Here is a 72,089-nt window from a genome sequence, read left to right as displayed (position 1 = left end):
CATATTCCCAACACTCACAGGTTCTAGCGTAAATGAATGAATACTTGTAAATCTTGTAGTTATCATCCGGCCATAAACTTTCTTTTAATGAAGTAATCTCCAAACCTTTTTCTTCTATATATGTATCTGTAACATGGATCAATACATTATTCAAAATATTGAGATATTCGTGGTAGATTCAGTTATACACACTTGTATATAATCCTCTCATATGCATACATATGTTAGTATATTGGCATTAAACATTTTATTTTATTATTCACAAAATAAAAAGTTTCCATACAAGAGCTTGATTTTAATCTTACAGTTTGTAATGAAGCTTTTGGGAAGAAAAGGGCGTATGAAAAATTTCAGATCGATATCTCCCAAACTGAGGAACGAGTTCGGAAATATACATAGTATACATACATAAGCACATATCTCAATCAACTCAGCTCGCCATCATGTATGTACATACATATACATATACATAAATTTGTATTTTATGAGATATTGTAAACTTCAATGTTTAATCAAATATATTCACATGAGGAACTAATATACATATATAAGTATATATGATTTCTAACTTTCAGGTTTTAAACAAAAAAATCAGTATACTGCGGATTGATGCTTTGCATCCCAAGTATTCGGGGGACGTCATTACATTCACTGCATTGTGCTGTAGTATGTATAGCCTTTTAAGCATGTTTAAACGTTCTCATACAATTAAAGAGCACAAGTTCATAGGCATATATTTTTTTTTGTACTTGCGTAGGTTTTCCTGCCATCTAATTCCAAGTTATTAATGTCAGTGACACCGTTATTGTCGCCATGCGCTCAAAAAGTTAAAAGTTTAGTCGCAGCATCTGTGGTTATTATTCTTCACATATCTACGGATCGACTAGACAGTTCAATGATTTTTCGTTTGCACTTGGTATAGGATTTTTGTCGCTTTGCATTTAATTGATTATTTATTAATGCGTTGCTTACTTGTTTTCTCACAAAGAGCATTGACTGCTATATTACTAAGTTTTCATGCTTTTCCTTTTCACTTTATCTTTTAACTTTTGTAATAATATACAAAAATTTAATTTAGTTTCATAATGGAAATTAATTCCAGCGGACATTCGGTCGAAATCACCTCATCTTTCGAAAAAAATTAATAATTATGTAACTTTAAATGCATATAATTATAATGCGGCTTGGTTTACTTTAAATAATAAACTATTCAATACAAGTGAAAATATTATTGACGAATAACGGCGGAAACGCTATTGTCGGTATAAAAATCAAATAGATTTTACTTGACGTTTAATTTAGAAAATCATTGATACATATTTTTGTCAATGGAAAAAGTAATGAATTTTCGATGTGGCATTTTACTCTAAATTATAGCAATAATTATTTCCTTTTTATTTATTTATTTTAATATGAACTGTAAATAAATTTACAGACATTCTAAAAAAAAAGAACTGGCCTTAGTTTAGGAGTTTACCCGGGACAAATCGTGGTACGTAATTTTTGTATATGCCTGTAAATACACATACATACAAATACACATGTATAGCGCAAATTCTTTATACCCTTTAAAATAAAGTGTTCAAACGATTTGAAGCAAATTTGGAGGATTACACTCGCATGGAAAATAAAATCCAATTTGAACAAAATGGCCGTAATCAAGAATCAATAAACTTACCATAACTAAGCTCTGCAATAAGATAAATTACTGTAATTTGGTATACGAAATCACATTACAGAGGAACATTTGCAGTTTAAACAATTATTTAAAAGTAGGCGTGGCCCTGCCCTCGGAAAGGTTAAATGTACCTACCTCTAAGCCGCTGGAGCTGTAATAAACCAATTTGCTTAAGGTAATTCGCCTTAGCACCTCGACAGAGTAAAAATGGATATAATCGGATGATTATCCTCCCTACTCCCCATATAACGGTTAAAAAATAAAAAGCACTATGACTCCATAAATAAATGGGTAAGACGAATAGCATTTTACACGCGAGATGGGAGGAGAGGGCTGTATATGTCGATATATTGGACGATATGCTTGACACCGCCCACATTTTGGAGAAAATCCGTATTTTGAGACCTGCCAACCGATTTCAACCAAATTCGGTGGGTAACATTATTCTGATTATGTTATATTCTTCTTCTTTACTGGCGTAGAAACCGTTTGCGCGGCTATAGCCGAGTTAACAACAGCGTACCAGTCGTTTCCTCTTTTCGCAAGATGGCGCCAATTTGAGATTCCAAGCGAAGCCAAGTCCTTCTCCACTTGGTCTTTGCAACGGAGTGGAGGTCTTCCCCTTCCTCTGTTTCCCTCAGCGGGTACTGCGTCGAATACTTTCAGAGCTGTAGTGTTTTCGTCCATTTGGACGACATGACTTAACCAGCGTAGTCGCTGAACTATGTCAATGTCGTCGAATATCTCGTACAGCTCATCTTTCCATCGAATGCTATGGCGAATGGCCAACGCGCAAAGGACCATAAATCTTTCGCAGAACCTTTCTAGAGTTTTGTTTTCGTCGAGAGAGGGCTTTACTTCTCAATTGCCTACTTAGTCCGAAGTAGCACTTGTTGGCTAGAGATATTCTGTGTCGAATTTCTAGGCTTTTGTTGGTGTTGATCAGATTCCAAGATAGGCGAAATTATCTACAACTTCGAAGTTATGACAGGAGACATTTGGTCTTGCCCTCATTCACCACCAGACCCATTTGCTTCGCTGCCTTATCCATTCTGGTGAAAGCAGAACTAACGGCGCGGTTGTTAAGGCCAATGATGTGAATATCATCAGCATACGCCAGCAGCTGTACACTATTATAGAAGATTGTACCTTCTCGGTTTAGTTCTGCAGTTCGAAGAAGTCACACGAAAGAGAGCTGGTATCTATTAGTGCAGATAACCATATTTCGCGCCCCAGCGAAGTCGATCAGCCTCAATCCATTTGGGGATATATCCTCATGGAGGCTGAATTTACCGATGGTTTATGTGTGCTCTGCCCAATCCACAAAAAGGGGACCTCACAAGCTGCGCCAACTACCTTGGGATAACCCTCCTCAATATCGCGTATAAGGTTCTATCGAGCGTATTGTGTGAAATATTAAAGCCCACCGCCAATAAACTGAACTGACTGAAAGTGGCTTTAGACTTGGAAAACCAACAACTGGCCAGATATACCCCATGTTCCTAATCTTGCAAAAGACCCGCGAAAAGGTAATCGACACGTACCACCTCTTCGTCGATTTCAAAGCTGCTTTTGACAGAACGAAAAGGAGCTGCCTTAATACGGCTTTGTAAGCTGACGTTGAGCAACACCAAAAGCTCGTCAGGAACGGGAAGGACTTCTCCGGGCTGTTCGATACCAAACGAGGTTTCAGACAAGGCGACTCTCTCTCGTGTGACTTCTTCAACCTATTTCTAGGGAAAAATAATTGGAGCTGCAGAACTAAACCGAGAAGGTAAAATCTTCCATAAGAGTGTACAGCTGCTGGCGTATGCTGATGATATTTGTTGAGTCAAGCGACAATATATAAGTATATATTTAGAAGTTGTTTCTTTATTTAGATGCTTATTACAAATACTTAAGTAATACTTAGCACGAAGAAAGGTTGTCCGTGGATACGTCCGATCGGTATGACGGTTTGTAGAAAAAGGGAAGAATGATAGGATTCTGGGAAACGGGTTGCTTACAGCTAGAATGAAAAAGGTAGTACAGCGTTGCTAGAGGATAGTGTTGAAAACGTAGCAACGGGTTGCTTATGAGCGGTGAATACGGCGTTGCTAAAGTGTAACGAAAGATACTCGTCGGCGTTCTGCTTCAGTTGATAAGGTTCCATGAGTTTGTGGCGATAAATCTTCATTCGGTAGATATGCTGGCTTTAATCGGTCTGTAGAAATATTTTCTGGTTTTCCTTTTATTTCGATTCTGTAATACTTCTCCTCTCGTGATAAAACTTTATAAGGTCCTTCTTATGGTTTTGAAAGTGATGGGCGCACCGAATCATTCCTGACGAAAACGTTTCCGCACGTCATAAGATCCGGATGTACAAATACTTTCTTTGGACCATGCCATGATGTGGTGGATGGTCTGATGGCGTTCATTAAATCTCGGAGTTGAGTAACGAATTCTGACTGTATTTTAATTCGGCTGTCGTGTACGAAAAATTCTGAAGGAATTCGCAGCGTTGTACCGTAGACTAATTCTGCCGGTGACGCTCCCAAATCTTGTTTGTAGACGGTTCGTAGGCCCAAGAGTATTGTTGGTAGAAAGTCGGTCCAACGTTCGGAGTTAATGCATAAAATTGCAGCCTTCAACGTTCGGTGCCATTTTTCTACTATACCATCTTTGTACTATACCGTCGACTTTTTGGTCTTCAGCGAGTTTGTTGTAATCTATACTGGTTGTTTGGATTTGCGCAATTCTGGAGAGCATGTCATTCATGTTACATTCTCTTTTCCTTCTACGTGGCGAATGTCTGTAGTTATCTGGGAAATTTAATCAAGCTGGCGAGCTTGTCGGTTGGAGCAATTTTCAGAATTCTTCTGAAATGCATAAATTAGTGGTTGGTGATCGCTGTAGATGTGACTCATGCGTCCTTCTAGCATATATTTAAAATGACGAACGGCCTTGAATATTGCTGTAAGTTCTCTGTCATAAGTCCTGCGTTTTGTCGAATTTTTTTGAAAAGTATGCTAAGGGTTCGAAGTTTCTGTCCGTTACCTGGTGTAAGACAGCTCCTGCAGCTTTATCTGAAGCGTCGACCCATAATGACAACTCGGCGTTTTTCGAGGGGTGTGCTAAAAGAGATGCATTCGAAAGCTGGGTTTTACATTCTTCGAAAGCTGCTGTCGTAATTTCCTAGAGCGATCGTTTTTTTTGTTTCCAGGACACATGGCTAAAAGTGGTATTTGCGCTTCGATTGCATGTGGTATAAAGCGTCTGTAAAAATTTATTGTGGCCAAGAATCGTTTGAGACCATTGACTGTAGTTGGTTTGTCAAGCTCTTTGATAGCTTGTACGCGTTGTTTTAGAGGTCGTATTCCTTCTGCTGAGACGGTGTGTCCTAAGAATGTGATTTCGGACTTTCCAAAGATTGACTTTGTAGCATTTAGTCTTAGGTTATGTTTTTGTAGGCGCTCGAAGAGTTGACGGAGGTGAGATAGATGTTCCTCTAAGGATGATGATGCCACACAGATGTCATCCATGTATGGAAATACAAAATCTAGTCCTCGTAGGACATCGTGTGTGAGTCTTTGTAGTGTCTGCGCTGCGTTGCGAAGACCGAAAGGCATGAAGATAAATTCGAAGAGGCCGAAAGGCGTAATAATAGCTGTTTTCGGAACATCCTCTGGATTTACGGGAACTTGGTGGAAGGCTTTTTGCAGATCTATCTTTGAAAAGATCGTCTTACCCTTTAAATTACAGGTGAAGTCCTGTAGGTACGGAATTGAATATCGGTCTGGAACTGTTACACTGTTGAGTGCCCTGAAATCTCCACATGGTCGCCAGATACCGTCTGCTTTTATTACCATGTGAAGAGGGCTGGCCGAACTGCTGTTTGATGGGCGGCAGATGCCCAGTTTGATTAAACTTTCGAATTCTGCTTTAGCCGCTGCCAGTTTATCTGGTGAAAGGCGTCTTGGTCGAGCAGATAGAGGTGGGCCGCGAGTTTCGATGTAATGAACGACTGAGGATACGGCTGGGTTTCCGGGTTGTGCCACGTGTGTTAAATTGCTAAACTCTTTGAGTAGACTTGCATATGCGCATGACGTGTCGAATGTTTTTATTGATAATTTATTGTTACTTACGAGCTTCCCAGGCGATGTCACTGAAGTTAGGTTGTCGACTAATCGTTTCTTTTTCAAGTCAACAAACAGTCCATAGTGACTTATAAAGTCGGCTCCAATAATTCCGCTCGTAACGTCGGCGATGAGGAAGTTCCAAAGGAACTCTCGTTTAAGCCTAAATTGATTTTAAGAAGCACTTCGCCGTATACGGTAATTGGGGTGCCGTTTGCCGCAAACAGGCTTTGATGGCTTCATGTTGTTGTTTCGAGTGGTTTTGGGAATTACCGATGCGTCTGCCCCGGTGTCTATTAAAAAGTTGTATTGGGAAAGTCCGTCGAAGAGTTTCAAGCGTTATGTGACTGCATTAGTTCCGTTACCGATAGGCGTTGCAGTTTTCGTTTCGGATAGTCATTCGCTCTTTTGCCTGGTATTATAAGAGCAGGGTTTCCTACAAGTTCGAGCGTTGGCCCCAAATTTATGGTGATACCAGCATAATTCGTTTGCCTGTGCGCAATCCTGGCGTGTACTTCGTTCTTGTCTCGGTCGGCTTCGGCTATGGCTTCGTGATCTATGCGTTTTTATGGATTCGATTTGCCTCGTCAGTTGCTCGATTTCCTTCATTAATTCCTCTAGCGTGGTTGACTCATTGTTAGTTTGCATGGGGGTGCCTGTTGCCGGTGCTTGGTTACCTACCATGCTAATTTGTCGAAAATTCATGGAGTCCGCGATGGCGTCTGCAATAGCAACTTTATCTGCTACGTCACCCTTCGATGCAATAACAGCAGCTTGAGCGTGAGGAGGTAGACGCGAGGCCCAGAGGTCTATTATTACTGTCTCGCAAAGTGCTGTGCCGGCCACTCGGCGCATTTCGTTGAACAGTTGACTTGGCTTTAAGTCGCCTAATGGCATATCAGAAAGAACACGTTGTACGCGTCGTTGTTGGCTATCTGCGAATTGAGCTATAAGTTTGGACTTGATGTAGTCGTAACGATTTATGGCGGGAGTAGAGTCGATTATGGCCTTAATGTCCATTAGCTTACTTGGTGGAACTTGTGCCATGACCAGATTGTATTTTCGTGCGTCGTGGGTCACACCTGTAGCCGCGAACCAGAATTCCAGTGACAAAAAATAAGACTCTATGTTGGTGTCGTTCATATTAGGCGGGCTAATGCGAGGAACCATTGCTGCATCCACGTGGAGATCGGGCTGATGCACTTCGATTGCTGATCTGGCCACGTCAGCGCTGCTGGTCGTACGCTCGCGGGCGAAGATGTCTGTGCGGTGCTTTCTCCTTGTTGTTCCATTTGTAGATTCGTTTCACTTGTTCGGGGTCACCAGTTTTAGAAGTTGTTTCTTTATTTAGATGTTTATTACAAATACTTAACTAATACTTAGCACGAAGAAATGTTGTCCGTGGATACGTCCGATCGGTATGACGGCTTGTAGAAAAAAGGGAAGAATGATAGGATTCTGGAGAATGCTGCTAGAATGAAAAAGGTAGTACAGAGTTGCTAAAAGATAGTGTTGTAAACGTAGCAAAGGGTTGCTTATGAGCGGTGAATACGGCGTTGCCACATATATATTTAAACCTAAAATTAAGAATATTGAATTACAAAAATTAAATTATGAAATTCTATTACGTAAATTACTTACCTTAATAATGCATTCTTAATATTAATCTATTACTTACCTCAATACTTATCTTAACATAAGCTAGTACAATGTTTAACAAAAGATAAGCACTTACCCCTTTGTAACATATACTTACATATATTACCACTAGATTAAGCCGTTAGCTTAAGATTTAGGCTAAGCGATTGCATTAAACGAAATAAAATGCTCTCTTGTATTAAAAAACGTGAAATCGATCGGACGTGTTTTCTTTATTTATCGGAATATTTTGCTTTCGTGACACGCAATTAGGCTTTAAATCGCATCTCAAAAACGCTTGAGATTTTTCAATATTGACATCATTGGCCTTAATAACTGCGCCGTTAGCTCTGCTTTCACCAGAATGGATAAGGCGGCGAAGCAAATGGGTTTGGTAGTGAACGAAGGCAAGACGAAATATCTCCTATCATCAAACAAACAGTCGTAGCACTCGCGACTAGGCACCCACGTTACTGTTGACAGTCATAACTTCGAAGTTGTAGATAATTTCGCCTATTTAGGAACCAGCATTAACACCAACAACAACGTCATCCTCGAAATTCAACGCAAGATATCTCTTGTCAACAGGTGTTACTTCGGACTAAATAGGCAAATTTTTTATACCCTTTAAAATAAAGTGTTGAACCGATTTGAAGCAAATTTGGAGGATTACACTCGCATGGAAAATAAAATCCAATTTGAACAAACTGACCGTAATCAAGAATCAATAAACTTACCATAACTAAGCTCTGCAATAAGATAAACTACTATAATTTGGTATACGAAATCACATTACAGAGGAACATTTGCAGTTTAAACAATTATTTAAAAGTAGGCGTGGCCCTGCCCTCGGAAAGGTTAAATGTACCTACCTCTAAGCCGCTGGAGCTGTAATAAACCAATTTGCTTAAGGTAATTCGCCTTAGCACCTCGACAGAGTAAAAATGGATATAATCGGATGATTATCCTCCCTACTCCCCATATAACGGTTAAAAAATGAAAAGCACTATAACTCCATAAATAAATGGGTAAGACGAATAGCATTTTACACGCGAGATGAGAGGAGAGGGCTGTATATATCGATATATTGGACGATATGCTTGACACCGCCCACATTTTGGAGAAAATCCGTATTTTGAGACCTGCCAACCGATTTCAACCAAATTCGGTGGGTAACATTATTCTGATTATGTTATATTCTTCTTCTTTACTGGCGTAGAAACCGTTTGCGCGGCTATAGCCGAGTTAACAACAGCGTACCAGTCGTTTCCTCTTTTCGCAAGATGGCGCCAATTTGAGATTCCAAGCGAAGCCAAGTCCTTCTCCACTTGGTCTTTGCAACGGAGTGGAGGTCTTCCCCTTCCTCTGTTTCCCTCAGCGGGTACTGCGTCGAATACTTTCAGAGCTGTAGTGTTTTCGTCCATTTGGACGACATGACTTAACCAGCGTAGTCGCTGAACTATGTCAATGTCGTCGAATATCTCGTACAGCTCATCTTTCCATCGAATGCTATGGCGAATGGCCAACGCGCAAAGGACCATAAATCTTTCGCAGAACCTTTCTAGAGTTTTGTTTTCGTCGAGAGAGGGCTTTACTTCTCAATTGCCTACTTAGTCCGAAGTAGCACTTGTTGGCTAGAGATATTCTGTGTCGAATTTCTAGGCTTTTGTTGGTGTTGATCAGATTCCAAGATAGGCGAAATTATCTACAACTTCGAAGTTATGACTGTCAACAATGACGTGGGTGCCTAGTCGCGAGTGCGACGACTGTTTGTTTGATGACAGGAGACATTTGGTCTTGCCCTCATTCACCACCAGACCCATTTGCTTCGCTGCCTTATCCATTCTGGTGAAAGCAGAACTAACGGCGCGGTTGTTAAGGCCAATGATGTGAATATCATCAGCATACGCCAGCAGCTGTACACTATTATAGAAGATTGTACCTTCTCGGTTTAGTTCTGCAGTTCGAAGAAGTCACACGAAAGAGAGCTGGTATCTATTAGTGCAGATAACCATATTTCGCGCCCCAGCGAAGTCGATCAGCCTCAATCCATTTGGGGATATATCCTCATGGAGGCTGAATTTACCGATGGTTTATGTGTGCTCTGCCCAATCAACAAAAAGAGAGACCTCACAATCTGCGCCAACTACTTTGGGATAACGCTCCTCATCATCGCGTATAAGGTTCTATCGAACGTATTGTGTGAAAGATTAAAGCCCGCCGCCAATAAACTGAACTGACTGAAAGTGGCTTTAGACTTGGAAAACCAACAACTGACCAGATATTCCCCATGTTCCTAATCTTGCAAAAGACCCGTGAAAGGGTAATCGACACGTACCACCTCTTCGTCGATTTCAAAGCTGCTTTTGACAGAACGAAAAGGAGCTGCCTTAATACGGCTTTGTAAACTGACGATGAGCAACACCAAAAGTTCTGTCAGGATTGGGAGCCGTTTGATACCAAACGAGATTTCAGACAAAGCGAAACTTTTTCGTGTGACTTCTTCAACCTTCTTATGAAGAAAATAATTCGAGGCGGAGAACTAAACCGAGAAGGTACAATATTCTATAAGAGTGTACAAACTGCTGGCGTATGCTGATGATATTGATAACATTGGCCTTAATAACTGCGCCGTTAGCTCTGCTTTCACCAGAATGGATAAGGCGGCGAAGCAAATGGGTTTGGTAGTGAACGAAGGCAAGACGAAATATCTCCTGCCATCAAACAAGCAGTCATCGCACTCGCAACTAGGAACCCACCTTACTATTGACAGTCATAACTTCGAAGTTGTGGATAATTTCGTCTATCTTGGAATCAGCATCAACACCAACAAAAACGTCAGCCTCGAAATCCAACGCAGAATATCTCTTGCCAACAGGTGCTAATTCGGATTAAGTAGGCAATTGAGAAGTAAAGCCCTCTCTCGACGAAAACAAAACTCTAGAAAGGTTCTGCGAAAGATTATGGTCCTTTGCGCGTTGGCCATTCGCCATAGCATTCGATGGAAAGATGAGCTGTACGAGATATTCGACGACATTGACATAGTTCAGCGACTACGCTGGTTAAGTCATGTCGTCCAAATGGACGAAAACACTACAACTCTGAAAGTATTCGCCGCAGTACCCACTGAGGGAAACAGAGGAAGATGAAGACCTCCACTCCCTTGTAAAGACCAGGTGGAGAAGGACTTGGCTTCGCTTGGAATCTCAAATTTGCTAAAAGAAGAAACGACTGGTGCGCTGTTGTTAACTCGGATGTAACGGTATAAGCGAATTCCACGCCAGAAAAGAAAGTGAAAGTACATTCGTACGTACTCCATGACTCACCATTTGATGCAAAAAAAATTACGGTTTGGTGTGGGTTTATTGGCCGACGGCGTCATCGGGCCGTACTTCTTCCGTGATGATCAGGACGTTACTGTGAATGAAAATCGCTACCGCTCAATGATCACCGAATATTTTTAACCGGAATTGGATTATATGGATTGGGGCAATATGTGGTTCCAACAGGGCGGGGCCACAAGCCACACAGCGAATATCACAATCGTGTTATTGAAAATCAAGTTTGGTGAACGTGTTATTCCACGAAATGGTCCGGTCAATTGTCCGCCTCAGTTATGCAATTTGACACCGTTATACTATTTCCTGTGGTCAAGTCTATGCCAATAAGTCACCGACGATTGATGAACTTCATACGGATATCGAAGGTGAAATTCCAGCAGTGTTGTCCGATTTATGCTTAAAATCTGTTGAAAAGAAATCGGGTTCCATACATAATGGCATCGAATGTACTATACTTTCACAGGAATAGAGAATTTCATTGATATGCCAAAACTTTTGTAGGGCTCTTATTGAAAAATGATTTTCGTTTTCTAACAAAAATTAATCGGGTTAAACATTAAACATTTGGGGTACTCACAACCCGTCGTAAAGCGTCGTAAAATCGTAAAATTATAAATTGTTGGATTTCATACAAAAATGAGTTTACACATTTACAATTCTCAATGCTATGTTTTCGAATCGTTATAACTTATAACATTATGAGACTTGTGAAATCCCTAATTAATTGATTTCAGTGATGTTGATACTGAAAAAGTTTTATAAAAAATTATGTGGTTTAGCGCTGAATTAAAATGGAATTGGTCTATACCTTGGTGTAAAGTCTGGTCTGGTAACCGTTTACCATACAAAACGAATGTATGTATAGTATATTAAAATTAGCCTCTTTAGTCGACTTGACATCACACATGTACATACTTACATATAATTTAGATCTTAAAATAGTTTCAGCTGACACGTACTAAAATATAGCAATTTTTTGTAATTTTTTCACGATTTCTTCGGAAAACAAGTAAGAAAGTACTAAGTTCGGATGCGAACATTCTATACTCTTGCAACTTAGTGGAATCAATGCCAGGGAAATACCTTAAAATGTAAAATATCAACAACAGGATCGGAATTCAAGTACTTTTATATAATATATAAATATACTCTATATACTTGTATAACACACACACTGATGCCGACATATTCGGCATTAGCTTTGTTAGAAAAACGAAATTATATATACATAGTTTATGGGAGTGGGGGTAGTATCGAACAGATTTTATCTATATTTGCTCATCTCACATATGTACACTAATATTCCACATACTCAAAAACTGCTCTCTGGGTTTCATTAAGATACCTTACATTTAATCACCAATCATATTGAACGAAGTCAGGCGGATGTTGGAAAATCATGGCAATAGTTATATGGGAGTCGATCAAGTTTTCGCCCAATTTTATCTTTTTTAGGCACAAAGATTTACTGTTATGAGTAAGAAATGTATAATAACAGATAACTCAAATATTGGCGCATATTTCCAGTATAAAGTCGCATAGACGTTTATACTCGTATTAGGTATATGTGGGCTCAAAAACTGTTGACTCGATTCAATCCATTATTCATATAAGGAAATACTATTGTCAGGAAAGGATTCTGTCTGAATTTCAATTGCATGTCTCACACATTGAACAATATTTTCGGTCAAAAGTCAAGTATAGGTACTGGGGTCCACATGTTCGGTATCTAGGAGCTTGAACAGTTTTGATTGGATTTGGCCAATTTTTAGTCATAAGGTGGCATAGTTTATAAAAGTTATTAGTGCAAAATTTTATTCGGTATCAGCGGCCTCAACTTTTAGAGCGCTACGTTTAATTTATGGTCGTCATAATCGTCCTGTCAGATCAAAAAAATTGAGCGTCTAGTGGAAAAGTTTGAATCTACGGGCACAGTACAAAGAAGTGCCTGTAGTGTAGAGAATATTGCTGCCGCTAGCGCATCAATTGAGGAAGACCCAAATCAGTCTCTCTGACGTCGTTCACACCATCTATATTTTGGTGAAATCACATATCCCGGGACTTGATGCCACCGATTTCGATTAAATTTAGTGTGTGGCATTCTCCTCATATTCCTATATCACATTGTGAAAATAGCCGAAATGGGACCTAAACCACGCCTACTTCTCATGTAACACAATTTTAAATTCATTTTGATTTGATTCTTTCACTTCCAGTACACAAATCAAAAGTAATTAATATAACGGGATACAATTTTGCATTAATAATTCCTTTAAAGTATACCACCTTCGACCAAAAATATACCCTAAACCTAATATAACCATTTTCAAACTTCCAGGTGACTTTATGCTGGATATACATAGTTGTGTTATCTCAATGATAATTACAGAACATATTTTATTTATTTGTGCTTAAAATAAATAAAACTAATAAAAAGATTATTATTTAATCAATGTAATTTTTATGCAAGGTACCTGAATGAAATCCAGGGAACATTTTTTTAGTAATCGGCATAATAGTTAATAGATAAAATATACTACATGTAGTGATTTTCTTGTATCTAGCGAACCTTACGCTGAATGTGTTGGTTTGTGTATGAGTTATACAAGTACATACATATATGTATATTAGGGAGTGTCATTCTGGGGCAACCTTTTTTTTTCAACTGAAAAACAAGCTCAAAACTTTCGAAAATGTGTAAAAAAAGTCACTCAAAAGATGAGCCCTTAGTATTAATATTAAGAGGTGGCTATTTCAAATTTTCTGCTTTCCATATAAATTACTTGGAAAAAAATCATTTTTTTTTGTGGTGGTTATTGTGCGGAGGTTTTAATGTGCACGCGACGGCGGCCAGTAGGGATGGTAAAATCGATTCCGGTTCTACTCGAGAATCGAGTTTTCTCGTAAAATAATCGATTTTTCGAATGTCAAGAACCGGTTCTTAATCCACTTCGGCTACTGAAAATCGATTTTTAAAAATAGATTTTCTACTCCTGCTCTCTGAGAGCACTCGTCAATAACTCGGTATAAGGGAACTTTGGGACGGGATTTCAAACTCCTTACGTACAGCTGCAACCGAAACCATTCGTTTTCGGAAAATGCAAAAGAGCAGCTGGTACGACGAGGAGTGCTTTCGAATAGCAATTACCCGTCTAAAGAACAAAGCAGCGGCGGCCGGTGGGTTGACGGCCGAGCTATTCAAACACAGCGGCAAAGAAATGATAAGGAGCATGCATCACCTTCTTTGTAAAATATGGTCGGACGAAAGTATGCCTTTACGCCGCGATGTCTAAATTTGATATCCCCGAAATCTAATACGGCTGTGTAAACTGATATTGAGCAACACCAAAACCTCCGTCAGGATCATGAATGACCTCTTCGAGACGTTCGATAACGTAATCGCGTAAGCGGTGTCTACGCCAGTAAAGAAGATGATGAAGTTTCCTTTTAGAATTAGCTTGTAGTTTTAGTTGTGAAAAAAAAATATTTTTAGTATAATTCTATTTAATAGTCGCAAATTAATGAAATGTTAAACCAAAATTATTACTTTTCAATAAAAAAAATTCTCTATTTGGAAGTGAAATTTTTAGAAGTAAAGTAATTAAGACGACTTCTTGAAAGAAAAATAAATATTAATTGTATATAGTATTTAGTACATTTAAAAATGTGTGTATTTGAAAAGTTGTTAAAAAATAATTTATTTATGAATAACCAATGCTAAGCACAGAGAAATTCCTCATAACCCGACACACCGTCGCACATAGGTTTCTGCTAGTGCATACTGCGGCTAAAAATATAAGGTTCGGTATCAGCGGCCTCAACTTTTAGAGCGCTACGTTTAATTTATGGTCGTCATAATCGTCCTGTCAGATCAAAAAAATTGAGCGTCTAGTGGAAAAGTTTGAATCTACGGGCACAGTACAAAGAAGTGCCTGTAGTGTAGAGAATATTGCTGCCGCTAGCGCATCAATTGAGGAAGACCCAAATCAGTCTCTCTGACGTCGTTCACACCATCTATATTTTGGTGAAATCACATATCCCGGGACTTGATGCCACCGATTTCGATTAAATTTAGTGTGTGGCATTCTCCTCATATTCCTATATCACATTGTGAAAATAGCCGAAATGGGACCTAAACCACGCCTACTTCTCATGTAACACAATTTTAAATTCATTTTGATTTGATTCTTTCACTTCCAGTACACAAATCAAAAGTAATTAATATAACGGGATACAATTTTGCATTAATAATTCCTTTAAAGTATACCACCTTCGACCAAAAATATACCCTAAACCTAATATAACCATTTTCAAACTTCCAGGTGACTTTATGCTGGATATACATAGTTGTGTTATCTCAATGAAAATTACAGAACATATTTTATTTATAATAGTGTATATTTGTGCTTAAAATAAATAAAACTAATAAAAAGATTATTATTTAATCAATGTAATTTTTATGCAAGGTACCTGAATGAAATCCAGGGAACATTTTTTTAGTAATCGGCATAATAGTTAATAGATAAAATATACTACATGTAGTGATTTTCTTGTATCTAGCGAACCTTACGCTGAATGTGTTGGTTTGTGTATGAGTTATACAAGTACATACATATATGTATATTAGGGAGTGTCATTCTGGGGCAACCTTTTTTTTTCAACTGAAAAACAAGCTCAAAACTTTCGAAAATGTGTAAAAAAAGTCACTCAAAAGATGAGCCCTTAGTATTAATATTAAGAGGTGGCTATTTCAAATTTTCTGCTTTCCATATAAATTACTTGGAAAAAAATCATTTTTTTTTGTGGTGGTTATTGTGCGGAGGTTTTAATGTGCACGCGACGGCGGCCAGTAGGGATGGTAAAATCGATTCCGGTTCTACTCGAGAATCGAGTTTTCTCGTAAAATAATCGATTTTTCGAATGTCAAGAACCGGTTCTTAATCCACTTCGGCTACTGAAAATCGATTTTTAAAAATAGATTTTCTACTCCTGCTCTCTGAGAGCACTCGTCAATAACTCGGTATAAGGGAACTTTGGGACGGGATTTCAAACTCCTTACGTACAGCTGCAACCGAAACCATTCGTTTTCGGAAAATGCAAAAGAGCAGCTGGTACGACGAGGAGTGCTTTCGAATAGCAATTACCCGTCTAAAGAACAAAGCAGCGGCGGCCGGTGGGTTGACGGCCGAGCTATTCAAACACAGCGGCAAAGAAATGATAAGGAGCATGCATCACCTTCTTTGTAAAATATGGTCTTTATGCCGCGATGTCTAAATTTGATATCCCCGAAATCTAATACGGCTGTGTAAACTGATATTGAGCAACACCAAAACCTCCGTCAGGATCATGAATGACCTCTTCGAGACGTTCGATAACGTAATCGCGTAAGCGGTGTCTACGCCAGTAAAGAAGATGATGAAGTTTCCTTTTAGAATTAGCTTGTAGTTTTAGTTGTGAAAAAAAAATATTTTTAGTATAATTCTATTTAATAGTCGCAAATTAATGAAATGTTAAACCAAAATTATTACTTTTCAATAAAAAAAATTCTCTATTTGGAAGTGAAATTTTTAGAAGTAAAGTAATTAAGACGACTTCTTGAAAGAAAAATAAATATTAATTGTATATAGTATTTAGTACATTTAAAAATGTGTGTATTTGAAAAGTTGTTAAAAAATAATTTATTTATGAATAACCAATGCTAAGCACAGAGAAATTCCTCATAACCCGACACACCGTCGCACATAGGTTTCTGCTAGTGCATACTGCGGCTAAAAATATAAGGAGTTGTCGCAGGACAATGACATTTGGTACATCATTGTTTTGGATTCCAATCAAGAAAAAAATGAAAATTTTTTTTTTTTTAATTTTATTTTACGCCCACCTCCCATATAAGGTGAAACTTAATTTTTGACCTACACCACTGATTTTTGGTGCATAGCATTTTTATGACATTATACTCGTATATGTTGGTGTTAAATTTCAATAATATCCGCTCACTTTTACGCCCACCTCCCATACAACTAAATTCTCTTTTATCAAGTCTCTTTTAGCAACTCTTTTACATCTTCGTGACATTCTAACATTGTTTTTTTCAAGGGGGGCAATTTGGGGCAGCTGAATTTTTTTTTTATCGTTTAGCTGAGACTTCAGGCTTTAATTCGGTATATGTATGTCGGCAGCGGTAGACAGCGCTAAAAAGATGCACCACTTTGAATTTGAAGAACATTGAAATTTTGACGTCCAAATTATGTTGTTCCACAAAATTTTTTATGCATTATTTTTTTTAATGGATTTTGATGCAAATTTTTTCTTTGATACATATTATAAATGAAAAATAATAACAAAGTTGAATTTCAATAGTTGTTTTATTGTATCAATGATTTGACTTTTGAGTAAATTTTTTGCTCATTTTGATGTTCTCTACATTCACCAATTTTGGGTATTTCTGGACAAAAAACTAATACTCCTAATACTTTGGGAAAATAATGTATAAATAGTTGGTAACAAACTGTGAAATTTTCATTCAAATCAGACAACATGAAATTTTTGAATTTCGGCCACAGATATCCCAATGTGCGTCGCAGTGTTTTGTTATTTTTTTTGTCCGTCTAAAGGAGGTGTGGCTAAAACAAGTGTTTAAAATGTATTCCTAGAGTCAGAAGTTCCAACTTAGAACCATTTTTTCCTTTAGCTGACTTTATACCAAATTTGGTCGATATCGTTAGAGTAGGTCCTGATGGTATATCTTAATTTAGTGCTTAGTTTTGCTACTTTATAGATTTTCGTTTAATGGTGGTTTGTTTTCGGTTTGTGGACGTGGCAGTGGTCCAATTATATCCATCCACGAACTCATTCTCACCTTTTTGCCAAGAAACGTAATGAACTTGGTACTTTTAGATTTTTTAATTTTACTCAAGTTATCGCTTGCACAGACTGTCAGACGGACGGACGAACAGATATACAGTCACTCGGAATTCAACGCGTTTCGTCATCCTGATCATTTATATATGTATACAGAACCGCAACATATTGCAAGAGTATAAAAGTCGACCCGCTCTAAAGTACATACTATATGTACATACATATATTGCTTACAACTATCACTCACAGATCAAAGTGAGCATACAATCTCATGTTACAACTTTTTTTATCGTTTTATATACCTCAGTTTTTATACTTATCCTTTTTCTGGAATTAGTTTATATATTTTAAACTCATGTAATGAGTGAATGTTTTAAAAGGACGAAATAGTTATAGTTCTAAACCGCTACTAGTTCAATTCCGGAAAATGTCTGTCTACATTTCATCGTATATTGTTGGACTAAATAAGGGTTGCATACTAATTCATAGTACACAAGCGCAGAGGAGTCATCATAACCGTCTCGTCATCATGTCTGCATTTTATTGTTGAATGCAAACGAGCTATGAAGGGCAACCCATATGAAACCCATATCTAATAAACAGCAAAAATAATGCATGTGCATCCCACATATTCGTATGCATACATACACATACTACATACATAGGCGTATAATAATCTTCAAGTAGATAGTAGGTAAGCAATAAGCAAGGCTATATTGGCAGTCCCACCTTGAGTTGGTGAACTTGTCAAACATTTTCATTAACAACCCGGTTCGTTTTTTATAAATTATCAAAAATATGTACATTCCATAAAATGTATGAGCAACCTTAAATGTGACTCATGCGCAATGTTGACTTAATATTAAAGAGCTGAACGGGAAGGGATTGTAAACTGGCCTTTGCAACTTTTTGCTATTTTCATTATCAACCCGCCGGCATGTACCTTGTATAAAAAGCTTATTTGGCAGAAAGCTAAATGACTTTGTAACATAGCATAAACGAAAATTATGGAAAATCTCAAAAATAGATAAATGTAAGAGCGGCTCATGCGCACTGTTCATTTTGTTGTTAAAAAGCGATGACACCAAATATTGAGAGTATAATGATTTTTCCAGTGAAATAAGCATATCATTACCTAAAGGATAACTTAACAGTGGACTGATATAGCTCAAGACTTTTGTTATTTTTTTGCATGTGAAGATACCTTGGAGATAGTAAGTAATGCTTTGAATGCATGTATTAGCAGATGAAAAACGTATAAAATATACTCATTTTAAATGGTTGGCAAGTCAAATGCTTGGAGTAGACGTAAAACAAAAGCATGAGGTACAAGATTTTCTTCTTCTATAAGAACAATGTACATCATACACATACTTTTCTATGCATACTATGTCACGTTTTGTTGGGTTCCTAACCTACAGAACCCAAAAAAAGAATAGGTTTTATCTCAATTAACCAATATATAATAAATTTTGATGGTCAAAAAATCATAAATAAAAAAATATATTTCTTAACATAAGAACGTTTTCAAAGTTAAGGAAGAAATATTAGTATTATTATAATTGGTAAATTCATTAATTTTTGCAGTGACAAATAGTTATTTGTATGTTAACAATCATTTTCAAAATTAAACCACAGTAAAATTCTTTGGATTTTTACATTCTTTAATATTATTTTCACTCATTGAATAGTTTATAATCATAGTATTTACTGTATACCTTATCCACCGCATCGCTTGGCCGAATCTCCTAGTATCTTGTACTTAAAATTGATAAAAACAGACTTTTAAGTCAGTGAAGTCAGTGTCATCAATTGAAGACTACAAAAAATTTAAATTTTCAATGGTAGTTTATTATGGGATTATGTTTTTTATATAGTATATTACTAAGTCTGATCCCGCGAGTCTGCTCGCGTGGTGCTTGGGACTGGCATCATATCTTTATTGCGTTTTTGTCGAGGATATCATGCACTTATCTCAAATTACGGTTGAACTTTTTCTCGATCTGAGGTTTGTCATAAATTTCTGTGCGTCGTTCGCCACCATCTGATAAAGCCAATGCAATTTTCTGTTGGGATATTATAAATGTCTTGACGATTCCACATGGTGTGTTCAAAAACCGTCCTGTTCATTAACAACAATCAGTATAATCCATATACATATGTACGTATGGAATCAAAAATTACTGTACCCTGGCAGTAGCGGTGTGAAGTACAAGGTGCGTTCCAAAGTAAACAGGACTTTTTCAATCTAGAGCCTCCTGGTGGCGCCATCTATATGTCGACTAGTGTGTTAGAATCTGCTATCTTTATCGATTCTCCAGTGAGAATTTCATGACATTTCATAGATTAGAAGTGACATGATGATGTGTATTGATTTAGAATTGTATATAATATATGGGGGAATAGACTTCCCGAGTAACAGAATACCCAAAAAAGATCGGCAGAGCCGATGATGATGGTGAGGAAAAGCACCAAATATGCAATAAATTTTTTTTCGAAAATATTTTTGAAAGTTTTCACTAATATTTTCAATTCAAAAGATAGTCGCTGACAGATTTGAAATGTATTTAAATTAAGAAACCAAGTTAATTTATTATTTCGAATTAATTTATCTTTATTTCTATAGGCGAAAACATAAATATAATACTATGTTCGGACCGACATTGAAAACATGTTTTCGTGGGAAAAACTGGTTTTCGCCCGAAAACTTGTGTTTTCGTCCATGTAAAATCTGTCAAACGAAAACACAGTTTTCGCTGAAAACTACTTGAAAACTTATGTTCCACTCATTATAATCGGTGCCTGCTCTAATTTAATCGATTTTTTTGGAAGACATATTTTGCCGGCCCTAAATTGTCACTTGATATTTGTTTACATTCCATATACAAATACAGCTGCTCACTGTTAAGGGGATTTTCTTGTTCTTGCAAAACCCTTGCACGGTGCACCAATTGCAGAATTTTCTTCTTGGTGCAACGGCACAACAAACACACACAAAAATTTATTTGCAATGGCTGTAAAATATGTCAGACCAAAACCCATGTTTATTTTCGTGCCGTCATATATCACTAGATTTTGCAATGGGTGCTCTCTTGGCCTTGCATATTTCGGTATAGGATTTTTGCATTTTGTGGCATCCTGCAAGAGCAAGAAAATCCCCGTATTGATAGTTGTCAGTGAAAACTCATCGAAAACACACATTCTCGTTCCGAACGACTTACATTCCACAACATACAAATGTGTTTTCAAAATGTTTTCAATGTCGGTCCGAACATAGTATAAAACACGAAATGTTTTAATTATTAAGCTTGTGGAAAAACGAAATACGGATATTTAAAGTTATTAGATTTACAAAACGTATTTTAGCACCCGAATGCGCTTTATTCATTCGATAAATGTTATCTCTTAAAATCTTTCTTTAATTCGGAACTCATTAAAAATTTTAATAGGACTTCTTCCAAATGTATTTAATTGCAAGTTTTGTAACATTAGTAAACAGCTGATTCCAATATTGGTTTTGCGTATGTTCGAAAAGACGAAAATCCAAACAGATTCTGTATTCGCAAATCCGATAGCTAAGCAATTCTGTCTTGGATTCCACAACACCCCTGTATAATACTCTGTAGCAACTGGTTGCAAGAGTATAAAAATGTTAATATGCAATACAAAAACGGTATCACAACGTAGAAAGATGGCAATAATGGATGCATCGTCATCAAAGACAACTATATACAATTGAACAATGAAATCGAATAGTATCAATGAATTCGGCTTGGCAGTACTTTTTGTTCTCTACAATTGAGATTATTATTAAAATAATGGGATTTAAATGTTTCACTATGCAACGGCAAGTAAAGACTCTACAAATTTTTGAGGCACATTGCAAATCTGTTCTTGCATCTGACATAAGTGATTTAATATTACATGTCTATTGAATTAAAATACAGCAGAGCTATGTAATTGATCAAGGCTAAATGGAACTAATTCATTCATTTAAACAGAAAACATCGCAGATGAAATAATTTGATATTTTTTTATAAAGCAAATTTGCTCAAATTTGATATGTAATATTTTGTCTTTCGAACTTTGAGAAAATGTTGTTATGTCTCTAAATTTGCAATTAATTATAAAATTTACGTAGGCTGCTATATATACATATCTCTGACGTAGGCAACCCTAAGTGTTGCCAGCTGCAATCTGACATTTCCATTGGAAAGTTTGACATTTTTTAGCATAACATCACTCAGGACGTTTTGTCATTTAATCGTGAATTGTTTTATTTACAGGGAATTAAAAAATTCATCTCGCATCGATGAACTAAAATCTTTGTATGGCTATGAAGCACCATCCTATAGCACTGTGAAAAACTGTTACAACGACCAAAAACAGCCGTTGTGCCAGAAAACATCGACGCCGTACGTGAACTGATAATGCAAGACCGTCATGTAACATACCTTCAGATAGAGGTATGCCTATGCATTTCTCCCACCAGCATACATTCGATATTGCATGAACACCTGGCCGTAAAAAAGGTTTGTTCTCGTTGGATCTCGCACAATTTACAATCGCTCAAAGAAAGGCTCGTGTGGATTGGTGTAAAGAAATGCTGAAAAAATACGATCGCGGTGCTTCAAAAGACGTTTATAAGCCCGAAACAAAACAGCAATCGACCGTGTGGGTCTTCCAAGACGAGCCAAATCCAACGAAAGTTGTTCGTGGAAGAAGCACTTCGAAGCAAATGGTCGCCTGTTTCTTCGGCAAAACTGGTCATGTGGCGACTGTTCCGCTTGAGTAACGTAGGACGGTCACTTCTGAGTGGTACACCACCATTTGTTTGCCTGAAGTCTTCGGAGAAATTCGAAAAACGAACAAGAGAAGACGAATCATTGTGCACCATGACAATGCGAGCTCTCACACATCGGCTCAAACCAGCGCCTTTTTGACCGGCCAAAACGTCGAATTGATGGGTCATCCGCCGTACAGCCCTGACTTGGCACCCAATGACTTCTTTTTATTCCCACACATCAAGAAAATAATGCGTGGTCAACGATTTTCGTCGCCAGAAGATGCTGTTGAAGCATTCAAAAACCATGTTTTGGAGGTGTTTCAATCGGAGTGGAAAAAGTGGAAAATTGGTTTAGGCGCATGCAAAAGTGTATAAATCTTGATGGAGAATATTTTGATAAACAATAAAACCATTTTCGTTGATAAATATTCCTATTTTCATTAGCCCTCGTATAACAAGATTGATATACAGAAAGAAAAACAGTATTAAAGCAAAACATGCATATTTATTTAGTATAACATTATTTTTAAAATCTATGAAATAGTTTGAAATCATTTTTCTGTGACCCAAATTTGCCGTCGTTGCCATTACAAAATACATTCATTTACAGCCCTATTCTAAGAAACCCTCTCAACTGATTTGTGCGGTTTATTTTGTGAAGTTATTCTTGCTCAAATCTCACAAGAAGAAAGCACCACATGTGGTGAAAAGCACTTTCCTGTGAACCAATTATTTTACAAAAATAAGGAAATGGACAACCAAGAAAAGTGAGTAATTCTGCAATCTATATATACATATATAATAAATTAATTTCTTTTTTGTATTTCCAAATTTGAACAGTTTAGTAGCAGCTGCAGCATTACAACATAAATATCTTTTTATCCGCGCATGTACTAAATACATACATGCATATTTACAAATAAAATTTTGTCTGAATTATATGAACATAAATATGTTAATGTCTTTATATTCATACTTAGAAGGAAGTAAAATGTACAAACACCGTAAGTTACATATTTTCAGTATAGACAAATACTTATACATATATACAATATAATAGATAACGCCTTTGGAAGAATATTTTCTCCATTTTAATTCAATAAAAGAATTGCAAATTTCTTTAAAAATATTAAAATTATTAGAACAAACAAACACCTCACAAATTGGAGAGGAAATTGTGACCATTTGAACTTTTGAAGTCTCGTCAGCATACAAGTAATAAAAAACTCACAATAGTGAGGGTGATGATTTTTGTTTGTTCATGAGAATAGGGCTGTTAATACCGATACTGACAGTGAGTAGAAGCCAGATACAGTAGGTAATATTTTCCTTTCAAAATTGAGCTTGAAAAGAAAAAAAATGCTTGAAATTAAAAATTATGTACATAGTTCCACTTAACTACTTGACTTATGCTGCGACTACATTTTCATCAGAACTAAATTACCAGATGGGAAAGTAAAAGTACAGTGTGTCACAAATTTCCCGAAACATTTAATGTTACAGGGTCCGGCACCAATTAAAAAATACATAAATTCGATTTGGAAAATTATTTTTATTTATTTTAAAGTACAATGTGTGAAAATAATCATAAATTCAGGACCAATTCACTTTCGCTCGATATGACCACCTTTTGCCTTAGACTGGTGTATTATTTACTTCAGACCTTGCTCTCCAAAATGGCACAGAGAGAATAATCCATTGGATTCGCATCTGGTCGGTCAAGTAAACCCTATCGTTTTGAGAGTTTACGAATTGCTCAATTGGAAAAATTTTTTCGCCAGAAAACACAATGTTCGGAATTTGACCGCTTTGAGTGCTCTCTCAAGTCTTGCTTGTTGCTGCTTCGGTGTAAGATAATGGGCCTTTTGGAACTTGTAAGGCTTGACCTTCAGCTAATTTTTCAATATGGGTCGGATGCTGCGGTCGGATATTTTCAGTTCTTTAGCAATTTGATTGGCACTTCGTCGTGGATTTCGCTCAAGTCTCTTCTTCACTTTCCGAACCATCTCACGTGACGTTGCAGTCTTTTGATGACCACCTCCATGGCGTTTTGCGATGCTACCGGTATCATTGTAACGAGTGATGGTGCGATAAACAAAAGCTTTATACACTTTAAGCTGTTTGAGCTCACGAACAATTGCTGTGATTTTCCAGCTAAATATAAAGCAATCACACTATTACGTTTGAATTCCATCGCTGATCACTTTTTTTTGCGTTCACCTTTGGCAAAACGCTTTTGTACACTTATGAACAATACTCCGAACTGTTATTCAGCAAATTTATTAACAGCTGATTCCAGTGCTACAGCTGCGCGAACGGTCTAAGGGGGTTACTACTTCGAGTGCCGGACCCTGTACATATAAACAAGACAAAAACGCTAACTTCGAGTGCATCGTTGTTATGATATCCTTCACAAATAAAAAAAGTTTATAGACAATACATAACTTATTCGGTCAGTTTGTATGACAGCTATGTAAATGCTTTAGGGGTCCGATATCGGTGGTTCCACCAAATGTTCAGCTTTTTGGGGAGAAAATTGCGTGAAAACTTAGGAACTAGTTCGCATATATACAGACGAACATGACTAAATCAACTCAGTTCATTACCCTGATCAATTATACATATGTACATACATGTATATTTTATAGGGTATCAAACATTTACTTCTTGGTTATACACACTTCGTGGCAAACTAAATATACCCCGTTCAGGGCATAAAAATAGTTGTGCTATAATAGTAGATGCAATGATTCCAGTGTAACGTTTTTTATTCTTCAAAGTTTATGAGCCCTTCTTTATTAACAGAAATAATTGAAACGAAAGGATCTTATCTACTTATGTATGTTTTCGCAGTTATTCTTGTTTTCCAGGCTGTAGTCTTTCAAATTTATAAAAATAACTAATAATTAATATTCTACTTATACAACCAACGAGTGCCTACAAAGTTTGAAATATTTTCATTCCAGATGTGTTTGATTCTTCATAAGCTTTTATTGGAATACCACTTCCATTGGAATACTTCATGGCAGTAAAATGAAACTCTGGTTGTGCACATAAAGTTGCTGAGAGCAAAAGAATCAAGTAACAAAATAGTGGATAGCACATAAGTTATTATTAATAACGACTTTTTTAGGAAAAAATACTTTATTGATGTAAATTAAGTTGGTGTATGTAAATCTACGGTTATTTTATGAGTTACCGTTGCAAAAGCATTTCATTGAAAAAATATATAGTCCTAGCGAAGCAGTGTGTGGAAAAATCAATATTTTCCCATAACAGACAAAAGTACCAAGAGTAATATAAATATCAAAAAAAAAATAACTGTTACAAAAATAAATTAAACAATTGAAGTAAAATGGGATTAATGAAAATAAGTGAAAACAACAATATCAAATCAATTCGCATTTAAAAATTGGAACTTGCTACATCATATACAGATTACTATAATCGCAGCTACCAGAATGATATCATGAATATAATAAAACACATGTCAACCGTAGAATCTTAACCAAATATACAGATAATTGTTTACACGCCAAAATCAAAGGATTATCCAACTGTACCCCTCAGCTGGGTATTTCAACCGTATATTATTTCTGTGCATTTTATGTTTCGTAATCGCTTTTTAATGGGCGTCGCGATCGGTCCCGGAACACGTCTTCTGCGACAAACCACGGAAATCGCTATATTCCTCCTAATTTTTACTCAGAATGTCCCACACATCAGCTGCAGTTCCAAAGTTATCGACTCTAAAGTCGGAGATGGTTATGCAAGTTGGGCTGCCACACAGGCAACAGGTGTATTTGGCAATCCATTCACCGTAAAACCAGCAACAGCAGAAGTCGATACGCATCGCTTGAAAAAACGAATGGATTTGGAACTATGTTTGGGTAAATAAAATAACAAACATACATATGCACATACTACATGAAGTATTTTGATGGCGTGCCGCTAACTTTAATCAGAGTATTCCATTGTTTGATTTTAAATTAAACGGCTGACTACTTCTTTACACGCTTGGACTGTGGGTATTTTATTCATTCCGATTTATTGTTCATTTAATATTTGATGCGACTGCTTATGATCGTATTTGTAATATGAATGATATTTCTATATTACTTCACCAGACAATCATTTAGATTGCTCACTGAATGCTATTTAATCCGTCTGTCTTAGAACTTTTTATGTATTTTAACATTGTTGTGGTCTATCGGACATCAAAATTTGCTGTTGATATGCGAATCAGTTTCATACACTTAATTATTGTAAATTTAAGATCGATACTTCCTTATTATTTTAAAAGGAAAGGTTTTCGAATTAACTAGCTTGTTTCCAAAAGCATGGATGAGCTCAAAATGTACCAAGAGAGTTGCTTGTTTCTTCTTTTGATATTTTTTAAAATGAACTAACTTTGCTAATTATGTTGGTGTAACTACCATAACACTTCACATTATTCTAGCTTTTTTGACTTTTTAACAACTCATTACTTTTTATGATAATTTTAACTGAAGTTTACATTTACATACCATATGTTTGGAATCATACATACGTATATGTCATGTGTCCGGCCGATTCTTTATTTACTGAACTAACTGTCCACTGTTGAACAAATGTATTTCTAGTAATACACTTTAATATAACCGTAAAAAGCAAATAAGGAAAAGCTAAGGTTCAATTGTGACCGAACATTTTATACTCTTGCATTTTTTTTACATTTTGCCTAACTTGAACAGTTCAAAACGTATAACCGTTTGGGACAAAGATAATTGGTAATTGGATTAATTTTTATATTGCTCAGGTATATTCGATAATATATTTTGAAGTAATTTTATATATTAATAATATAAATAATACGCTGGCCGATATTTTCCGCATAAAACTTGCTGGAATATTGAAAATCATTACAAGTAGTATATGGGAGTTGGGAATAGTATTGACTCGATTTTATCTATTTTTGCCGATAAAATGTTCCCAGGGTTTCATTAAAGTACCTCACATACAATTTCCAATCATATGGAGTAAAGTCAACCGGATATTCGAAAATACTGATATTAGTTATATTTTTCTTCAATTTTATCCGTTTTAGGCACAAACATACACTGTTATGAGTAAAACACACTCTCTCATTTTCAAAAAGATAACTCATATACGGTATGCGGTCACCCGGCACATGAGGACATAAGGGAAGTATTCCTATTAGGAAAGTACTCTATCTATATTTAAATTGTATATCTCTCACATTCGGTCAAAAGTCAATTACTGGATTCAACACATTCGGTACTTAAAGGTCTGAAAAATGGACGAATTGCATAATTTATGAAAATAGAGGGAAAACTTCAAATCCACTATTCGTGCAAAGGTTTATATCGTCATATTAACTGCATCTTGATTTATAGACTAGAAAGTAAAGAAATCAAATGGAATTTACAGTTTTGTTATATGGTAAGGTATAGGGGTTGTAGTCCGAGTTCGGCCATTTTTGTACTGTAATATAAGCACGTTAAAAGAATGCTTTACACCTAATTCATCGAACTTAGCTCTTCCTTACTTGTTTCTTAATGTATTTGTTGCATTTACTGATACTGATATTAAGCGCATCAATCTGGCTTATAGACAGACATATCTAAAATAATTTTCATATTTGTATGCTACTTATACTCACAAATGTGTCGACACACAACGTTTGGCTGGCCAACATAAATGTATGTACAAAGAAAAAGTCGAATAAAACTTCAAATCAAACAGTTTTATTAATGTGTTATTTTTCAAATTATATAATAAATTCCTCAGATATTACTATTGTTATTCAACAATATTCCTTTTTCTTGAAGGCAAATATGAAATCCACAAAAACACTATTATTCGCACAGGCGAATCACAAACACTTGGTGGCAAGTACTTACAAGGTCTTGAGCTCGACACCACTGAGGAATGTCAACGTCTCTGTTGCGAAACGGAATCCTGTGACGTTTATGTCTTTGAAGATAAAAGTGACGGTTATTGTTACCTTTTCGAGTGTGGTCCACCCGAGAATTTTCATTGTAAATTCACTCGCCATACTAATTATACCAGTGCTGTGCTGACAGTCGCACACAATTTGAATGAAAAGACTACAAAAGCCCCAAGTGCAACAGAAATGGCTGGTACCAAAAATTTTTCGCAACAAGAGTGGGAATTAACACGTTTAAAAGTAAAACCTGAAACGCATGATAAAATAACATCTGGAGCAGTTGGATCGGGAAAGGTGCCTGCAGACATTTCCACAGTATATATGGTAGGAATGCCTGTCACCGCCACTTCTAGAGGAAACACGAATATATTGGCAACAGCGGCACCAGAACCCATGCTAGGAGCAGACCGAATACCGCCAATGAGCTTAGCTTTTCCACAAAATGGTACATATACTAAATGTATAACGTTACATAAATGAATGCGAATGATTTCCTTTAATTTTTGACAGTGTATCCACCCCATTGTGGACGTTTTCAGTTCCCCTGTCATTCCGGCGAATGTATTGCTGTCTACAATGCCTGTGATGGTATACCGCAATGTGAAGATGGTAGTGACGAAGGACCAGAAGTAAGTTTTCAATAACAATTAAAATTTGGTTAAAATTATGCTTGTTACATCTCTCTTTGGTATAAACGATAAGTGCTCAGGAGCTACCTCAACGGCAAAATCGGAAGGTGACACTGCCTCCGCGATCAATGTAGAAACTAAAGGTCAAAAGGTGTTTTTTCTTTGCTTTAATTATAAACTGATATCACCGACTAATATTTTAAATTTTACAGTTTGCTTCAGTGCCCCAATATCAGTCACCTCCTCTACAAGATGTCGCAAAATCACAATTAATCTCTATGTCACAATTACATCAACGACAACAGAAGCAGAGGCAGCAGATAGCTCAACAAAACCTGTCTGGGGTTGCCTCTCCGCTGATAAATAATCGTGAGGATGCTGCGGCTTGGGAAACTCGAAAAGCGGTTAGTCCCCGTCCGCAAGAGCAAGCAATAAATGATGGTATGTACTCGTACATATGTACGCAAGATTATTTTGCATATTTATAAAATACTACTGTTATTATTATGACAATTGAATTTGTCATGAATGCTTTCTGACTCAATTGTCAAATAGCAAAAAATGTCATCTCTTTGAAAAGGTCTTAAGTAAACACTACCGAGACCAGGAATAAAGGGATGTTTAACTTATTCCAGTGTGAGAGCGCCTCAAAATAAGCGTTTTTTATAACATTTTCCATTATGGCCAGATCGAACAAAATAATAATTTTTGGGCATTTATCAACCCAATACCCATTTACCCATTTAGTACGAATAAAAATTCCCATATAGTGGTTATTTATTATATGGAGAAACTATTTAAATCCTTTTAAAGTATATTAGAAGAACTGAATTTTGAACTTTTAATACCCAATAAAAGGATTTCAGCTTTTTAGCTCTTAATCAATAAAGGTTTTTAATCATTTTCCATTGCAAATAATACTATGATGCTTCAAATTACAAAACGTTTCATCAAATACCTTTAAATATCACAAATTTACTTAATTTTCATTGTTTTACATTTTTTATAAGTGGTCTTAAACGATGCAACAAATCCCTCCGTTTATATATTTTTTTGCTAAGATTTCAATCTGGCCATCGCTCGTTTCCAATTGATAAACGTCAAAACCTACTGAACTCGATTAGCTGTCAAAGTTCAGTAGGTTTTGACGTTTAGCAATTGTTCTCTCACTTCCAGTGAGAGAGGAGTTAAACATCTCTTTATCTCTGACCGAGACTCCTATATTAAACAAATTGAAAGCCGCATATGTATATCTTATAGCGGGATTCTGTAACCAGTCTCTAGTCTCTATTTGAGACATTTTGAGGTAAAGTGTCAATTTGTGACTAGTTACTATTCACTAAACAGTCTCTAGCGTTAGTCTCAAAATATTGCCTCAAATTTGAGACCTGATAGTTAGCAGGTCACAAAACTAAAAGAACCCTTGTCTGCCATTTTGAATATACTGAATAGAGATCGTCATAGATATTAATCGATTGTCGTATTTTTATGTTTTGTAAGCAACTCAAACACGAAAAAGTTCAAAATAAATAAATTTTACATAAATTTCGTAAATATTATGAAACAAGGTGAACATATACATATTTATATTTTTATTGGCAATTATGTTTTTTGACTATGTTAAAGAAAATTTAATATTTGTTATCGACATAATTATTTTCATTCAAGTGTAAAAACATCTCTGAATAACGAAATGTAATAGATTTTGTGACTGTCACTTACAGAATAGCAAAATCGTCTCAAGTCTCAAAAATTGTCTCTAACATAAAATCTCAAATTTAGAAACTTGAGACTGTCTCACGTTACAGAATCGCACGGTTAATTTATCTCATAAAGCTAATCCCATCACATTAACGACGCTGTACAAAGTTTACAAATTTCAAGTAATATGTTCAGTCCTGCCCTGTCCTGGTCTTATTAGTTTAGGCTTCAATCGGAATTCTATTCTATTTTTAATATGTCATCATCTGTAATTTTATTTTCATTGTATTCAGTAGTGATTACAATTTCATCATATAATCAAGAACAGCGTTTAAAAATTTTTCAACTTTATTATCAAAATAATCGCTCTCCAATTGCAACTTTTCGTACGCTTTTAACATTTTATGGTCATAACAATCGTCCTTCTGTGCACGCTATTCTACGAATTGTTGAAAATTTCTAGCGTACATTTTCTTTACGATGATAACCAGCGTTTTATGGCTACAGTTGAAAGAAGTTGATCTTGACAACATCTGGTTCCAACAAGACAGGACTACGTTCGACACAGCACATGCAAGAACTGAATTCTTTTTCTTTCCTGGTCCTTTTCTACCTGATTTCTCCAACAGAGTGAGGGTCTTCCTCCGGCGGGTGAAAACCTTTAAAAATGGAGTGTTCTCTTCCTCCTGACAGCTGCTAGCGCACAGGACTACGTTCGACACAGCACATACAACAACCGAATTCTTTTTCTTTCCTGGTCATCTACCTAATTTCTCCAACGGAGTGAGGGTCTTACTTTTCCTCTGCTTCCACCGGCGGGTGAAAACTTTCAAAGCTGGAGTGTTCGCTTCCTCCTGACAGCTGCTAGCACAGAGCTGTTTCTTGATTCGCTGAACTATGTCAATGTCGCCGTATATTTCGTCTCATCGTTTCATCGGGTGCAGTAATAGCAATTGCCAATGCGCAAAGGACCATAAATCTTCCGCAAACCCTTTCTCTCGAACACTTCTTAGGCCGACTCGTCACTATATAGTAGAACGGGAATAATGAGAGACTTATAGAGTCTGGCCTTTATTCGTCGAGAGAGTAGCACCTGTTGACAAGAGTAATTCTGCGTTGGATTTCAAGGCTAATCTTGTTGGTGTTGATGCTAGTTTCAAGATAGACGAATTACCTACGACTTCAAAGTTATGGCTGTCAACAGTGACGTGCGTGCGTGACTGTCGCCGCATCTTTTCGTAGAATTTTCGGGCTTAACCCCTATCAATCAGCTCAAACTTTTCATACTCACGCATTTCGGTCTGTTTTGTTTTTGTCTGTCTGTTCCCACAGATTGTGGTCCGAGTCGAAAAAGTCTTTCATCCGAGGCTGTCGTTTCTTTTTCATTGGGACTGGTCTCTACGTGGCGGGTCTACAACTCGGCACACAACCTCGCTAGGCGAGCAATATAAAGTTTTTTACACATTTATATAGCAATCCCTTTTTTCCAAACTGACGCCCGCTTTCAGCCGCATCTTTAGTGAGCAGACCAATCAAAAGAAGAGTTATGGCGCCAGGAATTTTGAAAAATATCGAGAGGTCACTCTTCAGAACGCTGCCATCCAAAAACTATTCTAGATTCGACCTTCGCGGTTTCACAGGATCTTTATGGAAATATAAGCTATGGAAAAAGCAAATAAATTTTTTTTTTGAAAGTGTCACACTGGTATAGATCCTTAAAGCGAATATGACGTATTGGCTGCTCTGAAACTTCATCACTTTTAACCCTGACCCCAGGCTCCACATAGGGTAGCCACCACATTTTGCACAAGGTTTGCTAACATTTCTGGGATGCCGGCCAACGACGCAAGAGTAGGAGTGCTTTCTATACTATACAATAGCTATTGCACTTTTAAGTTTTAATTTTGACCGTTTTTACGCCACAAAATTTCACCCGATATGATTTGGAAATCCAATAAAGCACGTATATTTAATTTAAAGAGATATTTCCACTCATATAAGTAGCCTTTGTGCATAAATGTCGGGATTATTCGAAAAAAAAATTATTATACAAGGATAACCAAAATCCAATAAAGCACGTATATTTAATTTAAAGAGATATTTCCACTCATATAAGTAGCCTTTGTGCATAAATGTCGGGATTATTCGAAAAAAAAATTATTATACAATTATAACCAAAATTAGTTTACTCGATGTAAAATGTTGGACACATAAAAGATAATGCACGAAAGCTTAACTAACATGTAAGGAAGGGCTCACCGAACATTTTGTACTTTTGCTATTTGCAAGAATCGAAGTCCGGAAAATTCCTTCCGGTGCTGATAAAACTTTATATTAGCTATCTACTTTAGTATCGAACAGATTTTATCTATTTTTGCCAATACCACATACTCGTATTATTAACATACTATATATCATAAAGCACCTCACATACGAGGGCTGCTCTATATATTTCTGGCCTAGGCAACACTAAGTGTTGCCAGGTGCAATCTGACATTTCCATTGGAAAGTTTGACATATTTTAGCATAACATCCCTCAGAACGTTTTGTCATTTAATCGTGAATTGTTTTATTTACAAGGAATTAAAAAATTCATCTCGGCTAAAAAATGGAATTAACTCGTGAACATTTTCGTTCGATCATTCTTCACAACTTTCGACGTGGATTATCACGACGAGAGTGCATCGATGAACTAAAATCTTTGTATGGCCATGAAGCACCATCCTATAGCACTGTGAAAAACTGTTACAACGACCAAAAACAGCCGTTTTGCCAGAAAACATGGACGCCGTACGTGAACTGATAATGCAAGACCGTCATGTAACATACCTTCAGATAGAGGCATGCCTATGCATTTCTCCCACCAGCATACATTCGATATTGCATGAACACCTGGCCGTAAAAAAGGTTTGTTCTCGTTGGATCCCGCACAATCGCTCAAAAAAAGGCTCGTGTGGATTGGTGTAAAGAAATGCTGAAAAAATATGATCGCGGTGCTTCAAAAGACGTTTATAAGATCCTCACAGGTGACGAATCATGGATCTATGCGTATGAGCCCGAAACAAAACAGCAATCGACCATGTGGGTCTTCCAAGACGAGCCAAATCCAACGAAAGTTGTTCGTGGAAGAAGCACTTCGAAGCAAATGGTCGCCTGCTTCTTCGGCAAAACTAGTCATGTGGCGACTGTTCCGCTTGAGCAACGTAGGACGGTCAATTCTGAGTGGTACACCACCATTTGTTTGCCTGAAGTCTTCGGAGAAATTCGAAAAACGAACAAGAGAAGACGAATCATTGTGCACCATGACAATGCGAGCTCTCACACATCGGCTCAAACCAGCGCCTTTTTGACCGGCCAAAACGTCGAAGCCGGAGGTGTCTCAATCGGAGTGGAAAAAGTGGAAAATTGGTTTGAGCGCATGCAAAAGTGTATAAATCTTCATGGAGAATATTTTGAAAAACAATAAAACCATTTTCGTTAATAAATATTCCTATTTTCATTATTAGGCCAGAAATATATAAAGCATCTCACATACAATCACCAATCATATTTAATAAATTCGAAATTCCGGCCCAATTCTATCAATTTTAGGCACAAAAATACACTGTTATGAGTAAAACACGCCCTGTAATTTTCATTGAGATAACTCACATACTGGCCGATATATGCGGCATAAAGTCAACCGGAAGTTCGATAATTATCGAATTATTAATTATTATATACCTAATAAAAGATTATAATCTCAGGGAAGTATTGACCAATTCAACCCATTGGTAGCGCACAGACACACTTCAATGAGGAAAGGATCCTCTGACAGTGCGATTTCCAAGCATTGAAGGCGTCACAGAATCTGGGCTGCAGGGCGGCTGCAGAAGCGTTGGGATGCCGGCCTTGGTTAGCTAGCTGTTCACAAGAAATGCGTTGTGAGCCGGGGCGTTGTCGTGGTGCAAGTCTCTTCTCGTGAGTCTCTTTAGGAATTCCACGTAAAACTTGGCATTGATGCTTTGTCCGAGAGGAAAAAATTCTTGGTGGACGATGCTTTTGATGTCAAAAAAGACAATGAGCATCGTTTTCTCTTTGGATTTGCTCATTCATCAGCGACCTCTACCCGGCCCTCTAAAAAAGCCTAGTGCCATCGAAACACACCATTTCTTGCTAAAGCAACATCTGGGTAAGCCTGCTTGATCATATCAAACGTTTCTATCGCAGATTAACCGAGTTTCGCACAGAATTTAATCGCGTACCTTTGCTCTAGCGAACGCTGCGTTTTTGGCTTGCACCACTAGAACACACGTGGCTCGAAAATGTTTGTCCTGACTCTCCAGGTGCTTAGATACAACTGACCAACCGCTCGTTCGTTAGATAGAAACGCACTCTACCGAATCCAGTCGTTGTGCGCACGCTCCAAAATACAGTCGCGGAAGAAAATCAGTCCTATTACTTTCCGGACAAACCCTGTGAAAAGGCCAGAAGTGTCAGAAACCAAATTTTAATATACAGGATAAATATTGCAAGAGTAAAAAATGTATTGGTTCGTAGATGGACGTAATAGGATCACTACCACGTTCACAAAACTAACCGAAAACCTAAAAAGTGACATAACTAAGCACTAAATTAAGATTTAGATATCTCCTAAACCACTAAACATACAACAACCGGCTCTAGAATTGGATGATGGTCGTGTAACCAACTATTTTTTGGTGAAATCACATATCCCGGGACCCGCTCGAACTATGTCAACCAAAATCGGTATGAAAATGGGAAAAATCGAAAGAGAACCACAAGTAACTAATATCAGGATTTACAAACACCGGCTGATTTTACTGTATATGTTTGGTGATGGTATATGTGTTACCTTAATGAAACACAGAGAACGTTTTATTAGTAGGTGGTATTAACAAAAATAGATAAAATCGGATAAATTTAAATATTAAATAATATGAAAAAATGTGATTCGTTAATATTAACCAAAACTATTTTGACCTGAAATGTGCTAACCTGATGAAGACCGGGGCATTTCGAGGCAATTAAATTAAGTTAAACACGGCGTGAAAATCAATACAGTTGTTCATATTTTGGGTTTTGCTTTCTTTTACGGTGTGCCGAAGAGGAAAAAACCACAGGACAAAAATCAAGATTATGTTAACAGTTTGCTTCGATTATTAATGTGTAGTGCACTCCGAATTCCTTCCGACCGGCCAAACTGTCAACAAGGAATATTGAGTGTAATGGGTCGATGTGGCGAAGCTATTCGTAAAAAATAAGTCCTAATTATGAGCCGACAACTATTGGTTTTTGCACCACGATAATGCACATCGCATACTGCATTAATTTTTCGCCAAACTTTCAACTAATATCGTGCCAGCCACAATTATAATATTCGCGTGATTTAGCTCTGTGTGACTTTTGACTATTCACCAAACTCAAACGACGTGCTTACTTTGAGGGGGATGACATATGTAGATTTTGAAGAATAAATTAAGAATTTTAAAATTATAAACAAAGTCTTACTATTTTTTGATCATATTAGTATAAATATAAAAATATAATATACTAGCAGCCCGTCCCGGCATCGCACGGGGTAGACAATTATTTATTTTTGGAAATTTGGATATAAAACACTTTTTTTCACAAATATTTTCATTTGTAATAAAAAAAATCCCACAGTTATATTTGTATGTAAGTCTATTTATGTTCAATTTCTTTGATGGTTTAAGTGGCGGGCACTTTTAAAAAATTAAAAAATAAAAATAATAATAATCAAAAAATTAAAATAACAGTAATAAATAATGAATTCAGTCGTTTTACATATATTTTTGCCACTGCAATTCCTTATTTTGATTCTATCGGCTCTGTTAGCCGCCAAATCAAACATCATACAGAATTCAATTTGCACCTTCTCTATACTTTACATTCTCTGGCCCGGCGCGCTTTTCAGAATGCATCACAAACAACGGCCACGGCGCTATGGCGGTTTTGTTTACTTTTTGAATTTTTTAATTCGTAATATCTTTTGAATGGAAAGTCCAATTTAAAAACTATTTTATAGGTAGTTACATGGCCTTGACCGTAAAATAATTTGTTTGGATAAGGATTAATATAAACACATAAATAGCATGGTTTGAATTTGGTTAGCATTTTCATTAATGTTTAAAATGAAAAAAGTTGTTGTAGTGACATAACAACAATAGTTGGACATATGCTACCGCGGAGTTTTTGTAGACATTATGTTCTTATGTTCTTCAATATTGTTGTACATTATTTTGTTCTATCGCTAATAGTTTCGGCAGCGCATTCGACGAAAGACATTTTGAGACTCATTTTTCTACTCCTTCGGTTACATTGTTCAAATTTTACCAAGAATCCTTAATTTTTTTCAAAATTAAATGTAGCCTATGTCAAATTGGAAGAATGTAGCATTCTATTGGAGAAAGTATTTTTTAAATCGGCCCAGTACTTTTTAAGCCTATTCATTACAAACATACAAAAATAGGTACAAATCTTTCCTCTTTATAATATTAGTATAGATGTAGTAAAGTCAGTCGGACTTTTCGAAATCGTAAATATCAGTAACGTGGAGGTAAGGCAAGTTTTCGCTCAATTTTATCCATATCAGCTGAAAAAGTCAGTCAAGCTCATATGGTACACGGGGCTTAGACAGTTATGGTTCGATTTTGACAATTTTTAGACTCGAGATGGCATACCTAAAATATGAAATGAACTATTTGTGCAATATTTTGTCTGAAAATATTCATGCTCTTTTACCTGATATATATAGAGTCTTTTGGATCGCTCAGGGTGTAAGGTATTATCTTTGGCGCTTTTAGTTATTCACTTCGCGCTCTTTTAGTAGTTTTTAACAAAACCGTTATGTGGAAAGTTATGTTACGATGTCGCCTATTTTCATAACGTCGGCGTGTGACAAACATGTCTCCATCATTCCACACTGGAGTTCAATTGACAGTCACATAGTGGACTGCACATGAAGAGATGGTTGTCAAGCGTGAAAGACGAAAAAGTCGGCTGGCAAGGTTATGACATCAACTTTTGGGATGCACGAGGTATAATATTCATCGACTGATTAGTGAGTTCTACTATTCCAAATATTTAGCCATTGTATTTTTTTTGAGTAATACCTTCGAAAATATTCTTTTAAATCATATGTTATAAAGGGCCATATACATGCATCTATATTAGATCAATAATGTAATTATATTTAATTGGATAAGGACTAATGCTCTGTTTTTTAAAATCGCTTCGAAAATTAGACAGAATTTGTCGTAAAAAGTAATTGACAAAAAAATGTTGTTGTGGGATATCCATAAGAGATAGACATATCGCTCATTTGCTGCAAGACCGGCATAAATCAAAAAACGTGATTTTTGAGTTAATGCTGCAGAATTGTTCGTTATAAATATCATACTTCATGTTGAGTGAAAAATTCATATGAATACCTCTTATATGCTCCACTTGAGAAGAGGTGTAAGGTTGTAGTCAGTTGAAAACTTTAAACGCGTTTTCTGGAAAATCGATTTTTTTGACTTATGCCGGTCTTGCAGCAAATGAGCGATATGTATGTAATCGCGGAGTTTTCTGTGGACCTTTTCAATGTGTACAATACTTAGTTCATTATTTTGATAAACACCGTTTGCAATGTAAGCAGATGTAAAGTGACTATTTACGACATTACATTAGAAACCTCAAAAAAAAACAGTATTTCTCTAATATTTAATGGATGTTATTATATATATATTACACATACATATGTATGTACGAAATTTATATTCACATACATATGTACTCATATTCTCACATTTACAAATATGACATATTTCAGTGCAATACACTTGTGCAATCTGAACTCGAAGTACTGATAGCTGACTAAAGAGTCATTAAGTACACAGCCACTCAGGCATCTATTGAGTTAGTCAGGTAGTAAGTCAGTCAACCCGAAATACATACTTACAGTGATATTTGTACATAACTATATACATATGATAGATAGTGTTGAGGCATCAGTGAACGCTAATATGCAAAAACTCAATACGTTACAACACGAACCTAAGGCAATATGATCTTGTGCAGAAGGTAATGAAGCAGGCGGAAACAATTCTTAGATACTAAATGTAGTTTTCTCAATAGTAATATACAATCATCGCAATAAATAAAACTTAACCGAGATGTTTAAATGACTAAAATTTTGTTCTCAATTACTGGATAAAGCACAAATTATTTACAACAAGTGAAGAAGGGCTAAGTTCGAAAATCTTTATATTAGGTATATGGGGGCTCAGGAAAGTATTGACCCGATTTAACTCATTTTTGATGCACAGAGCTACTATTCTCAGAAAAGGTTTCGGTCTGAATTTCTGTTGTATATTTCATACATTGACCGATTGTTAGTTATTGATTTATTGCGCTTTTAGTAGTTTTTTTTAGTACCGTTATATGGGGTATGAGCGGCAACACCTTCCGATTTCATCCATTTTCACACTGTCGGTAAGAGTTCTTAGTGCTGGGTGAATTTGGTCAATGTAGCTTTAGTGGTTTAGAATATGTGTATGTACGTTAAATTTATTAGAGGGCGGGGTCACGCTCTCTTTTTAAAATTTTTTGCCCACAAGTGCCCCTTTCAACTGCGATCCCCTGTGCCAAATTAGAGTTTTATATCTTAAATTAATGCTTGGTTATGGCACTTTATAAGTTTTCGGTTAAATGCGATTTGTGGACGTAGCAGTAGTGCCAGACAGACAGTCGCCCGGATTTTAACTTTTCTCGTCATGCTGATCATTTATAAATAATAATAATAATACCCTACGTTTAACCTCATCCCGCCCAACCGACACGAGGGGTGCAATCCGCGAACGAGCGGAATTAGCCGAGTCATAAAAGGTAATAGAGTTTTAAGCGTTGCGATCTTAAGTTGCTCAGCTACAGAAACAAAAATTTTAACAGCCAAAATTAAGAATTAGATTAAAGTTTAACATTTAAAAAGTTGCTTGTTAAAAGTATATAAAATAATTTTTTTTTGACTAATTCATGAGTTTTACAAGAAATATTATACCAAGCATCTCCCTACGACTAGCGAGTGTCGGGAGATTTATAAGTTTTAAACGGTTAGTATAAGGGGGAAGATTTAAACTGGAATCCCAATGCAAATGATTTAAGGCAAAAAGTAAAAATTGTTTTTGAACGGACTCTAACTTATCCGAATGGACTTGGTAACTTGGGTTCCAAACTACAGAAGCATACTCTAATATAGGCCCCATCAGAGATTCAAAAAGAATTTTTGTGGTAAGCGGATCTCTAAATTCTTCAGACCAACGTTTAACAAAACTAAGAGCGCCTTTAGCTTTAAAAACCGTGGAAGATGCGTGAAGATTAAAATTGAGTTTGGGGTCCATAGTTACACCCAGATCAACAAAACTGCATACTTGCTCCAACCTTAAGTTTTGTATTGCGTATGAAGTTGGGTTTACACCTCTACGTGAAAAGCACATCGTTTTACATTTTTGAAAGTTCAATGGCATGTCATTTCTATCACACCACGAAACTAGGTTGTTTAAGTCTGTTTGCAACTGACATCTTTCGCTGTTTGAAGTATACATTTTAAAAAGTTTTACATCGTCAGCATATAATAAAACTTTTGAAAACTTAACAGCAGATGATATGTCATTAATAAATAACAAGAACAGAATTGGACCAATATGGCTACCTTGAGGAACGCCTGGAGGAATATTGAACAAAATTCAAGCAAATTAGTTATTGTAGATTTCCCTTTACGAAAAGCGTACTGAGAACAAGAAATTAGTGGAAGGATCCGGAAGGTTAAGCCATCTGTTATAATTGCTTCAAAAAGTTTAGGTATTGCAGACAACTTTGCTATTCCCCTATAGTTTTCAATAGATGACCTAAGTCCACTCTTATGTAAAGGAATTATAAATAACTTTTTCCATATGGATGGAAATAAGCCTTGCATAAGAGATGAATTAAATCGTTTTGTTAGAGGTTGGTATACATATACATATGTATATTTGGCAAATTTCTTAAGAAAGCATGAAGGAATCATATCTGATCATTATCTGATATAAGACGTCTGCTTCGGAAATGGTAGGTGCATTAATGACAGAAATCGGACCTAACTTGTGCTGATGCGGAACATTTTTTGGAGATTTTGGAGAGTAATTGGACCTAAAGGATTCAGCGAACATATTAGAAATGAGTTGATTGTCATTAGACATACTAGACTTACATATATTTCATATCGGACGGGAAATTTAAAATCCTGCGTTTGGAGTTGACGAAACCATAGAACAATTTTGGATTACGTATAATATTATTTTTTACTTTATTTATATAATTATTATAACATATTTTGTAGTTCAGCAAATTGTCGACGTAATTTAGAATATTTTGAATAGTCAGCAACTAAATCAGTTTTTTCAAAAATTTTAAAAGCACATAATTCTTTCGAAAACCATAAATTAGAACTCATTTTTTGAGTAACAACACACTTCGGAACATATTTTTCAAATAAGTTTAAAATAGTTTCATTAAAGTGGGAAGCACTAAATTCAATATTTCCACTATAATCTGGCCAAGTTACTTTAGAAAGTTCGTAATTAATCTTCTTAAAATTAGCTTTCGCAAAGTTGAACCGAAAACAAAGGTCTTGTGTATTATTATGAGCAAAGTTGGCTATGATTTCGATGTTAATTTTCAAAGCAGGATGATACGAGTCCTCTGGCCGAACCAAAGGATCACATCAGACAACAGAGAACATTGAAGCTTTATCAACATAAACCAGATCTAAGAACTTACCAAACTCGTTTGAAATTAAATTAATTTGGTTAAGACCCAACTCCGACATTTCATCTAAGAACTCGTTAAAACATAAGCGAGTACTAATAGGAATGGTGTAATCATCAATAGATTTCCATGATACGCACGGTAAATTGAAATCTCCCAAAAGATAAAGTTAAGTAGATATGGCCACTATTAGCGCAATTACAAATGCACTTAAATTATATGAAGTCTGCATGCGGAACATCGACTTCTTCAGAAGGAATTGAAGAATGAACAGCAAACAAGACACCACATCCTTTTCTGTTCAGCCGGTCATATCTAAAGATTTCGAATTCGCTGTTGAATATTTCATTATCAAAAATGTGGGGCTTTTGCCAAGTTTCTGTGAAAGCAATGATTTTAAAGTTACAATGAATGCTATTTAAATACAAATCAGTAAATTTTGTATTAAGACCTCTAAAATTTTGATAATAAATATTCAGCGAATTATTGTTAATTAGTTTTTTGTATCCTCGGGATTACTTGTCATTTTAGTGATAACTACAGTGGGCTTATCACGTTTGTGATCGAACCCCAGATGGCCGAATGAGTTGTCAAGTATCAATTGAAAATTGTCAGCGGATACGTCGATCTTAAACGACGAAATATCCCTGTTGTATTTAAAATTAAATTTACGGATGTCTGTATCTACCGTTTTTAATTTCGACGAGATATAACTTTTTATATCATCGACTGTGGTATCCGCAGCAAGTCTCGAGATAAAAATTGCCCTTTTCCGCGGTATTACAACTATGTTTTTATTAGCTGACTTGGAGATATTTGGAGGCGGATCTTGAGAAGTTTTCCGCTTACCGTGTTCAGTAACAGTTTTCTCTGTGACCTGAGCAGACGGAACCTTCTCACCTTGAAGACAAGGGGATGAAAGATTGATGAGGTCAATAGTGGGTGGGGGCATTCTTTTTAAGGAAGATACAGTGGTATCTTCATCAGACGGACGTTTACGTTTAGATGAAGGTTTTGGATTATCTTCTTGCACATTTAGGCATTGAAATGATTGAAACAACGTTTCATAATGCCTAAACTTTTCAGTAAGGGTTCAAGCTCACGACCAATCTCCTTGAAACTATTGCGCGCCTGCTTAGAAACTTTAAACAATTTAATTTCTGTTAGTCTGCATTTTAAGCAAGACCAGAAAAGCCTTACTGTCAAGAATAGAATCCAATATCCTACCTGTCAGTCCAGAACATTCAAGCCCATCACAAAGGCAGTAAGAAACAAAGCGTTCCGACTCGCCTTTCACAGAGCAGTTCGGAAAGTTACAAGTCATAATGAACAAAAACAACATTAAATATATATAAATATAAAAAATGTTAAGTAATAAAAGTAAAAAGAGCAACGACAAAAATATTTATAACAAATAAATGCAATAAAAATAGTTGGTTATCAAAGATAACAACCAATGTAGCGAGCAGTTTGAGATGCACTGTAACACACGAAAAGCGAGAAACTCGCAAACAGCTGTGGACAAAGTTGAAAACGAATAAAAACAAGAAAGAAATTTAAGTAAGCAATATAAATTAACACTAACAATTGCACTATTTAAAATGTAGCACAAAAACAAATTGAAAATGACTCGGCGGAATGAATTAAAATTAGCCAACACACAATTAAAGTAAATTTCAATTGCTTTAATAGAACAATATAATAGTGATACTTATCACTTAATTCAGATAATTTCACCATAAAGTTTTAAATATTATATAAATTAAACAAATTTCTAAGAGCTCGAAAGCGAGCACGAGAAAAGTTGCCAGATATATGGTATAACCCTATATCTATCTCGCTTAGTTTTATATGATACGTACAACCGTTATGTGAATAAAACTATTATACTCTCAAATTCATATAAATATGACAAAATAAACTTGATAAACCTGATCTTATGAAAAAATTATTTCTCAAGTCGGAAATATGATTATCTTCTTTATTGGCGTAGATACCGCTGACGCGGTTATGTAGGCTTTTATATTCATAAATTTATTTATTTATAGTCGGTAGTTGTTTTACCACAAGCTGTACCAACATACACAACTGATTTGATAATGTAAAATTGGTATCTATGTATTATTTGTATGACGACCAGATATGAAAAATCGCATCTTCAGCCACAAAGGAGGAATACAAGTGCCGACAACAGGTGTAAATGCCAACAATAGTCCCAATAGTGTGCAGACCAACAGTTATGCTAATACAGATATAAACAACAATCCAAACATCAATTTGAATCCAGCTTATAACACTGTAACTTTGCAGCGTAACGGTATTTACGTACCTCAAATAACAGATTTTACAACCGGCGATATGTACGTACCGCAACAGCAACAACAACAGCAAATTCCACCACAACAACAATATGTCGTACCAGTTGGTATGTATTAGCATCTATATTACATTACATACTACGTTATTTCAAAGATATAACTTCGTTCCCGTGTAATGTAGGGACAAGAGAGATGTTTATGGATAACCATAGCCACCTGTTGATTACTTAACCTTTAATTTATTACAGTCATGGAATTAGATATAACAGGGTTTAAAACTAGATATACGTTTTTAATGTATAACTTCCATCAATATTCTCTTCTTCTAAATAACGGTTATTATATTGGAAAGCAAATACTCTAGATAATCTATCAAACCAATCCACTTTTTACATCAAGGAGGAAGAGTGCATCTGTAAATCGCCACGAATTTGTGAATTTATAGATCGTTCCGAATTCGAACAGATGGGAGAGTGCATGTTATTTATATATGTATATGTACATATATAATCTCTTACTAACCGAGAAATTAAATGATTTCGTGAACGTCGTTGTTGTTGTAATAATAATTATGTAATGTAGTATGTATGTATGTATACATTTTACCACAGGTAAATATTTCAAATTAAAATATTAAAACCTTGCATAATAGCTATGATGCCGTCGAATGTGCAGTGGCAAATTCAACAGTCAAAGCAAATGGTCCTTACACCGCAAACGCACATTCCACAACAACAACAATCACTGCCATTACCATTGCAGCCGCGACCACCTTACAATATAAACTTAGGCGATCAGCAACAACAAGCAGATCCGGTAACAGCCAAGGAAGCCTCTGAACAGTCTGTAAGATACGTAAATGCTCCCGCAGTAGTGCCGTCGCTACAACACAAAACAGAATTAATTGATTCTCAACAACAGTCAGTGGTACCTGTGACATTACCGAATGGGTCGCTAGTTGTTTCAAAATCTATATCAGGAGAATCTAATACTATACAAACAGCAGCATCTAACGTCAAAGTTAAAGAGCAAAATATTGAATACGAGGAGGAAGAAATGTCAACATATCCACCAAAAAAGGTAAGTCAACAGTATGAGAACTCAGAAGGTGATAAACTTTCCCGAAATGTTTATGATTATGGATGTTTATCTAATTGCTTCTTTTTAATTTCAGAAGCAAAAATATCTTAAAATGACCAACCTTCCGAAAAGTGAAAAGGTTAAAAGTCAGCTGGATCCAATAGAATTAACTCTTGAAGAACAAAGACAACGTGTTATTGTCCCTTCCCCCGTGCACGAACAATATAAATTAATACACGACAATCTTGGTTTCGAATTTCGAGATCATGACGGACAATCTGAGCGACCGGGTGGTGCTATGCTGTCTTTAACGCTTGGTTTACTTGTCACAGCAGCTCTGGCCATACTGATTGGCTGCCGAATGCGTACAGTCGGTCGACGCACACGTCGTATGGGTGGAAAGGCGCCTTATTCGCATGAGGCAGATTTCTTAGTAAATGGAATGTATTTGTAAGGAAAAGATCATATAACAAAAATTGAGAACTAACATTTTAGATTCTCCAACACACTAACCTAGAGCGGCTGTGGTGATTCTAGCAAAAAAAAATACCTAGAAGAGATTTTCATATTAACAAATGAGTGATTTATTTACATTCTGATAAAGACCACATAGCTATAGCCTCATTACAAACACTATATATGTACGAGTATATACTTACATATAATGGCACCCAAGCCAAATATGTAAGAAATTGAAAAATTTTCGTTACCTGCAAGTTTCGGATGTTGTGGTAGAAACATTAGATATACATACGAGTACGAGTACATATCGCTCATTTGCAAGACCGGCATAAATCAAAAAACGTGATTTTTGAGTTAATGCTGCAGAATTGTTCGTTATAGCATACTTCATGTTGAGTGAAAAATTCATATGAATACCTCTTATATGCTCCGCTTGAGAAGAGGTGTAAGGTTGGAGTCACCGTGTAAGGTTGTAGTCAGTTGAAAACTTTAAACGCGTTTTCTGGAGAATCGTTTTTTTTACTTATGCCGGTCTTGCAGCAAATGAGCGATATGTATGTATGATAACAAAGTTGAACTGCTATGGAGAAAAAAGAAAACATACTATAACGGCACTGAATTAACGGTAAAATTAAATATTACTAAATTATTAAAAATACATATAAATTCGATATTATTTAACATTTTTTTACTTTTGGAAACAATAAGAAGTTAACTTTTACTATTGAGCTGTTAAAATCAGTAGAACTTGTTAATCTCAGGGTTGTAAGGAAAATTTATTTCTGGTACACTTGTATTGTTATATTCCACATAGCGCATAAAAAAAAATTTTGTTTTCAATTTCATTACAATTTAATAGCTCACCTAGATACCTATGTACATATAGGCTTGTGTAGAGAGAGTAGAAGGCAATTCCCTCACCGATATAAGCAAAGCTTGTGCAATAAATATCCACCGTGCCGTAATTATTCGAAATAACGGTCGTAACTAAAATGTTAAATATTGTTTTGTACGAATGAATTTGCACACGAATAAATAATATTTCACTTGTGTAAGATAGATATTGCATATTCTACCACTTATCACATTATACATTTTAAAAGGTATGTTTCATAACAGTCGAATTTTGTCAACGATGCCAATTCGGCAATACTGTAATCGAAATTATACAAATTTCCCACATCATTTGCAGTGTAATACCTTGTGATTAGTTCAAGCCAAATTTTTACCCATTCCATAAAATCACTCCTTATCAATTACTAGAGGACCCGTCCACGCTTCACTATGGCTGATACATAAATAATACTACTACTACCATCTATATGATTTCTATTAGTTGCCTTATAAATATTAGTTAATAAGATATAATATTTTGTGAAGTTGTGTGTTAGTTTACAAAAAAATGGATCATAAAGCATTTCGTGTGTTAATAAAGCATTTGGCTTTTTGGGGAAAATACTGTTGAATTTGGGCTCAGGGAAATCCACCGTTGAAAAGATATTTGCTAACCTAAAAACAGCCGAAATGAGCAAAGTGGGTGCCTCGCAAGTTCATAATCCAACAAAAACAACGAATAACTGAGTGCTCTGTAATCGGAATAAAGCCGAAATTTTTCGTCCGTGATAGAAACATAGCTCCATCATTTCCCACTGAAGTCCAATCGACAGTCAGTGTAGTGGACTGTACATGATGAACCTTATGAACTGGTTCTCAGGCGTGGAAAAACGAAAAAGGCGGCGGGAAAGGTTATGACATCAATCTGTTGGGATGCACGTTGTATAATACATACTCAACGACTGATTACTGAGTCAGTTATAATCTATTTCAATGCGTTGCAGTGCTTTTCTTCTATTCCAAATATTTAGCAATTGTATTATTTTTGAGAAGACGCTGTTTAAAATTGTACGCATATATTCAAATGATCCCTACAAACATAAATTTTGAACAAATGCTTATGATTTGAAATATAATTTTTGTATTTATGAATTGTATTAATCTTTGACATAAAGAGATAAAAGGTATCCTATGTCCTTACCCTGGTTCTAAGCTACCTCTCCACCAACTTTCAGCTAAATCGGTTCAGCCGTTCTTGAGTTATAAATGGTGTAACTAACATCAACTTTCTTATATATATATAGATAAATAACTGAAACTTGGCTTTCGTTAGCGCAATTTATTTTCATAAGTACATCTGAAATTTTCAGTAATCGAATCGCTACTTTTAGTCTTATATTCCATGTTCAAACTTTTAGGTTCGTACAAACTATCAGATGGATTTTTACGTTCAAACGATTTTCGAAAACCTTTCTTTGCTTTGTGTGTACTTTGTCAGTGCGAATATTTCGAGAAATCGATATTATTTTGCATTATCGGATAGTATACATATGTACATATGTACACTGTAATAAGTATTGTCTCAAATTTAAAAATCGAAATTTAAATTACTACGGTCGCTACAGCGTTTCTTGTAGAAAGTGAATGGAGTCCTTAACATAGCGACTCCAATCTTTAAACTTGTTTTTCTCAGAATGGTGTTTTTCCAAACGGTTTCCATTCTCAAAAGAAGAGTTTTGAACATATCTAGTTCCACTCTAGAGAAAACAATTTTAACGTCAATCGGTATCGCGCTATGGAAGCTTTTATTTTATTCGTAATTCGTTTTATTCGCCTTTTTTGTATTCGTAATGAATGTATTTATTTATAAAAAATCTAACCGATTATTTAATTTGAACATCAAAAAGAAATCGCAGAAATCAGTGATTTTTCGGAGGGTCACAGTGAGACGATCCCTCAAGTAAATAAAATATTTGTAACTCGTTTGGTAATTTGAAAATGTAGGTCTTTCCTAGAAAATACGTTTTACTCTACAGTTTTCATCTATATTTATGGTTATTTATATTTACGGTTATTTATATTTATACATCGATTTTATGACAGTCGCTTTTTATAGACCACTCAAATATTTTTAACTGTACACCTACATGCATATCGTCACCTGAAATGCAAAATCATCATCAAAAAAATCGAAATTGAGTGTCTTATTGATTACGCTTCATTACTTCAAATTACATTCATAATATTACATATGTATGTACATATGTTCAACATTTTCAGGTTCTGCGCTCCGATATACCTAAACCAGTTTTAACCAATATTAAAATTTTTTTCAATCATGTTCCATGTAAATTTCCGAAACTGATGTTACGTTATTTTGTATTTCAGGTGACGATATATACTAGAGCTTTTGGTATTCGACTAACCAACTAATCGGTTTGTAATATCCGGATAGTCGTAAGTCGTCGACTAACCGTTCATTTACCACTATTCGATTAATTGTTCATAATCAGCTATATGAACCGTAAGCGTTTAATTTCTATAAATTTTATCCACGTACATATATGAGATTATAAAAACTTTGACGTATACAGACGTACAATTGGCTTTTCCTAAATTTAAAAAAAGAAAAATCAAAGCCTGCTTGGATTTCAAACAATTTTGATTTTTTTAAATACTCGCAGTAGAACAACGCAAAGTTACGGCTATTCGAATCGTTTTATTCATACGAACGATTACAAAGCGGATATTCAAATAATCGGTTTTGAAGTTATTCGAATAAATTTAAGAACTCTAATACATACATAAATAGCTTAAATTAATAAATTAGTTGTTTCTTTTTACCATCATATCCACAACATCCTGCGTATTTCTAATGAGTATGTGTGTATAACGTTCAGATTGTAACGTCATTTGGTTTCATTATACTTTTCAGGTCAAATAACAAATAACAGTGGCAGTAAGCTAAATTGTATTGCGAATAGGTTTCGATGCGAAACATATTCACAGATTCATATGTACATACATACATATGTATGTAATCGGTAGATTCGATAGGCATAAACAACATTTTATAAATGTGAAAGATTTATGTAAACAAATGAAAAATGTTAAAGATGAAATAAAATTCAAACATGTGGTTTACTATTACTCTTTTAAAAGTATTATAGGATGTAAAAATTCAAGCATATGTTGTTATTATTTGTTGAATCACATAAAATACAATTAATATAACAAATAAAACTATGTACTGAACTTGTGCCTTCAAGGTGTGGAACCTATCAAGTAAAAATAATCGAAATCGAAGCAACACCCAGCAGCAGGGTTTTTTCTGTGTTTTAAAACCTACTCAGGTCTTAAGGCACATAAAGAATAAACCTCTCGTTATGAGGCCCTTTGCTCCCAACGCACCACTGCAACACTAGGTTCTACAGCTGTGCAAAATTGCACCTACTTCGCGCACTGTGTAACCACTCCAGTCGAGTTGATCTAAATCAGGAGAAACAGCAAACGTAAATCAACATAAGCGGACGAAATGGGTAGAGCGCCTAAGTGTCAGATGGTATAGTGGTCCAATATCGGCGGTTCCAACAAATGAGCAGCCTCTTGGGCAGAAAAGGATGGAACTAGCTCGCGTATATGCAAACAGACAAGCGCGGCTAAATCAGCTCAACTCGTCATGCTGATCATTTAAGTATATAATTATATAATAATGTAATATATACATAAGTATGTACTATATGTATGTACGGTCACCGACGTTTTCTTCTTGGTGTTACAAACTTCCAAGAGTAGAGTATAATGAAGTACAAAATAGTTTCATGATTTCACAGTTCTACCTAAAATATTCGATAATACGGGATATGCTCATATAAAATACAATTTTATATTCTGTTACCGAATGGCAACGATATGTGGGCAGTCATAGATGTGTAATAAGGGTAATGAAATCATCATTTAAAGAAGTATGGCATAAATATGATTATCCTACTGTGTATTTATTCTAGTTGGCTCATATTTCAATATGAATATTCTTTTGTGGGTTGTTTTTTTATATATTTTTAGTGCATCAAAATGATTACGAGAAAAAGAGGAAATATAATTTTTGTAGATGCGCATGAACAGTGAATGTCGTTCCCACGGTCTAAGTAACGGGAACAGTCCCGAACTATTATCCGACCAAGGAGCGTCAACTCGGCACATTCCTCGAAATTACTTTAGAAATAATTTCTTTCACTATAACAATAATAATGGTATTCACTGTAACTTTACAACTGTCCGGACTCATAAAAAACTTTGTAAAACTTTGTTCAAATAAGGCCTTTAATTTCACTAAACAAATTTCCTAGAATGAGGGACAGAAGATTAAAAAAATTAATTTTTGTAAGTCCATATCCTATAAGCGAGCTCATAGATAAAACAAAGTGCTTTTGTAAAAGTTTGTCGCAATTTTTTTTTGGAGCATAAAAGCTGGGAAATACCGAGAAATTATCCCAGAACATTTCTGCTTATAAAGCTTTAGGATCCATAACCACTTTAATTTTTTGGACGTACGTAGATTTCTTTCCTAAAATTCTTGGGGCCAAATGAGATGAGCAGTGTGAAAGGCACTTCCCACGATAGCTGGTTCTACGCACCGGAATTGACCCGGATTTTATCCGGCCAAGTGCTGTTTTTTCGGCGATCTAACCTCGTTTAGAGTATATGAGTATTAATTTAAATTTGTCGTCATTAGAGCAACGCCTTACAGCAGGGTTGCTCCGTATCCTCCTGACACGTGCTGGCATCGGGCCCGGAGGAATTTTTCTGCTGCGTTTGCGCCAAAAGCACCATCCAAAGTCCACGTTAGTCAGGTATAATACATGCAATGGATGGAGCCATCTTAAGACCTGCTCAGACCTTAAGACCCATCGAGAGTGGACCAAAAGTTATGTGGTCCCATGTTGCCAATGTACTACTGCGACCTTAGCTTCTACGGCTGCGCAATCTGCACCCAGCTCGCGCAATGCGCCGCAACTCCTTCCGAGTGGCCAACGGAGGACCTCCACGGTACACAGGTACTCAAATATGCAACATAACTCCTATTCTGATTTGTCCCCCAAACCACTTTCTGTTCCGAGTGTCAGACCGTCATTCGCCGGAACGTCACATCAATCAAGTGCAATTCTTGCACTGGTGTCCCTTCCCGGCGTGTTCCGGCCTGCGCACCACGCGTGAGTGGAGTACAGGAGTCTGCCCCCGAAACATTCAACAGTGGCGTCGCCAAACAACACCACAATGCGACAACCGCACTCGCGGATTCTCCAGCTTCAACAAACACCACCTACACGCCAATCCCTCACTCCCAGGATCACCCACGGACACCCACGATAACGCCGAATCCTACAATTCAATTGCAACGGACTCCAGAGAAAGATCGAGCAGATATTTGCACTCACGAATCGGGAACGCATATCGACAGCTGCGGTCAAGTAAACAGCCGCTCAGACCTTCGGAGTTGGGCCGGTATCAACGTTTTGCGTAAAGATCGTGAGCGAGATAATGGTGGAGGCCTAGCTTTCATATTGCACAACACCGTGCAATGTCGTCTTATCGATGGAGACATCCACCACAGGGATACTATCCTAGAAAGTCAGGGTAGAGCTCTCCGGTCAGGCGATTTCGAGTTCGAAATATTCAATATATACATGCCCCCAGTTACATGTTGCCCTACAGGATATCACTCGAATATAGGTACGCTACTTCGTGATGAAAACCGTTTGGTACTAAGAGACTTTAACGCGCGCCACGATCTTTGGCATTCCTGCGTGTCGAAACGATCGTAGGGGGATGGAGCTGGCGCAACAGATTGACGATTAGACATTCTGCACAATAAATGACGAAGCCCCACCAGAGTTATGGGCACCTGTAATAGCTCGCCCGATAATACCATTACTAGCGGTGGTCTGATAAATAGCATAACCTGGCAACCTATGGTAACTCTCACATCAGGCCACCACTATTGGAATCAACACGCGTATGCTAAGGCATCTAGGTTCGACCACTGTCGCTGACGACTCTTCAAATACCCGATGCGTAGAAAGTCGGAAGAGTTGTTCAACTACTGAAACCTGGGAAACCCGCTAACAAAGGGGAGTGCCATCGTCCAATAACTCTCCTCTCCCCAATAGTGAAGACACCTGAGGCCTTGCTACTTTCGACCTTCAATCACCACCTGAGCCTAGCTACCCATAAAAGCTCAGATAGTTCGTGGTCTCAACCAGAAACCAGCCTGTGCGAGAACGATCCTCGTATCGTTAAGACTTGTCAAAAGCCTTTTATACAGTCAATCACACAACGCTACTGCAGGACATTGAACACACTACGCTCCCTCCAGAGCTGAAGTGGTGGACGATGAACTACCTGAGCGGTCGTCAATCATCCGTACTGTTTCGAGGAGAAAATTTCAAATGAAAAGAATTAAACAGGGACATCGAAACATCTCGAAACTCCCACAGCCTCCAGATATTGCCGTCAGGCAAAGGAATCGATGGCATGTGTTCAAAAGCAAATGACTATCTCTCCGACGTTTTCGATTCTTCTCTGCAAGGAACTTAACACTCTCCCCAACCAAATCCACAGCGACCATATTTACGAAGTGAACGAAGGAGTACAGACTTGAACTTAATAATGCAGTCGATGGCGTCAAGATTCCGACTGTCTATCAAGCAAGAAAATCCTCAAGTTACAAGGCAATCGGCCGGACGGTCCTTAACTACGCCGCACCAATATGGTCGCTTGGATGCAGTGGAACGCAGATGAAAAAGCTTCAGACTTGTCAGACGCTTATGCTTCTAGTTAAGGAGTTCATTATCCTCTTCCGGCAGGTCCTGCTGGTATGTTTTCGCAAAAACGACCTGCAGCCATGCTTGGAACGGATCCGCCTCCTAGGAATATCAAGAGGTCAATTACGCCGACGACATCGAACAATACGCCGACCGGTCTTCGGACGCAACTAACTTCCAACAAACACTGACCGCCATTCATAGTGTAGCCATCAACACCTTCACTGACACCGTTCCAGTGAATGGCGTTCTTGGAGTCAAACCACCACTCATTACAGACGAAGAGTTCGGGTTGCCGCGAGAAACAAGAGTGCTCCTGCGCAGCTTCGTTCTGCATATTGTAGCAGATTAAACTCCTACTTATCCAGAATAGACCCAGACATTTCCAACATATGCCCTGCGTCCAATTCAACACTAGTTATTCAATGAAATTGTGATTGCAAACATATTTGGATATTAATAATTAAAAAGCGACCGAAAACAACATCAATGAAAATTACAACACATTTATCATAATGCAAAAAATACTTGTATTCAAAACTATATTTCTATACTACTGTAATTTAATTTGTTGTGAAAATATTTATATTAAAACCAGTAAATCGAATACAAATCATTATAATCATTGTATTAGTGCTGTGGGAAGATAAACAAACAATTTCACCCATTTTCGTCGCCAAACTATGGGTATTGGATAAAGTGGGGCTAGTGGGAATTTTCTTTAAGATATCTCCCAGATTAACCTACACTTTCTATAAAAAGCCACTGTTATGTATGCTAAGTTAAATCTCGATGTTTAGACACATCTTGCAACACTATTTGTAAGAAGTATTATTCCGATATCTTCATTGGTACTTAGTTTATGTATTGTAAAGTGAAAGAAACGGAATGAATTATAAAATTTTGTTTTATGGGAAGTCGCCCTGATTTTAGTCCGCTTTTGATTACTTTTAATAAATGCACCAAACAACCAACTTTGTTGAAATATCACGGACATTCAGAAAATTCATTTTTTTCGGAAAATTTGTTAATACAATTTTATCCTTTTCTGACATATACCCTATTACGGACGCGGTCACATCCACTTTCCACACAATTTTGAGCTCACAGATTCCACTCCCAATTATGATCTTCTGCACCAAACCAACCAATTCAGTAGTAGCTCGTTTTAGTTTTTTGCTTAACAGCATTTTGTAGTCGTAACATTTGTTTGCTCTTGCTCATACGCAATGTCTAACACCTCAACGTGTACAATCAAGACATAACACTGACATTCGGAATTTAATTGGATGCGTCATCCTAATAATTTTTATATACGTATATTAAAGTTGTATTAATCTCGATTAGTTTTAAGTGTTAAAACTAACCCTGAACAAGTCTATTGTCTCTCTGTGAAAATGTTGCGGGAATATAAAAAATACATCAAATAATATTAATGGTATGAGCGTTTTTAATATAATTTTTATTTGATGCTCGCGATTATGTTTACAATTTAAAGACAAGAATTTGTCACCTGCTTCTCAGTTCCGATGCTACAATACAATTAATCGAACAGATTTATTAGCTTCTACATATTATCTTAACTTGTGTATTTTTTAATTGCGTATATCTATGCAGCTTTTCTCGTTATGATTTTTATTTTGACATCGAATCAGCAGTTTTGGTTCATCTATTACTTATTGGTAAGATGTATAGCAATTATTTAGCTTATTTTTTACACAAAATAAAACATGATTTTATACCGATTTCGTGATATTCTTATTTCATCGTTTCCTACACGCAGTTTATTGAATGGAAAAAACTCTACAGAAAAGTACTATGATTTGAACTTGTAAATAAATTTGGTCGAAATATCTTCTCTATCGCCGTTCCCTACTCAATATCTGCTTGATATTTTGTTGTTATATTATGGTTTTTATAATTAATTGCTAATATAATATTAGATAGTGTTAAACATAATTTGGAAAGTTAAGTTCCTTTTAAACGTATAACTTTTACCATTATCTTTCACCTGCAGGATGTTCGCAAATATTCGTTTTGCTTGAATTATTATTAATTTTTATTTTTGCTGCAGCCATTATTTTTAGATTTCTATTACTGTTGCTTATATTCTTTTATTTTAATGTTGGGACTTACAAGATTAGGAAATCATGTTGCGTATCTGTAAAAAATTAGGTTAAATTAAATGTATAAAAAACATTTGTTGCCCGTTATTGGGCAAACCTTTTTGTCCAAAGTCGAGCGATTCTATCGTGTTCATCACGATTCTGCAAGTATTGAGTGGCAATACTGCCCACTAAGGGGTCCGCTATAAATATTTTTTCATTAGCGAAAGTAAAATAAAATTTATATTTTAACTTACCAGGATTACAGTCAGTCAGCAGGGAACAAATTGAGAGTAGAACTTTCGATATAGTCAACGCTGGGGACCAATTATCTTTAAGAATATCCAAGCATATGACACCCTGACTATTTATATTGCAGTGATAGATACGTGTTCGAAATGTCACTTTAGGAGGTTTGAATGGATATTCCGGTGAAAAATGTATATCAAGAAAAAACACACCACCTTCGTATACCGATCCCGGTGGTCCTAATATAGTTGAAACCCATTCGTAGAGATTATCTCCTTTTGGTCCAGCACTACAATTTGGTGGAGGATCCAGTGTAATTTCAGCCAATTCTTTCTGAATACGCTTAGCTGAGGTACCCAGTGCTTTGGAAATTTTTGGATTTGGTTTGGGATCTTTACGCGTTTCTTCACCTGTTCCAGATCCTGCAGCAGCAGATGCAGCACTGTTTACAACATTGTTGAGATTGGCATTCGAGCTACCTGCGCCGGAATTTGTAGCATTGGATCCTGCAGTGTTGCTATTTCGACCTCGGCCACTGTTGGGGTGCATGCTGTTACTAGCGTTAGGAGTGGTAGCGGCGGCTGTCGCTGAGCTTCCAGTTCCTGCACCACTACTGCCACCTGCCGCCGATGTTGATGACATGATGGAATCGTTATCTAAGTTTTTTTTTAATTTGGTATTATTTACACAATATATTAATTACTGATGAATTACTGAGATCAAATAAGCGGTGCAAAGCGAGTGACCTAAAAATAAAGAATTTTCAAATATAAACATATTAAACGTGAAAAGCTGCAAGTTCGACTTTCAGGATATTGGGTTCTCTCTTACTAAGTGGATGGGTACGAGAAATAGCAAAGGTAGACTGACCTAGCGGCCATTTTGGGAATTTTATAATGAAACGAAAAAAGAAGCAGCACACTAAAATGCGTGGAACGATGACGAATTGCTGCTATAAAATTAAATCATGTTTCAGACAATGATTCCCAAAACAAAAAAGTACAATAAAAGAAAATGCAAGTATGTTGCATTAACTGCATTGTCTGCCAGAAATTGCTCTGCCATATTCGTATATATATGTGTTGTAACTATCGCAAAAGAACCACATAAACCACCCAAACAAATTTCCTAACTAAAATATTGTAGCATCCATTAACAATTTGATCAACCCGAAATAAATTTATCTTGAATATCTTTCACTCAACACCACTTTGCATACATTGAAAAAAGAAAACAGAATACACTTGTTACGAATAAACCTACGAATTCTTTATTACACAGCTTCTAGTATTTTTGTATTTACTAATTGGTACTTGCCTTAATAAAGAGTCACTGCGTCTCGCGACCGTCGTTCTCCAAAATACTTTCTGTTTTATATAAGTTTTTTCCGATATAATCTCTTTATTAAACTTGTTTCCAAACTTATTTAAAAAAAATTGTCAAGTTCCTCTATTCCTCCAAGAAACGAAAATCAGGCAAATACCAGGCAAGAGTTGACTATTTGATTTTTTCCGTAACTCTGATTCTTCACTTATTCGTTCGCTTTTACGCTATCTGCTTCTTCACTTTTCCTTCCATCTATTGTTTGAACTATTAGTATTAGCGTTGTTGCTGCTAATTTTTGCAACTCCACAAAGGACTAGGCATACAAAAGTGCAAGAGAAATAGTCATAGTATTACATGGTATGCCGGCAAATGCTACTTTATTCGTTTCGCAGATGTGCCAATTGACAATACTACGATCGCGTTGCCAATCTCTTAATTTACTAAGCATTGCCAGTTATAAACAAAACTAGCATGTCGTTGTTACAGTGACTGGTAGTTGGCACCACATAATTGAAAATTCATTGGTTTTTTTATTTAGATCAATAGTAGGACCTTTGTAGATCATTGTAATACAATTAAAAAATTTTGTAGACCCTTCATTATTTTTTAATTAATTAAATAAAATAATGATGGGAAGTTAGCACCCCACCCCACTAATTTTCATTTGTAGACCGAAATAATATTAACCAATGGAAAGCAAATCGTTTGTAGATAATAAATACCTTGGTTTCATTCTTTTACACGTAATTATTCATTATATTTTAATTAATTTAAAAAAAGGTCTATGGTATTTCACTATGTATTTCAATCGTACAATGTATACGTGATGCTCCCATACCGAAATATCGAAAAAGATAGTGTGGGCACACAGATATGGCAACTCTGTTTTGTCAGTTATTCATTGTCTGTACATTCTTGGAATTTCAATTTCCACTGAATTCCTTTTTCTTAGTTTTGAATTTTTAGAAGCGTCACTCTTTGTCTAGACGCCATTAAGAATAGAAGTGCTTATTAAATAAATATTTGTATCCTTTTAATAATTGTGGTGTTTCACAACGCCACAATAGTAAGTTCGCTCAAAACTGACCGACACTTGTCGAATATATCGATAAAGTAGATTGATTCACATCATTATTGAGGTTTATCAGGCTGGTTTTCGATTTGGAGTTTTGATTAAAGGTAATTGAAATCAATAACTATATAATAAGTGATTTGTTAACGGTAGGAATTTTGAATTGAGCATATTCTCAAAGTTTGGCGACTTTTTAATTTTTTATTACCAATTTTTCGAATAAATTTTCTTTTAGGCTACATCAACAATGGCACCTCATGCTAAAGTAGCTGTTGAGGATGTCGTAGCAGTTATTAAAAAGCATATTGACCATTTTAAAGAGAGAAGTAATTTTCCAATTTCTTCGCATATAATATGGAAAACCATGAGCAAGGAGTTGAAAAATAAATGGACACCATATAATGTATATGTGAATGTCATTAATAATAGGAGAGAGGTACTTGCTATTGCCTGTGATGAATTGGGAATTCCTTTTCGTGAAGAGGTGAAAAATGTTTCACTTCACAAATCAACGTTCGAAGACTCAGTGACTGATCCCTTTAATGAGTCGTTTGAACTGCATGAGGAAAGTGCGGATTTAGATGAATTCAAAGTGCTCGTCACTGCAGCTGAATGGATGAGCATACAAGGAGATGAAAAAACTTATAATGATGGACGAACTTATACTACTCTCCGTTCAGGTATCAGAGATCAGTAAAAATATTACTCTTTAAACTATTAATGGCTTTTTCAAAATTCAATTATTTTTATGACAATATTAATGCCGAATAATGTTTTGAAAAAACATTGTGATGATATATAATTAATTATTGGAATTATTTATTTCCTGACCTCCCTTAGGTACATGGACAGATGAACTTTTCGAGATCATTCAACGTCAAACTAATCTCCCATGCTGCTTCAATTTCAACAAGCACAAAATTTCACGATCGGGCACAGCTACTCATTATCTGATCGTCACTGGTCACTGTGCTAGCAAACAATGCAATAATCCTTTATATTGTTATCTGGATGAAGAACCCGAAGAAGGAGATTTTTTTATGACTATTAGGATTATTGTAGGTAAAATTATTATTTCTAGGTAAAAAATAATCCTTGAATTTTCATTGTAGACCTAATTGTTCTTTAAATACTAATAAATTAATGATATCAATGACAATGTGTCCATCTGCGCATGTGTGGATCAATCCATGGATCAATCTGGCCGTACTTTTCTTCATTTTCGACATTCGTTAAGAAAATTCAAATGAATTAGAATTCATCATTCGATTAATTGATGAAGGTAACTAGTTACACTCTCATGTAATTAGGAAAGAATAGATTTAGGGACAAGCAAATGTGTATCGGAATGTAACATTATTTATAAAAATGTATAAATAAACCGTCTTGAACTTTCACGCAGATATTCGGGGTTGACTATTTCAACAACCTGAATAGTTGGTGTCTTATTTCACTCAGTTATAAAAAAGTTAGCTATGTAATGTAAAGGAGATTCTAAAAATGAGATATTTGAACGTCTTAAAAATTGATATTTCATTCTGATTTGACATTCGCTTGATTTTGGATTTATTTCTCTTTAATTACGTGCGATCGTTAATTACCTTTTAATAAGTGACTTTTCATTGAGTTTTTTTTTTCAACGGGCATCGCTAATAAGGGTACAAAGTTAATTGTTTTATACCAACTTTGAAATTTTGGTATATTCCATTACGAAAGACAATTTAATTTTGGATTGGAACACTTGTATTTTCTATTTCATATTTTCGTTTAAACCACTTATTTTTCGATAATTTCAACTTGGTTGTTTTAAAAACTATTCATATAGAAGATGCATTTTAAAGTAATTGTTATTTTTTTACATTTTCCTTTGATAATTTTGAATACGTCCTGTCTGACTCTAATAATGGTTAACAGGAGTTAAACCATCTCACATCGTAATAAGAGTTAACATCAATTAACCGTCTTCAACTAAGATTATTAAACTAATATATATTTGGGTTAATCTTGCAGTACGTAAATAAGTCCGGAAGGACGAATTTGTTCACAGCCAACTATTGTTTTAGTTACTTTGTGATAACCATCGTACAATAACCAATTTTGTAGCGCTGAACAGTAGGCAACATATCGATCACTGGCCAATTGGTATGGTTAAGTGGTTGTTGCGAATTTATTTGCTCGGTGAGAGTACGGCTGTGCGGCGTACTGTTGTCACTGGCCAATTGGTATGGTTAAGTGGTTGTTGTGCAGTTCTCGGTTAGGGCTATGGCGGTTGCATAGGAGCCTAAACGTGCGAGACTGGGTTAGGGTCTACAAGCGACCGATTGGATATTTGTGCAGTTCTCGGTTAGGACTATGACGGTTGCATAGGAGCCTAATCGTGCGAGACTGACTTGAGCGCCTTATCCCTGTAGGTTCCGACTTTGCTACCGTTTGCAGCTTGCAGTCGAAAAGGAGTTACTATTTTGAGTTTACGAGAAAGCGGAGTTGCCGAAATTCGTGCCATTGTCGACGAGGAATTTCGTACTCGATGTGCGGTCGTAAATGAATAGTTGGCGATGTGTTTCATAGCGCGTAGCGTAGCGCAGCGGCCGGTTGGCAACCTGCGCGAGGGTTGATTGTGGCGTTGTGCACTTGATAGTGTTGCATGTAGCGTGGAGGCGGCGACTGATGCAAAGTGCGTTGAGCCGAATTCACGTTGACATGTACTGCAGTGATTGTAGCGTCGTGTTTGGTTTTGCGTGTTTCATGATGACGGTTTTTTTTAACTTCGACAATTGATATGTGGTCGGAGGTTGTGATATTGGTTGATGAAGAGGTCAGAAGTTGGGTAGTTCGTACATCAGGATATGGAGGAACTGTTGCTAGCAAAATGATGATGATGATTGCTGCTGCTACAAAGTTTGCGGCAGTGGTGGTGGTGGTTGCTGTTGCTGCTGGTAGATAAGCGGTGCTGTACTTATGTGCGTTGCTCCAGCGACAGGTCCTGTTGAAAAGATAGTGATTTAAGTTAAATATATGTAGGTGATGTTGAATTGGCAACTGCAGTTGTAGCGTCCGTTGTTGCTATTACTGCGCTGTTTTTGGGATGGTGCTGTTGCACCTGCGATTGCAGTTGCATTTGTACGTGTTGGTTTTGCTGTTGTTGTTGATGGTTGTAGCCATGTTGTTGCGCTGTACCAGCGAAATGCGGCGACATACAGGTGGCGGTGGCTGTCAAATTGGTCTGATACAAATCGCTGGCGCTAATGTAGTAGGTGGTGGTGGCATCGTTGGCGGCTGACGCCTGAATGATGACTGGCGAGAGGTCCGTAAGATCGGTACTGGACGCCCATTGGATATCTTGTCCGATGTCGAGACCGTAGGCGTACAGGTGGCGTATTGCGTTGGCCGTTTGTGCCAGGTGCAGTTGCGCGGCCTCGTAAGCGCAACTGGGCGGCAAGGTGATGAAGTGTTGATACACTGTATATTGTACCAACTATGGTGTGCTGTTCAGTCGTAGGGGTCACCAATTATGTGGCGTTGTGAAACACCACAATTATTGAAACGATACAAATATTTATTTAATAAGCACTTCTATTCTTAATGGCGTCTAGACAAAGTGTGACGCTTCTAAAAATTCAAAACTAAGAAAAAGGAATTCAGTGGAAATTGAAATTCCAAGAATGTACAGAGAATGAATAACTGACAAAACAGAGTTGCCATATCTGTGTGCCCACACTATCTTTTTCGATATTTCGGTATGGGAGCATCACGTATACATTGTACGATTGAAATACATAGTGAAATACCATAGACCTTTTTTTAAATTAATTAAAATATAATGAATAATTACGTGTAAAAGAATGAAACCAAGGTATTTATTATCTACAAACGATATGCTTTCCATTGGTTAATATTATTTCGGTCTACAAATGAAAATTAGTGGGGTGGGGTGCTAACTTCCCATCATTATTTTATTTAATTAATTAAAAAATAATGAAGGGTCTACAAAATTTTTTAATTGTATTACAATGATCTACAAAGGTCCTACTATTGATCTAAATAAAAAAACCAATGAATTTTCAATTATGTGGTGCCAAATACCAGTCACCCGTTGTTACTCCAAACGGTAGAATTGCTGCGTGCTAAATGGTAACAAATGAAAATTCTGACAGATGATCCGAAAGTCAGGATTTTACAGATATGTATTCACGAAATAACGATTTTAAATGAACCGATGCAAGTACAAAAAATTCAACTTATACTATACATTACGTGTAAGTCTGATAACATAATATTATTAGTTAGTAAAATTAAAGTTATTGTTATAATCTTTAAGAAGAACTTGCGTTAAAGAGGAGTCTTTGTTGTTTTGGTGACAAAAAACAATTTTGAAGAATTCTGCCGAATTGACAGCCCATAGCCAAATAAAATCCGTTTCTGGTCAAATAGACCCAACTGTCGTGGGAACGAATCTTGGGTCTACCGTTATTAAAAAAAGAAAGAATAAATTTTTAAGAGTTTGCTTAAACTAGCGGAAATCAAAATAACTAAGTAGTAAGTAAGTGTATATACCTATATCAACTTTTGTAAAAATTGGTAAAGTCATTTTCGTTGACGAAAGTTTGATATGCTTCAGCGTTCAAGAGAAGGCGAGTTACAATTGGAATATTTGAAAACTGATCTATATATGTATCTTCGCAGGGCTTAGGTACATAATTTCACTATTTATAATATCCTTACTTACGAGTGCGCTTCAACACATTCTCTTATCCAAAGGAAACTTAGCAATAAACATATTAGAGGTATTCTCTTGCTCTTGCAAAACCCGGTGCACGGTGCAAGAATTGCAGATTTACAACGGCACAACAACAAACACACGCAGAAAAATATTTGCAAGGGCTGTGAAATATGTGAGACCAAAACCCATGTATATTAGCGTGCAATGTCACGCAAAAATAAAATAGCAACCCTGTTGTAGTTGCCATTTTACATAAAGACATATTACGTCGTTAAACTGTTGAGAAAGGTAAATTTTAATTAGATTTTATAATTTCTATTTAAATTATAAAGTTTTGTTACAGTTTTTTTGTTAAAAATGCATGCAGAAGGTGCGCCAATTCACAATAGCCATGCACAATAGTCATTTACAATAAATTGACTGAATCAGTCGCTCATATATCACTAGATTCTGCAATGGGTGCTCTCGTGCCCTTGTATATTTCGGTGTAGTATTTTTGCAATCTGCAATCTTGCAAGAGCAAAAGAATACCCCTATTAATTTTCCCTCTGAATTCGTTCAGTATGGATTCCCGAATTACTCAATTTCCACTCAACACTCATCACCTTATTCATTCTAAACGTTCAGGTAACATTAGCATAATAAACTTTTACGGTCTCCTTTTAGTTACAATAAAATGTATTTTACAGGGAAAAACACTAGTGATCCTACCGTTAACAAAATTTTAGTCAGGGATAATGGGATGCCTAACTTATTCCAGTGTGAGAGCGCCTTAAAATAAGGGTTTTTTATAACATTTTCCATTGTGGCCAGATCGAACGAAATAAGAATTCTTGGGCATTTAAATTAAAATGCTCAATTGCATTTTCTACACCACCCAGGAGGTATACAAAACGGCGCGTTATCGAAGTTTGTTTTGGGTGCTCGGCTCCCCTTTAGGCCTATATCACCCATTAATAAATTTATTTACATAAAGCAGTAAAACGATAAAAATTCATTAGTATATAACGAAAAAAAAAAAAAACAAAACAATAGCAATTTATGTAAAAAAAATATAAAAATATCACATTAACAAATTATTTACATTTATACAAATGCCTACATTTAAATCCCAAATTCTAATTTTCCTTAAAAAAATGCTTTCTAATTTTAGAGCCTCTTTATCTTACCTGTTTAAAAAAATTTTACTTTTTCTATCGTAAGTTTAAGTTCGCTTATTGTAACCACTTAAAAATAAAAAAAATTTAAACCTATAGGTGTGAAACACACAAAATTTTATTTTTAAAATTAGGGACAGAAAGACCTTTATTTAAAAATTTTGTTAAAAAATATATTCTAATTCTAATAGAAAGGGCTATAACTATTTTTAGGTCACAATTATCACAATACAAAAAGGGCATAACATTTTTCATTTAATTAAAAAGAATATCTCTTATTCTTATTGTTACAATTTTATTTCTTCCTAGTTTACTTTGCTAGGTTCGTATCTCTGGATTGACGAATAAAACCAAAAACTGTTTAATTCAATTCAACAACTCTTTATTTTACAACTCGTCTACACTATAACAGTTTACTCTTAGCACTGGTTGATTACGTTGGCGCTGCCACGGCTTATATAGTCACGCACTTCTCGCTGATGCCGACGTGTCCTTCTAGAATAATGCGTCTGGAAATTACGAGAACATAATAGGGGTATTCTCTTGCTCTTGCAAGATTGCAGATTGCAAAAATACTACACCAAAATATACAAGGGCACGAGAGCACCCATTGCAGAATCTAGTGATATATGAGCGACTGATTCAGTCAATTTATTGTAAATGACTATTGTGCATGGCTATTGTGAATTAGCGCACCTTCTGCATGCATTTTTAACAAAAAAACTGTAACAAAACTTTATAATTTAAATAGAAATTATAAAATCTAATTAAAATTTACCTTTCTTAAAAATTTAACGACGTAATATGTCTTTATGTAAAATGGCAACTACAACAGGGTTGCAATTTTATTTTTGCGTGACATTGCACGCTAATATACACGGGTTTTGGTCTGACATATTTCACAGCCCTTGCAAATATTTTTCTGCGTGTGTTTGTTGTTGTGCCGTTGTAAATTTGCAATGCTTGCACCGTGCACCGGGTTTTGCAAGAGCAAGAGAATACCCCTAATGCTATACGGCGCCAAATGCAGACAGCCGTGGCGCCAGACTCAGCAATTGTTTAAGTAGACAAGCAGACGGCTGCGGCGCCAGATGTCTATTGTTTCGACAAGCAGACAGCCGCGGCGCCAGATTTCTACAACAAGACAAATGCTATTCCATATACCTACAGCTATTGTTCATAATAAGGGATGCATATAGCAATACAAATACAACTTAATACTACTTTTGTAACACTGCCCTCCTAATCGGGACGATTAGGCACAAATCCTCTTGAACCAATTGGGGCGAGCCTCTCCAAATGTACTACTTTCATTTTACATCGTGCTTTTCCATTTCTTTGTATGCGGTATACCACGTCATTAAGTCGTTTCATCACCATATAGGGTCCTTTCCAGGCTGTCTGCAGTTTCGGGGACAAGCCTTTCTTTCGAAGTGGATTGTACAACAGGACCAGATCACCTTCTTCAAAACCTTTTGAATTTGCCGCTTGATCGAACCGGTCCTTCATCTTATTGCTCATCAGATGCGTATGCTGTCTTACCATTAGATGCAATTCATTCATTTCTTCCTTTAAGGCAGAACAATAATCTCCATCATTTCTTACAGCTGTAGGATTCGTTCCAAACTTAAGATCAGCAGGGAGTCGCCGATCAGATCCGAAAATAATCTTTGCTGGCGTGTAACCAGTTGTCTCGTGCTTCGCTGAACGATACGCCAGCAGGAACATCTGGATGCACTTGTCCCAATTCCGTTGATCTTTATCAACGATTTTCCGCAGATGTTTTTGGAGCGTTCGGTTGAATCTCTCTACCATTCCATCTGATTGTGGATGTAACGCTGTTGTCCGTGTCTTGTGGATGCCCAATAATGTACAGACTTCTTGGAAAATGGAAGATTCGAAATTCCTGCCTTGATCTGAGTGTAATTCGACGGGCACTCCGAACCTTGTTATCCAATTTTCTACAAACGCTTCGGCTACTGTCTTCGCTTCTTGGTTTGGTAAGGCATATACTTCTGGCCATTTACTGAAATAGTCCATGACAACCAGTAGATATTTGTTTCCGGCCGTACTGGTTGGAAACAGACCTGCAACATCCATTGCGACTCGTTCAAATGGTGATCCCACGATGTACTGTTGCAGCCTACCGCGACTTTTGGCTTTAGGACCTTTAGCTGCCATGCACTCTACGCAATTACTTATCCATTCTGCTATGGAATCTCGACAACCGATCCAGTAGAACCGTTGTTTAATCTTCTCTATAGTTTTTGTAATTCCAAGGTGCCCTCCACTAGGTCCATTGTGATATTCTTTCAATACTTTCGGGATCATGGACTTCGGTACTATGATCAGCAGACGAGACTGTTTGCCATCTTCGCTTTCCCAGGTACGATGAAGGTATCCATTAACGAGGTTTATGCTGTTCCATTGGGCCCAATATGCCTTTGCAGTCGGACTCTCGTTACTTATTTGTTCCTTTGGTGGTCGTACCCCATTTTCTTTGGCTATTATCAGCTTTGCAAGACCAGGGTCCTTCAGCTGATTGATTCTGATGCGGTGAGGAGTCCAATCATCTTCAGGTTCTAAATTCAGTAATCGCACGTCGAGTATACCTTCTTTTCCCTCTGATTTGGAGCAATGTTTACATTCCAGTGGGCAAGGGCGACGTGATAATGCATCCGCATTTTTGTGGTGAATCCCCTTTCGGTGTTCTGTTTCGAAGTCGTAATTCTGTAATCTTTCGATCCATCGTGCAATTTGGCCTTCCGGATTCTTAAACTGTAATAACCATTTTAATGCTGCATGATTAGTCCTCAGCATGAATCGTTGTCCATACAAATACTTGTGGAAAGGTTTTACACATTCCACCACAGCTAGTAGTTCTTTTCGCATCACACAGTAGTTTTTCTCTGGTTTCCCGAGCACTCTGCTGTAATACCCAATTACTCTTTCTTGCCCGTCGATGAGTTGAGACAGGACACCTCCAATTCCATAAGCGCTCGTATCTGTATCCAGGGTGAATTTCTTTCCAGGTATTGGATAAGCTAACATCGGCGTCGTACAAAGTAGTTCTTTAAGCTGCTCAAACGCTTTTTCTTGTTCCAACTGCCATACAAACGGGCGATTCTTCTTTGTTAAATCATGTAAACTTCTAGCCACGTTCGCAAATCCAGGTACAAAACGGCGGTAATACGTGCATAAGCCAAGTAAGCTGCGGAGTTCATGTATGTTGGTGGGTCGAGGCCAATCTTTGACTGCTTTTATTTTTCCTCGGTGTGAATCCCCTCAGTTGACACTTTATGTCCGAGATATGTGACCTGCTTCTTCCATAATGAACACTTTTTGATGCTATTCGCTGAAAGACTTCCTCTAGATTTTTCAGATGACCATCAAAACTTTTTCCCATGATGATAATGTCATCAAGATACACCAAACATGTCTTCCAGTTGAGTCCTTTTAACACATGTTCCATCAGTCGTTCGAACGTTGCAGGCGCATTACATAACCCAAATGGCATCACAGAGAATTCCCATAACCCGTCGCCCATACTGAAAGCGGTCTTTTCACGGTCACGTTCATCAATCTCGACTTGCCAATATCCACTTTGTCGATCTAATGTAGAAAACCATTTCGCTCCAGACAAGGTGTCTAATGTATCGTCGATTCTCGGTAGAGGATAACTGTCTTTCTTTGTGACATCATTCAACTTCCTATAATCTACGCAGAAACGGGTGCTACCATCTTTCTTTTTAACTAAGACGATAGGTGAGCTCCATGGACTTATTGAAGGTTCGATTACACCGTTTTTGTGCATGTCTTCAATAATTTTGTTAGCATCCTCACGTTTTGCTAGTGGAACCCTACGCGGAGCTTGTCGGATTGGTTTAGCGTCTCCAGTATTTATGCGATGTTTGACAATGCCGGTCCTTCCTGTGTTGTTTCCTTCGTTTGCAAATATGGATGCGTATTTTTGTAATAGTTTTTCTGCTTTTAATTTTTCATTTCCATGCACCTCATTCAGCAAATTGTTTAGGAGTGTAGGACTTATCTGCTGTGGCTCAATAGTAGGCTTCTGTTGTGACCGTTCGCATCGTGCTATTGCACTTATATTCTGGCACTGTCCAATTACTGCTCCTTTCTTCAGACTTATAGGCGTGTTGAATTCATTCACTACTCTGACCGGAATGGTGGCGTCTTCTCTAGTTTTCACAAGCGTTCTTCCTACCAATATGGGTGTATCTATTTTTGTTGGTTCCACAATCCACGATTCTTCAGTCCCACCTCCTCCATTCACTTTAGCCCATACAATCGCTTCAGATTTTGGTGAAATACTCTGATTATCATCAACAATCACCCTCTTACTATCAACGTTGGTCACATATCCGGTGTTTATAGGCACCTCCATGTTCTGGCAAAACAGCATTTGCTTCTTTAAATCCAAAGTAACCCCGTGATCAATCATGAAATCTACTCCCATTATAATTACATCCGTGATTTCTGCTACGATGAAGGTGTGATTAACTTCCAGGGTACCAATCATCACTTCGCAAAACACTTTTCCCGCGACAGCTGCTTCCTCCCCGGTGGCCGTTCGAAGCTTGCAACCGACTAATGGTTCCACCGTTCCCCTTACCACATCTGGTCGAATAATTGAATGTGTGGCACCAGTATCTAAAGTAAGCGTTGACAGGCGTCCATTTACGATGCCGTTGATAGTAAGATTGTTGTCATGGCGACCTATTTGTGATATCGAGATGGCGGGGCAAATAGTTGTGGGAACCAGCTCACGCCCTTTGAACTGTTCCATTTTACTTTAACGACTTGTGAGATGTGGATGCTCCGTCCTCGTTATCTGTTGGTTGTTTCCGTTTTGATGGGTTTACTTTTATATTGCAATTTCGGGCAAAGTGACCCGCTTTTCCACAGTTGAAACATCTTCCTGTTGTATTTACTCGCTTCCATCAGCGCCGGTTGTTCCATTTCAACCCTTTGTACTTTGAGTGCTGGTTTACTTAGTAGCGAAGCTCTTTCCTGTGTGAGGGCGTGCGAAACCGTTTCAGCAAACGTTCTTTTTGGCAATGCATATGTGGCGCGTTTGGTGTCCACATTACGAATTCCATTTATGAAGCTTTGAATTTTTACCCTCTCAATGTAATCCACAGGTGCATCTGCATTTGCCAAGTGAGCCAGTCGTTCTATTTCAGTTGCGAACTCTTGCAATGACTCGTTCATTTTCTGACCCCTATTTTGCAGTTCGATCTGGTATATTTGTTTCCGGTGCTCACTACCATATCGTCTTTCTATCGCACTCATCAATGCCTCATAGTTGTTCCGTTCACAGTCTGGAATAGTCTGAAGGATTTCTGCCGCAGGTCCTTTCAATGATACAAACAGGGACGCTACTTTGTCCGCTGCATTCCAGTTATTGGCCATTGCTGTCTTTTCAAACTGAAGTTTGAAAATTTGAAATGGAATACTTCCATCGAATGTGGGTGTCTTCAATCTTGGATTATTTGTTGATGGTGCAGGGCCATGCAGTTGCAGTTCTCGCATCCGATTACTCAATTGAAGAACCTCTGATTTCAAATTTTCTTCGTTATTTTTTAACGTGCTTAATTCGTCTTCCAATTTTGAAAATTTCTGTTGCACTTGTGTATTATTTTCTGTCATTTGTTGTGTAAGGCGAGACTCTAACTGTGATGTATTTTCAGCTATTTGCGTCATTTGCTGTGCCAGACGATTTCCTGTTTGCACTGCATTTTCAGCTATTTGCGTCATTTGCTGTACCAGACGATTTTCTGTTTGCACTGCATTTTCTGCCATTTGCTTAATAGCCACTAACAGCATGTTCATGTCTCCACTCGATGATGTTCGTTGTTCTTCTACTTTTTCTTCTACCTTTGTAGAAGTTTCTGGCCCATCAAATTCGAACTCGTCCACATTAATTCCATTGCTTCACGTAATCGTGCCTGCAGATCCGCCTTTTGTCCGCTTATCGGCAAATTACGCCTTTCCTTTTTTAATTGCTGAATTCTCAATTCTCCGAATTTAACCATCTTGAATTTGGATTATTTGACAATCCCACTTCTGACACCAATTGTTACGATTTGCTTGCTAGTTTACTTTGCTGGGTTCGTATCTCTGGATTGACGAATAAAACCAAAAACTGTTTAATTCAATTCAACAACTCTTTATTTTACAACTCGTCTACACTATAACAGTTTACTCTTAGCACTGGTTGATTACGTTGGCGCTGCCACGGCTTATATAGCCACGCACTTCTCGCTGATGCCGACGTGTCTTTCTAGAATATTGCGTCTGGAAATTACGAGAACATAATGCTATACGGCGCCAAATGCAGACAGCCGTGGCGCCAGACTCAGCAATTGTTTAAGTAGACAAGCAGACGACTCCGGCGCCAGGTAGCTATTGTTTCGACAAGCAGACAGCCGCGGCGCCAGATGTCTACAACAAGACAAATGCTAATCCATATACCTACAGCTATTGTTCATAATAAGGGATGCATATAGCAATACAAATACAACTTAATACTACTTTTGTAACACTATTTTATAACAATTACTGTCGAATTCTTCTAAAAATCTTGTTTCTAAAATTTTTACAAATGTAAGAAAATTCTCAGGCGGTTTCACTAAGTTGTATTTGTCTATTTGATTTTGATGCATGAAGATGAATTCGTCTGAAGGAATTTCATCTCCTAAATATGGTAAAGGCAGGGAACATGTGCGCAGTTTGAAAATTTTTAAATAAAAATAGCCGCAAAAGTAGCTAAACGCATTTTTTTTTCAAAAAATTAATTTCTAAACTACTATCTAATGTGATTGATCTAACGAGGGAGTGTTTAGGCCGTGGTAAACCTTGAAAATCCTGCCAAGAAAGGTCATTCAATAGTGAATCATTACACTCATTAAGTAGAACATTATTGCTATGTTCCGAAATTACAGTAGCATCAGGTTCTAAATGCAGCTCACAGATTCCTTTTGTTAGGACGTTTACAAGAATTTCATTGAGCTGAGAGTTATTTCATTATAATTTTTATTTGATATTTTCATTACTTATACATATCTTATTTTAGAAAACTTTCTTAAATAACTAAATATACATTGAATTTGTGTATGTTTGTATGTATTGTAGCATATTGTTTATGCTGCTTGGTATGGGATTGTTTTCAAGTGTACAATTTAATACATGTGTGTGTGTGTTTAATGGTGTCTCATCTGTAAATTTATGACTTGTGTCCCAATTTGATTGCACTTGTCACAGGATAGGCGTAGGGCAGTTATTATTCGATAAGATGAAGCATGTCAGTTCTTATAAATGTTGTAGTAATTGCGACAGTAATGCTAATCTAACATTATATATTAGGATTCGTATATTTTTCACCCTTGAATTTTTCAAAAGGAACTTAAGTACACCTCATTTTAGAACAAAAATATTTTGTGTTTCACATATGTAGGATTTAAAAAAAAAAATAGTTTCAAAATTGGCAATTTTTCTTCGGCTTCTTGTTCCGTCTTTTTAATAATCATTTGTTATTTAAAACTGGGTTCTGGGAAACGTGTGGTGAATATATATGTAAATATTATTTTAAGTTATACTCGTAGCAATTAAATATATAAATATGTATTGAATACATATTTCTTAAATATGTGATATTTTTATATGAATTGTTTTGGTTTTTCATATACTGTGGTGCTCCAGTATAACGAACGCCGATATAACGAATGTTCAATATAACGAACGCTGTTTTTCAATACATTAATGACTCTATATAACGAAAGCTGGAAATTGGATGAACTCGATATTATGAATGTATGACATTTGTATTTGGTTTTGGTTGTATTACAACAAAAAACAATGCAGGCAGTTAAATACCCGTTCATCTTTTTCTTAATTGGCGTAGACACCGCTAATGCGATTTTAGCCGAGTTAACAACCGCACGCCAGTCGATACCCGTTATTGTTGAGCTATTTTTTTTAAATAATTCTATTTATTTTTTTATGCACGCTTCATTGCGCGAAATATCTGTTGTGAGTTCAAAGTGGTAAAGTGAGGATATCGCATAAATTATTTAAAAATGTCTTCAATTCGTAAACGGCTTTGCTTGATTGACAAATTAAAAATAATTGACGAAAATAAAAAGGGGAAACCCCTGAAAGAAATCTCTTTGAAATATGGTATTCCAAAATCGAGTGTTTGCACAATTTTAAAAAATTGCCGGAAAGTGATAGGTAGGTAGGTAGGAGTGCAGCCCTATCGGGCTGGAAGATTGTTTCCTTGTTCCCTGCTACTCCGCAGCTACGGCAGATGTCGTTGTAGGGCATACCCATTTTGGACGCATGTTCCCCAAATGGCCAGTGCCCTGTTATGGTAGCTGTTATTCTGTAAATACTTTTTCTTGACCTATATAAT

General features: G+C 36.5%; 2 protein-coding genes and 1 long non-coding RNA gene across 5 annotated transcripts; 2 read left to right on the top strand and 1 right to left on the bottom strand.

Moving 5' to 3' along the window:
• The first annotated feature begins 18,721 nt into the window (after positions 1 to 18,721).
• LOC125778247 (uncharacterized) lies at positions 18,722 to 23,835 on the top strand. The gene is made up of 3 exons (XR_007422589.1): positions 18,722 to 18,847; positions 21,920 to 23,186; positions 23,260 to 23,835. It is a non-coding gene; the product is annotated as an uncharacterized LOC125778247 (long non-coding RNA).
• Positions 23,836 to 25,467: 1,632 nt separating this feature from the next.
• On the top strand, positions 25,468 to 48,584 carry LOC105230218 (uncharacterized). The gene is made up of 8 exons (XM_011210862.4): positions 25,468 to 26,309; positions 28,251 to 28,814; positions 28,880 to 28,998; positions 29,072 to 29,149; positions 29,211 to 29,439; positions 43,649 to 43,933; positions 44,479 to 44,906; positions 45,001 to 48,584. Exons 1-8 carry the CDS (start codon positions 26,027 to 26,029, stop codon positions 45,358 to 45,360), a joined length of 2,346 nt encoding a protein of 781 aa, XP_011209164.2. The 5' UTR covers positions 25,468 to 26,026; the 3' UTR covers positions 45,361 to 48,584.
• Positions 48,585 to 54,453: 5,869 nt separating this feature from the next.
• LOC105230175 (ubiquitin-conjugating enzyme E2 E1) lies at positions 54,454 to 57,110 on the bottom strand. Of its 3 annotated transcripts, none has more exons than XM_011210806.4 (4): positions 56,698 to 57,080; positions 55,389 to 56,126; positions 55,250 to 55,334; positions 54,454 to 55,187 (listed from the first exon to the last, which is right to left on the bottom strand). In XM_011210806.4, the coding sequence occupies exons 2-4, from the start codon at positions 56,020 to 56,022 to the stop codon at positions 55,175 to 55,177; spliced, it is 732 nt and encodes a 243-aa protein (XP_011209108.1). In that variant the 5' UTR covers positions 56,023 to 56,126; positions 56,698 to 57,080; the 3' UTR covers positions 54,454 to 55,174. The 3 variants fall into 3 exon arrangements, with proteins under 3 accessions (XP_011209108.1, XP_049310829.1, XP_011209100.1); XM_049454872.1 differs by lacking the exon at positions 56,698 to 57,080 and adding an exon at positions 56,212 to 56,556; XM_011210798.4 differs by having other exon boundaries at positions 54,454 to 55,334; positions 56,698 to 57,110.
• Positions 57,111 to 72,089: the final 14,979 nt, after the last annotated feature.

Source organism: Bactrocera dorsalis, chromosome 1 (genome assembly GCF_023373825.1).
Source record: "Bactrocera dorsalis isolate Fly_Bdor chromosome 1, ASM2337382v1, whole genome shotgun sequence".
Taxonomy (NCBI): Eukaryota; Metazoa; Arthropoda; class Insecta; order Diptera; family Tephritidae; genus Bactrocera; species Bactrocera dorsalis.
This window is presented reverse-complemented; position numbering and strand designations above follow the sequence as displayed.

Bases quoted from the DNA above. Each gene is read 5' to 3' on its own strand.
- LOC105230218 (XM_011210862.4), top strand. From the start codon at position 26,027: ATGTTTCGTAATCGCTTTTTAATGGGCGTCGCGATCGGTCCCGGAACA. The intron at 28,999-29,071 runs GTAAGTTTTCAA...ATAAACGATAAG, and splicing joins GTAGTGACGAAGGACCAGAA to TGCTCAGGAGCTACCTCAAC. The intron at 44,907-45,000 runs GTAAGTCAACAG...TTTTAATTTCAG, and splicing joins CAACATATCCACCAAAAAAG to AAGCAAAAATATCTTAAAAT.
- LOC105230175 (XM_011210798.4), bottom strand. From the start codon at position 56,022: ATGTCATCAACATCGGCGGCAGGTGGCAGTAGTGGTGCAGGAACTGGA. The intron at 55,335-55,388 runs GTAAGTTAAAAT...AAATATTTATAG, and splicing joins GCTGACTGACTGTAATCCTG to CGGACCCCTTAGTGGGCAGT.